Source organism: Pelodiscus sinensis, chromosome 19 (assembly GCF_052426305.1).
Source record: "Pelodiscus sinensis isolate ZL-2025 chromosome 19, ASM5242630v1, whole genome shotgun sequence".
NCBI lineage: Eukaryota > Metazoa > Chordata > Testudines > Trionychidae > Pelodiscus > Pelodiscus sinensis.
In genome coordinates this window covers 13574768-13644580 of record NC_143070.1, presented here as the reverse complement: position 1 = coordinate 13644580, position 69813 = coordinate 13574768, and the positions used below count along the sequence as shown (strand labels likewise).

The window sequence follows — 69813 nt, the reverse complement described above, 5'->3', positions numbered from 1 at the left end:
GAAGTCAGGTTATCTACCAGAATGACACACAAGGTGCTCTCTTAGCTGGTGTAAAATGCTACTCCCAGCTATAAATTACTATGTGTCACTGAGGAGATTTGCACTAGTGTTTGAGGCAATTAGAGAAGTAATACCAGTGGGAAACTTGATTTAAATCAATGCACCCAGCCTGACAAGCACCAGAATCCGACAGTGGGGATCTGCGTGAGCCAGAATTCACATTTACTGCAAGCTGGAGGGAGCCACTTTGCCATTTGGTCCCTTCCAACTTCTCCTGCCCACAGCTTTTTGGCCACATCTTCACGAAACCAGCAAGATGCGATTTCAGTCTCCTTTGCAATCGGCCTTTCAGTCACTTCTGGGGCCGGATGCTTTCTCCCATGTGCTTCGTGCCACATCGAAGGGCTGGGTATTGAATTTCCCAAGGGCTGTCTTGTGGGAATGGCTGAATCTTTAGCAATTTTCAGGGATGATGTTGAAAAGTCCTGAGCTCCGGGGTATTCCTTGTCTGTTTAGGGGAGACCATCCACCATTTCGTCTACCTGTTGGCGGAGACAGTGAGTGCAGATGACATCTACCGCCTGTGTGAAGGTAAGGAAACAGCTCTGGGCGTTTGTGCATCTGTGGGCAATATGAAGCCTGAACACAGCTGCCCCAGTGTCTGTCTCTGTCTGGGGACAGTGCTTAAGGGGGAAGAATGGTCTTGCTGGTCAATGTAAGAATGGGAGTCAGGAGATTTGAGCCCCCAGGAGCAACTCTATGCCTCACCTTCCCCACCTGTAAAATGGGGATAAGAACACAAAGGCTCTCAAGGGAGGCCAGCCAGAACTGAAAATGACTAGTCAGTAGGAGGAGGAGAAGGATTCTTACCCTATGTCAGAAAAAGTTCCACCACCTGCTCCCCTCCACTAGAGAGGTTGTAGGCCAGGGACCTTCACCCAGAGTTGGGTTCTCGGCTCCTAGGCCATCCCATGCGGCCCCCAGGAAACACCTTTCCCTGCCACCTCTGGAGCACTGAAGGCGGTACAAATGCACAAAGGATTCGGTAGAAGTTAGGAGCCGAAGCCCCTTTGCGGCTCTGCACCTAAATGCCAGAGTTACGGTTGCTGTCGTGTTTCCGTGGCAAAGGCCATTCGGAAGCAAAGGTTTCCCAGCCACCTGTGACAGCAGCTCTGTGAGGTTTCCAACCCATTTCCTCTTTCTTTCAGCTTTCCAGGAAGTGCCTTTAAGATCAGACAGGACCACAGCGATCGTCCTGAATGAACATTTTAAATGGCTGCAGAAGCTGGCGAACCTCGTGTGGGGTGCGTTTTGATTAGGGAGCGGCACCGACAGAGAAGGACTCTTCATCCTGCCACGGTACGTACAACAGACGGGAGCAGCTCTTTGGAGCAGGGGCTGGGCCGTGGGGTGGGTATTCACAAGGGACATTAGCTCCCGTAGCAGAGTCCAGCCCAGAGACACCTGGGAAGACGTTCCGAGGCTCTCGCAAAGCCGGGGACCTGGGCAGCACAATGGGAGAGGGAAGCCGGTGCTGACCAATGCAGGGTCAGACACATGGAAAGCAGAAATGTGAATTATTCCTGTCTGTCTGAGATGAGGGTGGTCGGGGGGGAGGCTTAGTTGTTGGAGCAGTGGCAGTGGGGCCTAGTAGTTGGAGTGGTGGCGGTGGAGCCTAGAGGAGCTAAGAGCAGGAGCCAGAGCCAGGAGTCAAGTGCGGGCCTGGAACCGTCTAGGAGCAGGGCTGGGAGCTTAGCTGGACTGCGAGCCGGGCTGCGCTAGGACTAAGGACGAGGCTGGAGCAGGAGCAGGGCTGGAGCAGGCTGAAGCCTGGGCGGCCTGGCACCACTCTCAGGCAGAGGAGAGGGCCAAGCCATGAAGCGACACGAAGGTCAAGTGTTGGCTCTGTCTCCGCTGCTTTGCCCTTAAGAACGGAGGCAGGAGTTAGGAAGAGGCAGCAGTATCTGAGAGCCCTGTGTTGGGACACAGAGTGCTGGGTTCTGGGGCTAGAGATACCTGCCCCTCCCCTCGAAAGGGGGCTGCCCAGATTGTGGCACGGCCAAGTCATGAAGAAAACTCGGCTGCATTTGGTGGGCTGGGGCCCGTCTCCTGACAGGCTAGGGACCATCGGTAGAGGGTGCATCAGCTGAGCAAGCCTGAAGCAACCTGCAGGTGGCGCTGCCCTGGGGAGCGAACCCCATTGCAGGGCCTGAGCCCTGTCTAGCCATCTCCTCTGAACAAGGCTCAGCAGCTCTCTCAGCCCAATGGGGGAGCTGGCAAGTGCTAGAGACAGCAGGCAGCCTGACCACAAAGTCCCTGGAGCACTTTGCAGCTCCCACCACACTTCAGTCCTCACCTTACTGTGCACCAGGCAGGGGAACAAAAGCAGGTTTTCACCCCACATTGGACTTAAACCCACAAGTTTTGACTCCAGAAGGCAACACCTTGTTCACTAGGCCCCCATGACTGCAGAGCCAGTGACCCATGGAATGTAAATCCTCTTCCCAATGCACGTTCCTCACAGCCGCTGGAAGACAAGTCCCGTTTCTGCACCTCACAGCCATGTCTGCAGCCCCTCTCGGCCAGCCCCTGGCACAGGTCACTGACAGAGCTGAACCACCCTTTCCCCACAGACGTCTAGAGAAGACCCCTTCCTAGGCTATGTCTACACTGGCGGGTTGTTGTGCCAGAAGTATGCAAATGAGGCTACACATGGAAACCCCCAGGTCTTCCTGTCGCACGCTAGAAACCCTTCTAGCCTGGCGCCAGCTCTTCCCCCAGCCCAGGCCTTGTTCCTCAGCTGATTCCAAGAGGCTCTTCTGGGCGCGGAGTCAATGAGGAACCACGATGGTGTCACACCCCTGCCTCAAAGAGCTTGTGCAGAGGGCGAGAAACTTTTGTCTCCGATCTTAGTTCCCAGGCCTGTCAATGGGCAAACACTGGTATTCCCAGGTGGGGTCCAGTCCCAGGTGAGCTGGTCACAGCAGCCAGAACAGGGGCTTTTCCTGATAGTTCATTGACTTGAATGAGGCCTTCCCACCCAGCCATCTAGACAGACTCTCTTTTCCTAGAGGGCATTCCCCAGGGTCACAGAGATTTCCTCTCCTTCAGCTGATCCCTGGAAGCACCTCGCCTGCCCGGCTCCTTCCCCTAGGGCCCGGCTTGCCCTGCCTTTCTTCTCTTGCTCTGCCTCAGCTGGAGGAGGGAAAAAGACACTTTCCTTCACGCTGAGCCAGCCACCTAAGGATAACGTGGCAAGGCCTACGACAGCCCTCCGCTCTGCCAGCTGAGCTATCGAAGGGCAGCTGTGGGTCTGGCATCTGCTGCTTTGCCCTTATTCATGGTGAAGGGAGTTGGGAAGAGGCAGCCTGGTATTGGGACACAGAATGGTGGGGGTCCTGGGTTGTGCAATATTGTGAGATACCTGCCCTTCCTCCCGAATGGGGGTGCCCAATTCTTGAGGCAACCAGCAGGTGGCGCTGCCCTGGGCAGTGAATCCCATTGCGGGGCCTGAGCCCTTTCTGGCCAATCTCCACTATGCAAGACCCAGCTGTTCTGTCAGTTCGTCGGGGGCGGGGGGGTCTGGTACTTGCTGGAGACGTGCGTGAGCAGCAACGCGGTACCAAAGTGAGTGGGGCGCTGTGCAGGTCCCGCCAGACTCCAACCCTCCATTCCCTTGCGGCAGACAGGGGAGACTCCGAGCAAGACGAGCCCGACAAGCAGGAATTCTTTGCAAACAGATATAATTATTTATTTAGCTGCAGCATGGTAGGCCCAGCCCCATTTATAGCAACACTGCAGCTGTACCCGGAGTTCCCAGAGACCTTAATTCTTTTAGTAGGGGGAAGCAGGAGTCAGGCAGGGGGCTGGAGGTGTGTGTGGGGGGGGGGCTCAGTGGAGAGAGCTGGGTGTGTTCGGACTCAGGGCAGGTTGGGAGGGGTGCAAGATACAGGGCAGGGAGTGGAGTGAGGAGTCAGGGCAGGTGCTGGGAGATCAGGGCAGGGGGTGAGGGATGGAGGTTTCAAGGAAGAGCTCTGGGAGATCTTTGGGTCTAAGTGATGGGGGGGATGCAGCCATCAGAGCAGGAGATGGGGGGGGACTCAGGGCAGGGAGCTGGGAGGTTGTAGGGAGTTTATGGGGCTACCCACAGCAGAGAAGGTGAAGCTGCTCCCATGGCAGCTCCTCTCAGGGGGTTGCAGCAGGGAGAGCTGTGCTGCTCCCCCCGCCCTCAGTACTGGGCACTGGAAGGAGAGAAGGGCTGGTCGAGGGGGGCAGGTTGCAGGAGGGCTCAGGGCAGTGAGAAGGGCAGGAGTCAGGACAGCAGAGGAGGGTGAGGAGTTGGGGGCAACAGACACCAGGGGAGCTGATGGAGCAAGGAGAGGAGACATGGCAGCAGAGAGAAAAGGGAAAGGTTTATAAAATATTCATTAATAACTTGGGATGCTGCCCACGGCCAGTTTGTTTGTGCCCTGCAGTGCAGTTTGGCTTCATGTGGGGACCAACACATGGCCGGCGAGTGGGAGCCGAAACAAAAAAGTAGTCAGTGTAATGCTCTTCTGTTGATATGTGTTCTAGCAGGTAAATTCTTGGACTGTCACTGCTCATGAAGGGTACGTCTAGATTACATGGCTCCCTCGACGGAACCATGTAGGTTTGTTTGTTCGGCAAAGGGAAATGAAGCCGCGATTTAAATAATGAAACAGCCATTTAAATTTACATGAAGCTGCGATTATTTAAATCACGGCTTCATTTCCCTTTGCCAATCAGCCTAATCTAAATGGCTCCATCGATGGAGCCATGTAGTTTAGACACACCTGAAAAGTGCTGTCACATGGGTAAATATTGCATTTTATTAATATCAGCAGAACTGACTTAAATGGGACCTGTGTGTTGTGTAGTCTTGCCTTAATCTTTGTATTCATGCCTGTCCGTGTGAGAGAAGCTATTTGTATATACAGGAAGTCCCCGGGTTACGTACAAGATAGGGACTGTAAGTTGAATTTGTATGTAAGTTGGAACTGGAACATATTGTAGGGGAAACTCTAGCCAAACATTTCTCCAGAGCTCAGTTTTATTCTCCCACACCTCACTTCCCTCAGTCCTTTATTCTCAAGCTGAGGTGTCTGCTGAGAAAAGCCGCTCCGCGTCTCCCTGGTCTGCTGGGGGGAAGCAGCTAGTGCGGGGTTGCCTCACCCCGTTTGTAAGTAGGGATCCGATGTAAGTCGGATCCATGTAACCCGGGGACTGCCTGTATTTGCTTGCATATGTAACCACACTTAAGTTGAGGCTCATCATGTTCTGTAAGTATCAGTGTGGCCCCTGGGGCTTCCAAAGTTGAGTTGCCCCAGCTCATCCCCAACGGGTGTCTGTCTTACCTGGTCTTAAATATCTCCAGTGATGGAGATTCCACAATCTCACCAGGCCAGCGTTTCCCAAACTATGGGCTGCAGGCTGGTGGGCCTCAGAGTGGTTGCCGGGGTGTTCTGCGCTCCCGGAGTGCCTATGTGGTGCCGGGTCCTCCAAGCCCTCTGCCGGCCTGGGCGGAGTCTGCAGCCGGATGTTCCAGCTCCTGGCAGGATCCTAGCTGGCGGGTGAGGTGGGGGGGAATAGCTGGCCACCGGAAGCAGCACTGGACTGGGGAATCAGGGCAGGCTGCGTAGACTGGGGGACCAGTGGAAGCAGGGCTGCCGGGAGGGGGGGTGCAAGGTTGGGAGCAGACAGCTGGCTGGGGAAGATGTGTGTGTGGGGGAGAAGCGGCTGACGAATGGAGGGCTGGATGTGGGCAGTGGGGCTGGCCAAGGGAGATTGGGAGGAGAAGTGGGGGAGAACTGGCTGCCCAGGGGAGGGTTGGGGGAAGTGGAGCTGGTCAGAGGCGCAGCAGGAGGAGTAGGGGGGAGGAATGAAATGGCCTGCAGGGAGTGGGACTGACCCGGCCATATGTAGATCTCGAGGAGCTGCCCCCTTGACCCCTTTTCCCCCTCCCCCCCAGAAAACCTGAGTTAGTCCGGCCCGGGGATTCTATTGTCCCTCCCTCCCCCCCCCACACACCACTGGAGTAGCTGTGAACTGGCTGGCTGGGAGACACACTCATGCAGCCTGAGCACATTTACCAGCCAGGCAGTTCAAAACTACAAATTCATACATCTAGTAATAATACAACTTACCTAATGAGAAAATACCAGACATGTTATATGGCTTCTGTTTTCTCAGTTTGTTTTTTATGTGTTTATATTTTTGGGCTGCAAAAAACAGTTCTGAAAAAAAAGGTTCCAACTAAAGTAAAAAGTTTGGGAAACCCTGGTCTAACCAGCTTTCTGTCTGTCTTACAGTCCATTTATCCAGTCCATATTCCTTAACTTGCTGGCAAGAATATTGTGGGTGACCGTATCAAAAGATTTGATAAAGCTGGCACTGGGGGTTTTGGGAGGACCAGAAACAACTTATTTGAATATTCATCATTTGATTAATGAATATGCAAATATGCAAATGAACATTACTAGTCCTCCAAAAGTTCGTGGATGGACTCACTGGTCCCTGTGTCAAAAAGTTTGGGAACCCCTGAGGGCTAGACATGAGGGCAGGGCACTGGACTCCACAACATCTCGAGGTCCCTTCCAGTCCTAGTATTCTATGATTCTATGATTCCGGTTCTCCTGAAATCCTTGCTGAATCATGGCTGGAACAATGGTTGGTAGGAAGTTTGTTTGAAGGGACTTTCTTCAGGCCATTGAGTGTCTGAATTTCAAGCTATGATGGTTGGTGAGAATTGCAGGATTCCTAGGGTCCTCTTCCCAGCTCCCCCAGGGACTGACTGTGTGACCTAAGGATGCTTTCAGAGAAGTATCTGCAATGACACCGAGAGCTCCCTCGTGAGTGGCAATAGCTAATTTAGTCCCCATCATTTTGTACATGTTGTACCTCTAGTTAGGATTATGTTTTCTAATAGGCATTACTTTGCATTTATCAACATTAACATTCATCTGCTAATTTGTTGCCCAGTTACCTCCCGATGTTCCCCCCTTTTTTCTTCACTCTGAGCATCTGAGGAAGTGGGTTTTGGCCATGAAAGCTCATGATGCTCTATATAGCAGCTTGCGAACTGGAGCAGCTAACAGGGAGTTTGAAGAGGGAGTTCTCCAGGTAAAAGAGGAGTAATACGGGACCCTTGTGGTAAGTGGCTGTCTGTAGTGTGTGTTTGTGGGGGGGGGGTGTTATTTGCTGTGGGCTGATCTTTTGTTTGTTTGTTTGTTTGAAAGAGCTTCTAAAAGGTTTGAAATCTAGAAGTCTCTGTTAATTGGCTGAGCCTCAGTCGGAGGAGGGGCTACCAGGGATTTATAGGTCTGCGAGTCAGTGACCAGGGAGCTTGTGACCAGGAGCAGCTAACAGGGAGTTTGGAGGGGGACTTAGGATTGTTTATTGTTAGATTTCTCTGTGGCCTTGGTGAATGTGGATTTATGTGTGTTTCTCCGTTCTCATGGGATAGTGTCTGTGTCGCAAATATTCTCTCCCTTGAAAAAATGGAAGCTGCATTTGAATGAATGAATGAATTTCTATTCACTGTGACATTCATAAACAACTTCTCCCAAAACACAAGGGTTGTTTCCCAGGAGACTAGGACACAGGCCCTTATGGGATATTGGGAGCAAAGTGTAAAAAAGTCCCCCCCTTGTGATGAAAACATACAGTCAAGTATCCGGCTGTGAAGGATCCAAGGTTTTGAACCCCAGTCAGGGGAGTTGACACCCTTGACAACCCCCTAAGCAAGGTGTTCATGTGTGTGTGTGTGGGGCGGGGGAGGCAGTGCCATGTTCCTGGAAGGGGACAGTCCGGGTATGTCTACACTACAGCACTAATTCGAACTAACTTAATTCAAATTAGTTAATTCGAACTAAGCTAATTCGAACTAGTGCATCTAGACCTAAAAATAAGTTCGAATTAGCATTTTGCTAATTTGAACTAGCATGTCCACATTGAATGGACCCTGAACCGAGGTTAAGGATGGCCGAAAGCAGTGCCGGCAGGGCATCAGCTTAGGACTTAGAGCGTGGAGCTGCTGTCTCAGGCTAGCCGAGGGCTGTGCTTAAAGGGACTCGACCCCCACCCCGGACAGACAGTTCTCAGGATTTCCCGCTCACTTGTCTAACTCGATGAGGGACAGCAAAGCAGTCCTGGCTTGGAGTGCCCTGAATGCCCACACTCGGCACATCACAGCACTAGGCCATCAGTCCGGCTGCACTTGCCGCAGGCTGCCATCTGGGGGAGGGGGGGTCAATCGGAGGCTGCAGGAGAGCTTCCACCCCGAGGAGCCCGCAAACCCACCTCAGTCCTCCCCATCGGGGGCTCGTACCCCATTCCTCCCTCACCTCCTTCCACTTACCCCTCCCTAGCCCCCCTTCCTGATGTACAAAATAAACGACACGTGTGTTCAAAAATAGAAACTCTCTTTATTGAACAAAACTAGGGGAGACTGGGAAAAGGAGGTGGGAGAGTGGAAGACAGAGGGTGGGAGAGGGAAGGGCAACTAAAATGATCAGGGGTTTGGAACAGGTCCCATATGGAGAGAGGCTAAAGAGACTGGGACTTTTCAGCTTAGAAAAGAGGAGACGGAGGGGGGATATGATAGAGGTCTATTAAAGCATGAGTGATGTAGAGAGGGTGCATAAAGAAAAGTTCTTCATTAGTTCCCATAATAGAAGGACTAGAGGACACCAAATTAAATGAACGGGTAGCAGGCTTCAAACTAATAACAGAAAGTTTTTCTTCACAAAGCAAATAGTCAACCTGTGGAACTCCTTGCTGCAGGAGGCTGTGAAGGCTACAACTAGAACAGAGTTTAAAGTGAAGTTAGATAAAGTCATGGAGGTTGGGTCCATGGAGTGCTATTAGCCAGGGGGTAGAAATGGTGTCCCTGGCCTCTGTTTGTGGAAAGCTGGAGATGGATGGCACGAGACAAATGGCTTGGTCATTGTCTTCGGTCCATCCCCTCCGGGGTACCTAGCATTGGCCGCTGTCGGCAGACAGGTTACTGGGCTAGATGGACCTTTGGTCTGACCCAGTATGGCCATTCTAAGCTCAGGGCTCAGGGTCGGGGTTCTCACTGGACCATCTTGATTTTTATGCAATCCTGCTCCTGGGTGGCCAGGCTGGCAGCTATCCTGCCCTAGACGGCCACTTAGCTGTGCCTAGTGCAGAGGTCGTGGACGTTGGAGGCTTCCCTCCAAACCTGGATGAGGTCCACGATCTCCACACTAGACCAGGCAGGCGCCCGCCTCTTGTGGCCCCAGGCAGGCTCCTAGGAGCCACCAGCCTGGTCCCGGGAAGAGGTGGGAGGGCTGGGTGGCAGCGGGTGGCTGGCTCATGCTGTGCCAGGTGCAGGGTGTGCTGGCTGGGTGCTGGCAGGCTTGCACCTGGCACGGGCACCGTAGCCAGACCGTGCCCCTTTAAGGTCTCCGGGGCCGGGAGCGGGGCAGAAAAGTTTCCCTGGTGGTGCCCAGAGTGGCCACCAGGGCAAGCTGGGGAGGGCTAGCCTCCCACTAGTTCGAATTAAGTGGCTACACAGCCCTTAATTCGAACTACTTAATTCGAACTAGGCTTAGTCCTCGTAGAATGAGGTTTACCTAGATCGAATTAAGCGCTCCGCTAGCGGTTTGTATGTGTAGCGCCTACCAAAGTTAATTCGATGTCTGTTAGTTCGAATTCACTTTGTAGTGTAGATGTACCCTCCTATATTTAAGAACTGCCTTGTGTCTTGCTCACAACACACCTGTTCATGGAGCCCAGAATCATGTTTGCTTTTTTTGGAACAACACCCCCCTTCTGGCCATCAATGACTGGGGGCCAAGTGGAGGTTAATTCACCCAGGAGAAGCTTTTACAGGAAACTTTTTCTTTGTTTTTCATTCAGGAAAACTTCACACAGAACTAGGTAAGGGCATGTTCTGTTTGGCTTCTCTCTGCTGCTCCCCTTTCTGTGGTAACTCACCCTATTGGTACTGAATTTGTCAGGCTTCCTTCTCACCCTCACCTGTGTCTTTGCTTTCAGAGCAGAGAAGATCCCTCAGTGATGCAGGTAATTCCAACACGTGTTTCATCGACAGGAGACCCTGCTCCCTCTCACCGTGCAAAACACAAGGCGGAAAGGGGAATTAATTTCCTGGGCCAAAGAACAGAGGGGGCCCTGCGGTTCAGAGGAGGAAGAGGAAGGGATCAACACAACAACACACCGTCCTGACACCAGGCTCTGCTAATTATGGAAAAGTTCCCAACTCGAGTGACTGAGCTGTTATTGTCCCTTTTGATCCCAGGCCTATTGTCAGGTTGAGGCGCAAGAGTGACCAGCCAAATGTTCAAACCAATGCCCCCCTGTGATCCGTCAAGTTCTGCTTTTCTCCTCCCTTTTCCCTCTCTCTCTCCAACACCAACTTCCTGCTGTTTTAATCCACATTTTCCACTTTCTCCTTCATGGACTCACTTCCTACCTCTCTTTCTCCTCCCTCCCCCACACTCCTCCTTCAGCTCTGAGAGCTCTTTCTTTGTAAACCAACATCCCAACTTCAGACTCTTAAATCGGGGGCGATAATTCTCTTTGGCTGGCCCAGATGAGGAGCAACGGAACTTTACCTGGGGATTTGTTTAATTCTGTCATGGGCCAAAGTGCTGGCCCCCACACCAGACAACGGGTGTCCAAGCACCAAGATTTTAAAAGGGAGGGAGGGTGCATCAGGGTAAAGATAATTGTGAATAATGTGAGTGGGAGTCGCCAGGGGCTTCCTGACATTTCAAGGTCTTTAATCCCCTTCAGAGGGAGACATTCTGTGTCTCCAGCTCCATTTTTTGCTCTGCCACGTCCCTGTCTGCTGGTGAGTGACTCCGTCCGCCATTGGGCTGAGACCTCAGAGCGGCTCCCCATTCAGAGCCAGTGCCCCCTGGAGATAAGAGAGTCCCTGAGTCATTGCTCAGCTGGGGCAGATTCTGTCCCTGACGTCATCAAACCGTTCCCAGGGCTGAGCTCTGCCTCTCACACTCTGATTCTCCCCCCAGCCAACGTGACTCTGGATCCAGCCACGGCTCAGAGCAACCTCGTCCTGTCGGAGGATGGGAAACGCGTGAGCCGGGCAGAGACACAGCAGCTGCTGCCCGACACCCCTGAGAAATTTGACAGTGGTCACTGCGTGCTGGGCCGGGAGGGCTTCACCTCGGGGAGGCATCGCTGGGAGGTAGTGGTGGGGGTTTGGGGGCACTGGGCTGTGGGGGTGGCAAGGAACTCTGGGAGGAGGAAAGGAGCATCAGCCCTGAAGGGGGGATCTGGGCTGTGGGGCAGTGGGGGGATCAGTTCCAGGCTCTCACTGACCCTGTGACTCCCCTGACCCTGAGCCAGGCCCCCAGCAGGATCTGGGTTTGCCTGGACTGTGATAGGGGGCAGGTGACATTTATCGATGCTGGTACCGAGGCCTCGATCTTCACTTTCTCACCGGGCTCCCTCCCTGGAATCTGACCCTGGCTCTGGGTGGGGTCAGGATCCCAGCTCAGCCTGAGTCCCTGAGACATGGGGGTGGAGAGGGATGTCCCAGTGGGGACCTTTAAATCAGCCTGTCCAGTCTCTATGACCCTGGAGGACTCCCCGTCCTCATCTCTATAACCTCAAACTCCCCCCTTTCTTTTCCTGTAGCCCCAGGGGTGAGACAGGAAGGGGGGAGAATGCCTGGGGCTGCAGGAGGAGCCAATGAGGGGCTGGGCAGGGGACAACTAAAGTGGGGCTGGGGACAGGCTACAAAATGGGGGGATGGTGCAGGAGGAGCTGAACCTGAAGTAATAGAGAAAACAAAAGGACAAGTTCCTGGGTAGAAAACTGCCAGCGGCTGGGAGGGGAGGGTATAAACACAGGGGAAAGAAGGGAGAACGTGAGGGGGTGGGTCTGTGAGAGGGATCGGGGGAGAGTGGAAGAGACACCCAGAAATGGACAGGGACGGAACAGGGCTCCTGGAAATGAAATGTGTGGAAGTCGAGGCTGAAGCGAAGGCAGCTCAAAGGGGCAGAGAAATGTCCCAGTCCTGACGGAAGGGGAGACGCCGCTCACTCATTTCAGGTTTCTACCTTGACCTGGTTACCGTGTTAGTGTCATTAAAACATAAACTGCTCCCCAAATCCGTGGGCCTCTTTGCCATTGGCCTGGGTATTAAAGCTGCTGCTCCGCTCATTTCCACTCTGACCGGCTTTTACAGTATTAAAAAGGGGGGCAGAAAAGACAAGTCTGATTTGTCCCTTTTTAAATGTCCTTCCCTGCTGCTGTTGCTGGGGGGGAAGGGGTCAGATTTGTGTCTGTTCTGGGTTGGGTCCCCCCAGGCTGTGGGGCCGGGTAGAGGGCGGCACCAAGGGTCAGCCCCCCACACCCATCATGGCAGTGCCCCCACCCATGTCCCAGCCCCACTGCGCTCTGCTCCACCATGGCAGCAGTAAGGGCGCACCCTGGGGCTGGGCGGCAGAGGGCAGTGGGCTGGGAGCCAGGCGGAGCTGGGTGGAGCTGGGCCGGGGGGACAGTGTCACTGAGGCTGGGCACTTGCACCCGCACTGGGCAGGGGGGGGAATGGCTCCGGGGCCCTGCGGCGAGGGAGCCGAGCGACCGTTGGGAACCGGTTCCAACCGGATTTTCCCGCCTTGGCGAGAGTTCCGCTCCCCTCAGGGGACCTGCCCAGGGGGCTGTGTGAGACGGGGGGGGGGGGCCGGTCACTGCTGTCTGCCCCGAACCCCCCACAGATCTCTCCTCTCCCCCCATAACATCCAGGGACTCCCCAGCCTCTGCCCCACATCCCCTGATTCTGGATCCTTCCCCAAGGCTCTTCCTCTGGGTTCCCTTCATATCTCGTCTGCTCTTTAGCCGGGGTGGGGAGGGGTCAATAAAACACCCGAGTGAGTCACAGGTGCCAGACCCTGGCCCAGAGGAACGGGGCCGTCGCCTTCCACACAGAAAGATCAGACGCCTCCCCCCTAGGGTACCCTGGGTATCGACCCATCAGCACCTCGTCCACACGCATCCCTGGTCTCGCTTTTACACTTCCCTGTGCTCACAGGGGGCCCCTTGTATTGCCTCCATTATGACGATGCTAAAACCTCTAGAACAGGGGAACAGGATGAGGTGCTGAATAAATCAGGGTTAGCCGGGGCCAGGGGCAGGGGTGGGGGAAGGCGGGAGGGGAAGGAGAATGCGATTTTCTGATTAGGAGTCAACAGGTTCCCTGCAAGGTCACTTTCTGAGCGGGAAAGTGTTTTACTCTCCCTCTCCTGAGCTGGGGGCCTGGAGCAGCCCACGTGGAAAACGCAAGAATGAAACGGGGAGCAGCGAACCCTGCACCTGTCCTGGGTGGGGCCAGAAACTGCTGCCCCCTCAAACCAACCAGGAGGGACCCAGGGTCCCCATTCCCACTTCTGCCTTGCCCAGGGATGGGGGAGCCAGGGGCAGCAGATGGTGCATCGTGTCTAGGAGCCAGGGCGTCCTTGGTGCCAACTGGCAGAGGGCTCACAGGCTCCCCTGGGCTGAGCTCTGCCGAACAGTTCACCCAGGGGAGCACGTGAGGTTGGCTCTGAGCTCCAGGGGCCCCACGGTGAGATGTTGGAGCAGAGGACAGGCAGGTCGTGCCAGGTGCAAGCCTGCCAGCACCCAGCCAGCAGACCCTGCACCTGGCACGGATCGAGCCACCCACCCGATGCCCCCCCAGCCCTCCTCCTCTTCCCGGGACCAGGCTGGCGGCTCCCGGGAGCTTGCCCGGGACCGCAACAGGCGGGCACCCGTCTGGGCTAGTGCAGACATCGTGGACCTCGTCCACGATCTCCGCACTAGGCACAGGAAAGTGGCCATTTAAGGCAGGAGAGCTGCCAGCCTGGCCACCCAGGAGCAGGTGTGCAAGAGAATCAAGGGGGTCCACTGAGACCCCCGACCCAGAGCCCTGAGCTTACAATGGCCGTCCTGGGTCAGACCAAAGTCCATCTAGCCCAGTAGCCTGTCTGCCGACAGCGGCCAACCCTAGGGACCCTGGAGGGGATGGACCAAAAACAGTGACCAAGCCATTTGTCTCGTGCCATCCCTCTCCAGCCTTCCACAAACCTTGGCCAGGGACACCACTCCTACCCGCTGGCTAATAGTATTCCATGGACCCAACCTCCATGACTTGATCTCACTTCCCTTTAAACTCTGTTCTAGTTGTAGCCTTCACAGCCTCCTGCAGCAAGGAGTTCCACAGGTTGACTCTTTGCTTTGTGAAGAACAACTTTCTCTTACTAGTTTGAAGCCTGCTACCCATTCCTTTCATTTGGTGTCCTCTAGTCCTTCTTTATGGGAACTAATGAAGAACTTTTCTGGATGCACCCTCTCCACCCAACTCCTGCTTTTAGAGACCTCTATCCTGTCCCCCCTCCGTCTCCTCTTTTCTAAGCTGAAAAGTCCCAGTCTCTTTAGCCTCTCTTCATATGGGACCTGTTCCCAACCCCTGATCATTTTAGTTGCCCTCCCCTCTCCCAGCCTCTCTCTTCCCCTCTCCCACCTCCTTTTCCCAGTCTCCCCCAGTTTTGTTCAATAAAGACAGATTCTATTTTGGAAGACACGTTATCTTTATTTTGTACATCAAGAAAAGGGGCTAGGGAAGGGTAAGTGGAAGGATGTGAGGGAGGAATGGGTCACGAGCCCCTGATGGGGAGGACTGGGCTGGCTCTGTGGGCTTCTGGGGGTGGAAGCTCTCCTGCAGCCCCCCAATTGCCCCCTCTCCCCAGATGGCAGCCTGTGGCAAGTGCAGCCGGGATGATGGCTGAGTGCTGTGATGTGCCCAGTGTGGGTAGTCCGGGCACTCCAAGCCATGACTTCTTTGCAAGTGGGGCACCCCTGAGAACTGTCTGTCCGGGGTGGGGGTCGGGACCCTTTAAGCACAGCCCTTGGCTAGCCTGAGACAGCATCTCCACGCTCTAAGTCCTCCTCTGATGCCCTGCCGGCACTGCTTCCGGCCATCCTTAAGCCCGGTTCAGGGTCCACTTAATGTGGACAAGCTAGTTCGAATTAGCAAAACGCTAATTCGAACTAGTTTTTTAGTCTGGATCCGTTAGTTCGAATTAGCTTAGTTCGAATTAACTAATTCGAACTAAGTTAGTTCGAATTAACGTTGTAGTGTAGACATACCCTTAGTTAGTAAGTCAGGGAATTTGTTTGGGGATTTTATTACCTGCAGCATATTAAACTGTGGAGGGATTTACTGCCTTCTCCCATTTGTGAGTCCTTTGGGCTGTACTGGACCTAGTCAGCCCCACTGCTAAACCACTGCAGAGAAGGATTGTGTGGTCAACAGTCATCAAGGGCCCCAACAAAGTACGCGTACCAACGGGACACTAACCTTACAGTTGCTGGGCACCGGTGACCCTAAAAATAGTGTTTTACCCTGTTCTGTTATAATTGTCTCTTGTTTAATATAATTGTGTTTATTATAGTGTATGTGTTTGTGTTATTTTCTGGGAGTCTCCAATTATCTGGCAAATATGTGGGGATTATCCTGGGCTAGAATTTTCCTCCCAAGCTGCCCTGGTGACCCTGCTAGGAAGGAGTGAGGGGAGTGGAGGCACCGCCAAGTACATCAATCAGAAAGAATAAAATTGAATGGGTGGTGGGATCCAGAAGAACCCAGACCTATCCATCCAAACCTGAAAGGAGATTGGCTTTAAAAGAAGGTAACCAGGTGGAGAGGGGGCGCTACATTATAATTCAAAATGAAACAATGGTCCAGGGTAAATAGGATGAAATTCAATGAGGACAGATGCAAGGTGCTCCACTTAGAAAGGAACAATCAGTTTCACACATACAAAATGAGAAATGACTGTCTAGGAAGAAGTACTGCAGAAAGGGCTGTAGGGGTCATAATGGACTACAAGCTAAATACGAGTCAACAGAGCAAAAAGGAAAGCAAACATCATTCTGGAATACATTAACAGGGATGTAACAGGTTAACCAGTAAGCCACACCCTTAACTGGAACAGCTCCCCATTTGCCCTGGGCAGGGGCTGTTCCAGCTCTATTGGGTCCATTAGGAGTTCTAGATTAAAGGTCTAGAAAACATGACCTATAAGGGAAGATTGAAAGATCTGGGGTTGTTTCGTATAGAAGGAGGAGATTGAGACGGGAAACAAAAACAGCTTTCAAGTACCTAAAAAATTGTTACGAGGAAGATAGAGAAAAATTGTTTGTTCTCTTAACCTCTGAGGATGGGGCAAGAAGCAATAGTCTTAAATTACAGCAAGGGAGGTAGAGATTGGACATTAGAAAACAATTCCTAACTGTCAGACAATGGTTTACCTGGTAAAGTAAACATTACCTGGCAAAGTTGTGAAATCTCCATCATTAGAAACATTTAAGAGCAGGTTAGACAAACATCGGTCAGGAATGGTTTATGGATCTTGTGCGGATAAATCTCTGTAACATTTCCATATATCCATGTATCATTCTCATATAACTTTGTATTAAAAGATTTTATATATGCATATCTTGTTCTTTTAGATACATCTTTATGTTAAGCTTTCTTATAAAATCCCTGTATTAAGAGAAACCTTGTATCCAGTCTTTTCCATAGAAAGTTTGTATCAAGCTCTTTATGTTATAGGTCTTAGGAATAGTTAAGGCAGTGGTCTCCAACCTTTTTACACCCAAGATCACTTTTTAAGTCTCAGAACAAGCGAAGATCTACTGCCCCACTCCTTCCTTAAAGCCCCGCCCCTTCCTTGAAGCCCCGCCCTCTCTATTCTCCTGTCCATCACTTGCTATCCCCAGACCTTATACATTCTGTTAAACAGTTTATTTTTAAATTATGCAATATATAAAATCACATGTTTATAGTTATGAAATAAATGGTCTGTTTCTAATTCATGCTATTTAAATGTCAAATGAAGCATTTACAATTATACATTTTGTTCTCTGTTATTTTGTAAATCTAAAATCAAGTATTGATAATTATATATTTTTTCTTCCAATAACAAAGTCTCAGTGTGACACCTGTAACTGAACAGTATCTGCCAGTGTCTTGAAGTCCGGGTTGTAGTCTGAGATTGCTAGTCATATACAATCCATCAGATGAGCATCTGTGATCCTGCGCTCAGCCTGGGAAGCTTGATCCAGCACAGCTGGAGCTAGACGCAGCCTCCCTGAGCTGAGCGCAGGGCAGCCGGGCTGGAGGGAAGAAAAGTGGCTGTCCGGCCAGCTGGCCATGGCACTCAGCCAGGGTGCACCAAGCTCCATGTGGGCAGGCGCAGAGGAGAAGCTGCCTATCAGCTGGAGTGCGGGGTAGCCGCTTTCAGCTGAAAGCACCAGTCAGCTTGCTGGGGTGTTTCAGCCCTCCCGACCTCTCATCTCCCACCATTCCTTGCAGCTACTCACCTGTGCTGTTGCTCGGTGAGTAGCTGCTCCTCAAATGAGGAAATCTAATGTAAATGTACTGCGCAGGCGCACAGTTCAGAGAGGGCTCAAGAGCTACTCTTAGAGCACCTGAGATCTACCGGTAGATCACGATCTACTGGTTGGTGACCACGGAGTTAAGGTAAAGAAAAATGTCTTTTGCTTGGAGTAGAATAGATCTCTCCCCTTTCCTTGATTGCCCCATTGAAATGAATGAGGTATGAATGGAGACTGAAAGGTGAGCACCTCCAGCAGCAGTTGCCAGGGTGAAGAGGGACTGGGCGCCAAATCCAAGACAATACCTGTGAAGTGAGCTCATTGAAAGGAAGACTGGACATAGAGACACCTTGGGAATCAAGCAGCACATGCCTGCCCTTGGAAGAACTCTCTCTGAAGCATTACAAAGGCCAGGTGATAACTAACTGGCTGCATGAGAGGGATAAATAGGAGGCATCTTGCAGAGGGACCCCAAGTTTTTGCCTTGTCAACATCGGAGCATCAATCCAGTTCGGAAGAAGCCCGGCTCCCCTCTCCCCCTCCCCATCTAACTCACCTGGCCAGTGCATTTAGGGGGATCAACTACTGGTAACAACTAGACAGAGAGTGTGTGTGTGTGTGTGTGTGTGGTGTATCCTATGCATATGATAAATATTGATCTATGTATGTTCAATAAATGTGGCATGTTGCCTTATCCCCCTGAAAAAGATCCCGGATGCTTCTTTTAAGCACAACACTTCGTCCTGCTGTAAGTGCAGGGGACTGGACTTAGTGAGCTCTCAAGGCTTCTTCTAATTCTATGAACCAAGGAGCCTCTCTCTGCACCTGTTCCAGTTTGAAATCATCTTCGGTAAACATGGCAGATCAGAATTGCACCCAGTATTCCAAATAAGGTCTCACCAGAGGCTTATACAACGATGACAACAATTCTCAAGTTCCCCACCTCTACAGGAAATGCCTTGCCTGACATATCTTAGGACTGAAGTGACCTTTTTCATAGCTGCACCACACTGGCAGCTGAGTCAACTTGCAATTGACCAGTACCCCCAGGTCTTTCTCCTCCTCCGTCGCTTCCAAATTAAATTACATTATTCATGCTAGGCCCGTCACTTTGCATTCTGAATTTCATTCCAGGTCTATTAGTCCAGTTTGCAAGGTCACCCAACTCTTCTAGGATATTCTATTTCTGCATAATGGCAATATTCCACAACTTTGTGTGTGCAATACACTCCCACTTTCTATGCTGGAGTCATTAATGAACATGTTAAATAAAATTGGTCCTAAGATTGATCCTTCAGAAACTCCACTCATAACCTCTCTTGAACTTGACCCAGTGTAGTCTACCCTTTACCCAGTTCCCTACCTGCCCTTTTGATTTTTGTATTCATCCTCACCTTCTCCAATGACTAATAATTTCCAATGTGGAATTGTATCAAATGCTTTACTCAACTCCAGGCAGATTAGAGCTCCAGTATTTTCTTTGTTTAGAACAGCAGCTACTTTCTCATAGATCAGATTTGTCTGGTTGTTACAACTACCTTTCATAAACCCTCCGTCCTCTCCCATTGCCATTTATCTCTATCTTTAATCACTCTTTCACAATTTGTTCTAAGAGTTCACGTTCAACTGACATCAATTAATGGGCCTTTAGTTTTCTGGATTGCTTCTGCCCCCTCTTAAATACAGGTACTACGTTTGTTCCTCGGTCCTCTTCCTCCTCTTCTTCTAGCCTGGCATCAACAACAAAAGGTTGAGAAGGAGACTCAGGGTATGTCTACACTGTGGGAGTTTTTCCAGGATACCAGAGGTATCCCGGAAAAACCCCGCTGTGTCCAGGGAACACGTCTGCTCTTCTGCTTTTTTTTTTTTTGTGGAAGAGCAGATGCGCTCTTTCAGGGAGCCCTGTGTCCCTCGTTTCACGAGGAATAAGTGCTCCTTCAAAAGAGGAGGCTTTCCCGCCTTTTGGCCCTGTCTACATGAGGCCAAATGTCGGAAAAGCCTCTTCTGAAGAACCAATCGGAAAAAGCTACGCAAATTGTGCTTCGCAATTTGTGTAGCTTTTTCCGATAAAAGAGTGTAGTCTAGACAGCCTCAGCATTGTTAGCTAGTCACATTCTCATGCTTGCTTGATAACCAAGGAAGATATACCCTATGCAGGGGTGGGGAGCCTTCTTTGATTCAGGGGCCACTAGCCCACAGAAAAATCAGGCAGGGGCCACACACAAGTGAGAAGCAAAAAAAAAAAAAAAACCAACAGTCTGAAAAGGGGCTTTGGGAACCTCTTTTGGAGGGTGGCTTCTCCCTTTCCCTCCTGATCCCACAGGCCTCCTTGTCTGCAGGAGGTAGAGATGCTGGCCGGGACTAGATGCTCCAGGAAGTGGCTGTCTGGCATGGGTCCCTGCTGAAGTGGGGCTCCACGTTTTTCCCTGCTAATGCTGGGCTGCCAGGTGTGGGGAAGGAAATTCCCCCACCGGCCACCTCACCTACGTCTGCCTCCTCTTCTACGTGCAGGACAAGGCGCTGGAAGTGTCTGGCTGGTGAGGTTGGGGTGAGGTCTCTATACACAGTTGCGTGGCCACTGGACCTGCTGAGGGCTGGATTGAATTGTCCGTGGGGCCAGATGCAGCCCTGGAGGTTCCCCACCCTTGCCCTACAGCGTGAAAAACCAAAGCTTTTCAAATGAACAGCCTCACAACAGCAAAGAGCTGGACACAACTGTGCATTGTGAAGCAGAACTTGTAAGTGCTATGGAAACGCTGGGAGAACGTGCAGAGCAGCTAGTAGCAATGGTCTGGTTCCTTAGCAGAGGCAGGCAGCAAAGAAACTTGCTACATTAGTGGTTAACAAGCAATGAAAAGGGCATGCAGGCCCACACATGGTTTTTAGTAGCAGTAAACAAGTCTAGTCCATGGAACTAACAAGTGTTAAATGTTTATAACAAGGCAGCTGAGCAATGGAGCTTGGGGTACGTCACTTTGAAGTGTAGAGTTTTGTTGTTGACACTTTGCGTGTCCTTTGGTTGAAAAAAAGCAAACTACTGAAAATTTGGCGGAGGTACATTTAAATGAAGAGGTCACAACACTGCAATGGATTCAGTCACAAAGATCCCCTTGAGACAGTCCCTTGATGGACACAACTACCATTGAGCCCGCTTACTTGCCCTGGTGGATGCCCCACCATGTCCTGTTGAATCAAACCCTTCTCCCCGCCCCCACCTCCACCCCCAGTTTTCTCTGGCAATGGCACAGAGTTGGGGGTCAGAGCCCTCATCAGAGCAACACAAACACTGAGATCAGCTCAGCTCTGGGAAAGCTCAATCAAAAAGGAATTGACTTGGCACCCAGGTGCACAGCCCCAAAAAGACCTGAACTCCAGATAAACTCTGAATAAAGTTTTACACAGAGCAAGTTCCTAACTTGTCTTCCATCCCCTTTTATCATAAGAGAGAGCTGTTGACCTCCCATGAGTGATAATTGTTTACACTGGGTTTATTAAAAAAGTGATTTTATTAATTATAAATAGTAGGATTTAAGTAGTTGCAAGGGATACTTCAATTTCTCTACTAAATTACTATCTCCTACATATTTTTAAGAGTTTGTTTGTGCAAAATAAAGTCATACTTCCCAATTACCTGCAGATACCAAATTTTGCATAAACAATCCTGCCAATTAAAAGCACTGCTTTGTACACCGGAATATGCTAGGTGAAAAGTATAAATCAGTGTTTCTCAAAGTGATCTGTGGACCACCCTGAGAAAGGTGCTATCAGGCTGTTCCGGTTTGTTTACTCACTGACTCCACAGCCATGGAGCCACAAAATTCCCATTGGCTGTGGTTTGCCATTTGGAGCCAAGAGGAGCTGGGGGAAGCAGTGTGATCCGGGCTGCTGCCTCTCACAGCTTGGAAGTCGTCAGGGTCTGTGGCTGCGAAGCGGGTAAGTAAACAAACCGAAGTGGCCTGGTAGAAGCTCTCTCAAAATGGGTCCATGGATCACTTTGAAAAACACTCGTTTAAATAATTATGTTTGTTTTCCATTGGGATTTGCCCAGTCGATGACAGGCCTCACCTGCTAGTACAAAATAAAACAAACCTGCCAGCTAACCCCTCTGGAATGGGTTTACAGCCTGTGCCTAGTACCTTGTAGGAATGAGTGCTTCTGTAATATCAGTCCTGTTCTTGCCAAGTTCTGTGAACAGGACCTGCCTCTTGATCACAGCTTAACTTCGCTTTATATTAGCAAAATTATGCCTAACTCTTTAGGCTTGCATCAAGTCTGTAATATACGAGCTTATGTTAAAGGCCCTCATCTTACTGCACTAGCAAGTGAAATATTAACATCACTGTGACAGATTCAGTCTCTGGGACTCACTTGGGACTGTTACTTAATGTGCTAAAAATACCAGCATCAACCTTCCTGCCTCAGTCTGTCCTGCTGAGCCGGGTCCTCTGGCCTCCTCCAGCACTGGCAAAGAAATGGGTCACATCCCTCAGCATCATAATACGGATGCTGAGATCAGCTCTGCTCTTGGGAAGGCTCAGCCAGCGGGACTTTCCATAGCACCTTGGAAATGTGCAACATTAGTGGTTAAGAAGGCATGAAAAGGGCGTGCAGGATCACACATGGTTTTTAGTAGCAATAAACAAGTCTAGTCCATGGAACTAACAAGTGTTAAATGTTTATAACCAGGGCTCAACAAATACAGTCGCCCACTCGCCCGTGGCGAGTAGATTTTACCAGCTGGTGAGTGCAGGGGTGGACTGGCCCGGTGGGCCGTTGTGATGGGCTGGACGAAGCCCGGACTACGGGTGGCGCGGCCCCATCCTATCCGCCAGCCGGCGGAGGAGCAGAGCACTGCCAGGGAGGGGGAAGTGCGGCGATTCTTGCCACCGGGGTGCCTGCATTAGCTCCGGTGCGAGGAGGCGGGGCCTGAGCCAGAGGGCAGGACGCCGGCAGGACGTGGCCCCGCTGATTTTAAAGGGCCACAGCAATTTGGCTCTTGCCACGTGGCCCTGGGAGGTGGCTGCGGTGCGCGGCACAGCCAGGCCCCACCCCACCCCCCGCTCCACCAGCTCCAGTCCTGCCACGGCCTCAGCCCCCTCGCCAGCGAGAGACCGCTCCCTGTCGACCGCCCGGCTCGCTGCGCCCGCCCCGCATCCCTTTGTCTCCCCGCCGCCCACTCCCCACGCTGCCCCTGCACCCCGGACCCCCTGCTCTCCCTCTTCCCTGCGACTCTCTGGCTCTGCACCACCCTTGCACCCTGCTCCCCCCAATCCCTACCCCCCCAGCTCTATGCTGCCTGTTCCTTGCACAGCCCCTAGACCCTGATCCCTCTCCCCTCCCGTTCCCTGCATCCCATTCCCTGTGCCTCCACTGCACCCTGCACTCTACTCCCCCCGATCCCTGCGTCCCTCTGTGCCTCCCCTTCCTCGCGTCACCTCTGTACACCCCCACTGTTCCCTGCACCCCTCTGGCTCTGTGCTGTCCCTGCACCCTGCTCCCCCTGTGGGTTAGGAGTGAGGGGTGCTTGTCCATAGGGAGGGGCTGGACAGGGCAGGGAAAAGGCTGCTGTGACCCAGCAGGGAGTGAAAGGGGGAGTTCACTTGAAGCGCCTCTGCCTTTATGGAAAAAAATAAATGAAAATGCTATTTGCTATTGATAGGGCTAAAAGGAGGGGGATGTTTTGCTTAGGGGAGCAAAAAACCTAGAGCTGGCCCCACAGGAGGGGAAGGGACTGGGCTGGGCTGGGCTGAGCTGGGGGGAGGGGAGGGGAAAAATATGGGGAAGGGGCTTGTGCTGAGGGAAGGGGAGGGGAGGAGGTCAGGAAGAGAAGAAGAAAAAAGAAGGCACCAAGGGACAGGGGTGCAGGAGAGACAAATCCCAGGGGGCCAAGTGCAGACAATGAGGAAAAGGGCAGGAGGGGAGGTGTCAGTGGCTGACTAACTGCCAGTCTGTCCCCCACAGACAGAGCCCCCCTCTTTCTGCCCCTCCCCCACAGAATTATGGAACTCTAGAACCGGAAGGGACCTCGAGAGGTCATCGAGTCCAGTCCCCTGCCCTCATGGCAGGACCTGGCACCGTCTCTAGACCATCCCTAACCGGTGTCTGTCCAACCTGCTCTTCAATATCTCCAGAGATGGAGATTCCACAACCCCCCTTGGCAATTTATTCCAGTGTTTCACCACCTTGACAGGCAGGAACTTTTTCCTAATGTCCAACCTAAACCTCCCTTGCTGCAGTTTAAGCCCATTGCTTCTTGTCCTATCCTCAATGGTCACGGAGATCAATTTTCTCCCTCCTTCTTGTGACACCCTTTTAGATACTTGAAAGCCACTATCATGTCCCCTCTCCGTCTTCTCTTTTCCAAACTAAATAAGCCCAATTCTTTCAGTCTCCCCTCATAGCTCATGTTTTCAAGACCTTTCATCGTTCTTGTTGCTCTTCTCTGGACCCTCTCCAATTTCTCCACATCTTTCCCCTTCCATGTTCCCCTCTTCCAGCCCCCCTTCCGCCGTGTCCCTAACTGCCAGTCTGTCCCCCACAGAGCCCCCCTTTGCCAGCCCCTCCCCCCACATCCCTAACTGCCAGTCTGTCCCCCACAGAGCCCCCCTCTGCCAGCCACTCCCCACATGCCCCTGCCAGTCTGTCCCCCACAAAGCCCCCCTCTGCCAGCCCCTCCCCCCACATCCCTAACTGCCAGTCAGTCCCCCACAGAGCCCCCCTCTGCCAGCTCCTCTCCCCACATCCCTAACTGCTAGTCTGACCCCCACAGACAGAGCCCAGCTCTTCCAGCTCCTCTAGGCTCCCCAACTCCCACAACAAACAGCTGTGCTGATCCCCACCCCCACCCCCCATCTTGGCTCACACACAGTAGGTAGGGAGAGGGACCTTTCTCCTCTGAAGGGACAGCTCCCTCCTGATCCTGGCAAATCCATGAGAGGGGAGAACATGGAGGTGATAGATGCTCTATTCCTGTTCTCCTCCAACTCCCTTCCACTGTCTCCTTTAGTCCCTACCTCTTCTCCCTGACTTGCACCTCACCAACCAGTTCTCTCCCTTTCTCTACTCTCCAACTCCATTTACCCACCAGAGGTCACACCCAGACTCCCTTCCCACCTTCAGGTTCCCATGGGAACTCAAAGTTGCACTCTCCCAGAAAATGGGGACAAACACAAGGCAACCATGTGAGCCCCTGCTCTGCGGCCATTCCACCGTGCCCCCCCCCCTTTGCAAATGCAGATATCTGCCTAGCTGCAGGAGCTGATATTTGCAGCCACCGTGGCACACATGCTTTCAAAGCCAAAGCAAAAGAGCGAGCTGCAATTTATCCCTTACCATGCCTGACACCGAATCACGGCCTACTGCTCCTAGATCTCTGTGGTGTGCCTGCTGCAAAGTGAGTGCTTAAAAGCATAACTTTGGCCTTGTACATAACATGTCCCTAGTCTCTTGGGGTATGTCTACACTACAATGTTAGGTCGAACTAACGGATGTTAGTTCGAACTAACTTTGATAGGCTCTACACTAGCGCTCCGCTAGTTCGAATTTAAATCGAACTGGCCAACACCAGGGAAATTCTTCTGCCCCCCTCCCGGCCCCGGACCCCTTAAAGGGACACGGGCTGGCTACGGTGCCCATGCCAGGTGCAAGCCTGCCAGCACCCAGCCAGCAGACCCTGCACCTGGCATGGCACAGAGCCACCCACCCGATGTCCCCCAGCCCACCCCCTCTTCCCGGGACCAGGCTGGCGGCTCCCGGGAGCTTGCCCGGGACCGCAAGAGGCGGGCACCTTCCTGGGCTAGTGCGGACATCGTGGACCTCGTCCATGATCTCCGCACTAGGCACAGGAAAGTGGCCGTCTAGGGCAGGAGAGCTGCCAGCCTGGCCACCCAGGAGCAGGTGTGCATAAAAATCAAGGTGGTCCAGTGAGATCCCCGACCCAGAGCCCTGAGCTTACAATGGCCATACTGGGTCAGACCAAAGGTCCATCTAGCCCAGTAGCCTGTCTGCCGACAGCGGCCAACCCTAGGGTCCCTGGAGGGGATGGACCGAAGACAGTGACCAAGCCATTTGTCTCGTGCCATCCCTCTCCAGCCTTCCACAAACTTTGGGCAGGGACACCACTCCTACCCCCTGGCTAAGACTACTCCATGGATCCAACCTCCATGACTTGATCTCACTTCCCTTTAAACTCTGTTCTAGTTGTAGCCTTCACAGCCTCCTGCAGCAAGGAGTTCCACAGGTTGACTCTTTGCTTTGTGAAGAACAACTTTCTCTTACTTGTTTGAAGCTTGCTACCCATTCCTTTCCTTTGGTGTCCTCTAGTCCTTCTTTATGGGAACTCATGAAGAACTTTTCTGTATGCACCCTCTGCACCCAATCCCTGCTTTTAGAGACCTCTATCCTGTCCCCGCTCCATCTCCTCTTTTCTAAGCTGAACAGTCCCAGTCTCTGTAGCCTCTCTTCATCTGGGACCTGTTCCCAACCCCTGATCATGTTAGTTGCCCTTCCCTCTTCCAGCCTTTCTCTTCCCCTCTCCTCCACCTCCTTTTCCCAGTCTCCCCCAGTTTTGTTCAATAAAGACAGAGTCAATGTTGGAAGAAACGTTATCTTTATTTTGTACATCAGGAAGGGGGGCTAGGGAAGGGTAAGTGGAAGGAGGTGAGGGAGGAAAGGGGTACGAGCCCCCGATGGGGAGGACTGGGCTGGCTCTGTGGGTTTCTGGGGGTGGAAGCTCTCCTGCAGCCCACCAATTGTCCCCTCTCCCCAGATGGCAGCCTGTGGCAAGTGCAGCCGGGCTGATGGCTGAGTGCTGTGATGTGCCCAATGTGGGCACTCCGGGCACTCCAAGCCAGGACTGGTTTTTAAGCGGGGCACCCCTGAGAACTGTCTGTCCGGGGTGGGGGTCGGGACCCTTTAAGCGCAGCTCTCGGCTAGCCTGAGACAGCATCTCCACGCTCTAAGTCCTCCTCTGATGCCCTGCCGGCACTGCTTCCGGCCATCCTTAAGCCCTGTTCAGGGTCCACTCAATGTGGACTTGCTAGTTCGAATTAGCAAAACGCTAATTCGAACTAGTTTTTAGTTCTAGACGCGTTAGTTCGAATTAGCTTAGTTCGAATTAACTAATTCGAACTAAGTTAGTTCGAACTAACTCTGTAGTGTAGACATACCCTTAGACAGACATCCCTATCATCTAGAGTATGTCTACATTTCATTCCTTCTTCGAGGGAGGAATGCAAATGTGAACATCCGAAATTGCAAATGAAGCAGGGATTTAACTAACGCGCACGTCATCTGCATAATCGTGGACGGCCGCTTTTCCACACTAGCACTATTTCGGGACATCAAACTCCGTCCCCGTGGGATTATTTTGAGAGAAAACCCTTCCCTCGAAATAACCCTTACTCCCAGGAGGGGAACATGCAAACAGGGTTTGGCTTGCACCCTCTGCTGCCCCCATCTGGCCAAAGTGCAGAATTTGCCACATGGGAAGCAGGAGCTCGCAGCCCACCAGGATAGCGGAGCCCGGCGCTTTGGGGTGACCATGAATTGCACCGACGTGGGTGGCCGAGGCCGGAGAATTGCTTTAGCTCCGCATAGGGGTAGCACACGCTGTTCATCCAGTGTGTCCACGCCAAGCTTGGCAGCATGATGGGGGTGCTGTGCAGTTCCCGGGTAGCATTGCGTTGCAAGCAACAGCTGCAACGTAGCCGGAGCGGGAGCCGGTCTCTGTAGAGAGCTGAGGAAGGTCCCAGGCTTTGCTTGTGTTCTTAAGCAGAGGGATGGGACATGTAGGGGGGCTCAGAGCAGGGGGTTCCGGTGTGAGGAGGTGGGTTCGGGACAAGGGGTTGGTGTTTGGAGGGACACGGGGGGAGTTAAGGAGCCAGGCGGGGGGCTGAGTTCGGGGGCAAGCTCAGGGCTGGGGGTGAGGATGCAGGAGTCAGGGATGGTGGTGGGTAGTGAAGGGTTCCTGGCAGGGAGCTGGAAGAGGCTGGCCAATGGTGAGTGTAACGCAGCTCTTGCAGCAGATCCTCATGGGGACAAGGGACTCGGGGGGCTGGCTCTGGTTTCCATCTACTCCTGTCCAGAGTGGGGAGGCTTAACTAGGGGTTGGCCCTCGCCTGCAACTGCCCCTGCATCTCCTGAGGGCTTTGTCATTCCAGGGTCTGCCTGGCCTGAAGCTGTACCCCAGCCTCCTGCCAGACCAGGAGAGGGAGGAAGTCAGGGTCAACGCTGCAGGGGCTGTTCACAGGCAACTAAATTGGTGCCCCCCCTACCATGGCACCCAGGGGCAACTGCCCCTCCCCATCCTCTCCCTCGCTATGCCTCTGGCTGCAGGGGAAAGTTCCCTTTCTCCCTGGCTGCCACGGGAGCTGGAAGTACTGGGACACCCCAACATTAGTTTCCTTATTGTTGCCTGATTTAAGGAGGGTGAATATTATTTATGTGAAGGGTTTGGGTGGTTGGTCTGATGATTGAATGTATCAGAAGATAATAAGATTCTTGTCCCAGAGTCAGGCAACACAGAATGTACAGAGGAACCTTGGGGGTATGACAGGATGCTCACACTGAGAAAAAACAGTTGAAAACTTTATTTAAATATAAGGACTAGATCAAATAGCAATGTGAGTAGTAAAATCAGGGTTACAAATACAGTATAAGCAGCCTAAAATACATACGGGATTATGGCTATAAGCGGTGGTTTAATATACTCACATTTGTTCTCGATAATCTGGTGATATGAAACGACAGCCAAGAGTTGCCTCCGGTATGTCAAAATAGGACTGGTCTGAGTTTTTCAGTTCTTGAGTGTGAGGCGCAGAAGCTTATGCTATTGAAGCTAGCTTAGTTTTTTTTTTTCAAAAGGACTCTATCTGGACTGCAGTTTCTTTTTCGAAATTTTTTTTCGAAAAAGGGTGCTCACACAATTATGCAAATGAAGCGTGAGATTTGTAAATCTGCGCTTCATATGAATTTTCAATCGGCCTCATTTACATTCCTCTTTCAAAAGAGAAATGTAGTTTATATATAGCCTATGGGTATGTCTACACTACAACGTTAATTCAAATTAACTTAGTTCGAATTAGTTAACTCGAACTAAGCTAATTCGAACTAATGGATCCAGACTAAAAAACTAGTTCAAATTAGCGTTTTGCTAATTCGAACTAGCATGTCCACATTAAGTGGACCCTGAACCGGGCTTAGGGATGGCCGGAAGCAGTGCCGGCAGGGCATCAGAGGAGGACTTAGAGCATGGAGATGCTGTCTCAGGCTAGCCGAGGGCTGTGCTTAAAGGGTCCCGACCCCCACCCCGGACAGACAGTTCTCAGGGGTGCCCCGCTTGCAAAGCAGTCCTGGCTTGGATTGCCTGGACTACCCACACTGGGCACATCACACCACTCAGCCATCAGCCCGGCTGCACTTGCCACAGGCTGCCATCTGGGGAGAGGGGAGAATTGGTGGGCTGCAGGAGAGCTTCCACCCCCAGAAGCCCGCAGAGCCAGCCCAGTCCTCCCCATCGGGGGCTCATGCCCCATTCCTCCCTCACCTCCTTCCACTTACCCTTCCCTAGCCTCTCTCCTTGATATACAAAATAAAGATAACGTGTCTTCCAAAATGGAATCTGTCTTTATTGAACAAAACTGGGGGAGACTGGGAAAAGGAGGTGGGAGAGGGGAAGAGAGAGGCTGGGAGAGGGGAGGGCAACTAAAATGATCAGGGGTTGGGAACAGGTCCCATATGAAGAGAGGCTAAAGAGACTGGGACTTCTCAGCTTAGAAAAGAGGAGACGGAGGGGGGACAGGATAGAGGTCTCTAAAAGCAGGAGTTGGGTGGAGAGGGTGCATCCAGAAAAGTTCTTCATTAGTTCCCATAAAGAAGGACTAGAGGACACCAAATGAAAGGAATGAGTATCAGGCTTCAAACTAGTAAGAGAAAGTTGTTCTTCACAAAGCAAAGAGTCAACCTGTGGAACTCCTTGCTGCAGGAGGCTGTGAAGGCTACAACTAGAACAGAGTTTAAAGGGACGTGAGATCAAGTTATGGAGGTTGGGTCCATGGAGTGGTATTAGCCAGGGGGTAGGAGTGGTGTCCCTGCCCAAGGTTTGTGGAAGGCTGGAGAGGGATGGCACGAGACAAATGGCTTGGTCACTGTCTTTGGTCCATCCCCTCCAGGGTCCCTAGGGTTGGCCGCTGTCAGCAGACAGGCTACTGGGCTAGATGGACCTTTGGTCTGACTCAGTACGGCCATTGTAAGCTCAGGGCTCAGGGTCGGGGGTCTCAGTGGACCCCCTTGATTTTCATGCACACCTGCTCCTGGGTGGCCAGGCTGGCAGCTATCCTGCCCTAGACGGCCACTTTCCTGTGCCTAGTCAGGAGATCGTGGACGAGGTCCACGATGTCTGCACTAGCCCAGGCAGGTGCCTGCATCTTGCGGTCCCAGGCAAGCTCCCGGGAGCTGCCAGCCTGGTCCCGGGAAGAGGGGGAGGGCTGGGGGGCATCGGGTGGGTGGCTCGATCCGTGCCAGGTGCAGGGTCTGCTGGCTGGATGCTGGCAGGCTTGCACCTGGCACGGGCACCGTAGCCAGCCCGTGCCCCTTTAAGGGTCTGGGGCCGGGAGGGGGGCAGACGAGTTTCCCTGGTGTTGGCCAGAGTGGCAACCAGGGAATCCTGGGGAGGGCTAGCCTCCCACTCGTTCGAATTAAGGGGTTACACACCCCTTAATTCGAACTAGCTAGTTTGAACTAGGCTTAATCCTCGTAAAATGAGGTTTTCCTAGTTTGAACTAAGCGCTCCGCTAGTTCGATTTAAATTCGAACTAGTGGAGTACTAGTGTAGCGCCCATTAAAGTTAATTCGAACTAACATCTGTTAGTTCGAATTAACTTTGTAGTGTAGACATATGCTTAAGAGACTAGTGAAAAGACAAAGTTTAAAGACAATGTTTAGAGAATAGTAATAGAAATGTAGCCGTGTTAGTCTGGTCTAGCTGAAACAAATCAGAACTCAGCAGTTTTGTTGACCGCGGTAAACCTCGTTCTATGAGAAATAACACCTTTTGTCAACAGAATTCTGTTGACAGAAGGCGTTCTTGTATCTACACTGTCCTTTGCGTCTATACTGTCATGTCAACAAAGCGGCTTGCTTTGTCGACAGAACTGGATGCTGTCTAGATGCTCTTTGTCAACAGACGCTTTGTCAAAACTTCTGTAGACAAAAGCCTGTAGTCTAGACATACCCTAGTAGTCTGAATCAAATTGGATAATGGCAATATTTTCAAACGTGGGAATAGGAAAAACTGCTTGATTCCCCATCAGGGCAGGATATTTTGGAGTAAAACAGCAATTTGGATCTGTAGCAGGACACTCCAAGGGATCATATTGGAACCTCTTTTGATTGGTTACCACACAAAATTGGCCATTTCCAGAGTAGGTCACCCTCTCCATCTTACTTTTCCGTTTGGTCAGCCTCACCAGTGACACATTCTCTGATGATCTCAGCTTTGGGGTCATTAATGGAACAGACAGCTGCCAACTGCCTGTACATCTTGTTGTCTGGGTCATACACTGGTAATGAGACAGTGAATGAGACATACAAGGCGAAACACATGTGGATCACTTCTTTTCTGACTTTTGAAAACATCTGGACAATACCAACTCCACAATGGTTCATCTTTGATTAGGTCAGTGTTTCCCAATTGTATTTGGCCACGGAACCCTTTTCAGCTTGAAAGAATTTCAGGGACCCCCTAGGGTTGCTAGAGTAAAATTTGTTGAGGGGAAAAAGAAAAAAGACCCTCCACTCACCGCCACAAAAAGGCTCTGTCTCTTTAAGAGGGGGCGGGAGAGTAATGAGTTCTCACAGGACCCTTACTTTCACTTCGTGGAACCCGAGGGTACCACAGAGCACCAATTGGGAAACACAAGATTAGGTGAGACTAAAATGCTTTCGTTATTATATCGACAACACACTCTCCATATTCCGAGCAGATCATTTCCCCTTCTAAATATTGATCGTTGTTTAAAGCGGGGGTGTCCATCCAATACTGAGGCCACACTCAAACGGCCAAATAGCCACACTGGCCAAGCTAACTAGCCACACTCTACTGGCCAAATAGCCACATGTGGCTATTGGCTAGCATGTTGGACACCCTGGGTTTAAAGCAACTGGCGGATTAATGATTTGTGTCTCATTAACCAGTTGGATTATAGCATGCATATTATAAACTGTAAATTGCTCTTCCTATGACATTCCCTTGATTTCTGGTAACACTGGGTTAACTACCCGGTTCACTTCCTCTTGTAACACATGATCTTTATGTTTTTTGAATCCTTCCTTCCCAAAATTGCCTACATGCCTGGCCGGCAGGAGGGCTGTGGTTGTGACATGGCAGCTTAGCTTCTTGGATGCTGGGGAAGGCTAGAGACACAGCATAGCAGCCTGGCTTCCCTAGCCATCAGGGAGGGCTGGGGTCTCAGCATGGCGGTCCGGCTTCTTAGCCGCCAGGGAGGGCTGGAGCCCGGGCCACAGCACGGCAGCCCCAGCCCTCCAGGTGGCCAGGAAGGATCGGACTGGGGGTGGGTGGGTTTTGGCTCCAGGAGTGGGACTGGGGTTTGCTTTTCCCCAGCTGGGCCTTCATCCGCCACTGGGAGGTCATGGAGGAGACAGGAACAGATTCCTTTGGGCTCATGATTTCCCTCCCACGACACGCTCCTCTCCCTGGGTAGGGGCATCAGGTTTGCTGCAGAGCCATTTCCTCGGCGTGCTGCAGCTGGAGCTGCTAACATTGAGGTCGTCATTCAGGTAGGCACAGTCGGCTGCAGATTGTATTTCAAACCTGCAAGCCAGAGGCAGTCGGAGCGAGAGTCAGTGTGTGCCAGGCACAGACCTTGGGAGACACCCCAGGAGAGGGAGGGGAGCTACCGCACTCACTGCCCCTCAGGATCCGCCCCCTCCCTGCACAGCCCCAGGCTGGAGGGGAGGTGAAAGCAGCCAGTGGGGCATTTCCATCAACTCCCACCCAATGCAGAGAAACAGACTCACCGATGGTCGAACTCGGTGCCATTGACCCATCTCCAGACCCCGCCTGCGTCCTTCCGGAGGCCGATCCAGTGGTCCAGTCTGCCTGGGTAGGGCAGCAGGGAGCGCTTAGAAACCCAACAAAACCAGCTGTTAGCTCAACTCTGCTGCTCCCCCCCTCTGGCAGCAGGGGATTTCCAGAGGCCTCTTTCACTGTTACTGGGTGAAGGGATCAGATCAGTATTAACCCTTCAGCCGACCAGGTCCTGGGGCTGTGGGACCTACTGGGTGAAGCAGGGATTGAGCAACAAGGTCACTGTCGGCCCAGTGGCCCCTTCTCAGGGCGCAGCAGGGCAGGGGGGAGAGGGAGCTGCAGGAGGGGGCAGACAGACCCCTGCCACCAGCAGTGGAGGGCAGCGAGCACAGGGCAGGGTGAATTGTCCCCACCCCAACCATGGGGAAACTCAGGGGCTTTGCAGAGCTGGGGAGCAAAGGTAAAAGTAACACATTTCATTCAAGCGCTGTCTCCGTGCAACCTCCACTTTGTGGAGGGGGGTCAGGGCAGGAAGTTGGGGAGGGGGCTAGGATAGGACCCTACCTAGCGCCTGCCCTAGGAAGATGCAGGACCAAGGACAACCCCCGCTCTCTCCTGCCACCCCAGGCTCCATCTGACCCCACCTCTTCCCACACCTGCTCCATCCCCTCTTCCAAGTCCCTTTTCCTCAAGCGACAGGGCCCAGGAGATTACCAGGCGTGAGGGGAGGACTGGGACTGGCAACAGGGGATGCTCCACCCCTGTATTCACTGCGGTGCTAGAAAACAGCATGACCAGGCTCCAGTCCACTGCGCTCCCCACAGCCCAGCTCCCAGGCATGTACCTCAGGGGAGTGGAGCGGTCTGGGATGGGGATGGCCCAGAACACGGGCGTTACAGGCTGCAACCAGGGCCCCAGGCTGAGGAGGCCCCGGGCTCCAGTCCCTAAAGCCCCTTTCTTCATCAGGCCTTACTGCTGGGCCTGCAGCCGGCTCAGTCCTGCACAGGGAGAGTCTCAAACTGGGGCGCTGAGCAGCTGGAGGGTGGGGAAGGCTGGAGCCCCAGGACCACCCAGGGTTTGGCTGGCAGAACCGCACTGACTCTGGCCCGCAGCCCAGCCCGGGAGGCACCCGGCTCCCCCCTGCCCTAGAGGCGCTGGGCCCAACCTGACTCCAGCCCAGCCTGCGGTGCCGGCGATCGCCAGGTTGGCACAAAGCATCCGTGTGGCTCACCAGCTGCTGCAGACTCTCAATCGCGGCCAGGGAGGCAGCATATGAAGAGCAGTTCTTCTGGCTGTTGGTCCAGTTCTCTTCAGCCTTCGAAAAATAGTAGAATTTCCCCTGGATTCTGATCCAGTTCTCCGGGCACCCAGAAGTAGGGGGGCAGGGAGGAGTCTGTTTAGATCTTTCCACTTGGAAAATGAGAGAAAGAGAAAGAAAAAGAGAAAGAGAAAGAGAAAGAGAGAGTTCCCAAGAAAGAGAGAGAGATCATTCCCATCTCACAGTGGAGAACAAGCAGGCACAGGAGCACAGGGACTCTGAGAACAGATCAGACCCGTGGGTTACACGGCTGCTCTCTGAGAGCTTTCAGCACCTGCTGCTTCATAGCAAATGGCCACACACACACATCAGGATAGGCAGTGAGGGGACAGCCTGCCCCAGGGCACTCTGCCCCCCTCCATGTAGGCCTCAAAGCAGAAAGGTTCACACAGAGGGGTGACTGGGGCGGAGGCACATGAGCAGAGGGGGCACAGACCACGTGACCCTCACCCAGCCCAAGGAAGACCCAAATCCCCTGCACCTCAGACCCTGCCTCTCCCTCCACTTGCTCCGCCCTCTGCCCCCTCTTCCCCAACCTTGCCCCACTCCTTCCCTGCCCTTGCTCCGCCCTCTCCCTCTTCCCCTCAGCCGATGTGCCCAGGGGACTACCTGCCAAGGTTCTGGTGCCGGCAGTGGCGGTATGGCCTGTTCTGTTGCCAGAGTCGCATCACTCTGCATCCCGTCCGTGAGTGCAGGGGCTGTTCCGCTCTGAGGGATGCCCCAGGAGAGCAGAGAGAGCTGGGGCTGTGTTGCTCCACTTCCCCTGCCACTGCTGGGGAGTGTGGTATGTTGGGGGCTGATCCTTTTTGCTGTTCTCAGGTAGCCTCCCCCTGCTACCTCTCCCCGATGCCTAGGGACTTTGTCCCACCAGCTACTGGCTGGCCTCTTGTCCCTCATGCCCATGGCATAGGGTTGCATTCACTCCAAATGCAACAGAAGATTAAGAGTGGTGCAGTAATTCAGCCAGTTTCACGGAGCGGCCACTAGGGGGAATCAGACCCCAACAAGCGGACGTGACCGGCTGGGCTTGCTGCTGCTGCTGGATTTGCTGCTGCTGCATTTGCTTCTTAAGAGCATTTACACCTTAAATCAACTAGAATTCTTTGAGGGGGGCAACAAGCGTCTGGACAAGGGGGACTGGACTCGTCTTTGGCTGGAGGGAGGCCAAGCTGCCTCACTAGGGGTGTGCCTACAAAAGTGGATTCTGTCGATAGACGGTGTTATTGCATCTACACTGTCCTTTGCGTCTACACTAGAACTGGCTGTAGTCTAGATGCTCTTTGTCGACAGAAGCTTTGTTGACAGTCTCTGTCAACAAAGCCTCTGTCGACAAAAGCCTGTAGTCTAGATGTACCCTAGATGATGGCCAGACCATTTCGGGGGCCTAGGGAACCCGGCTCCTGGGCTGGCCTACCAGTGGGTAATGGGGGGTCTCTGGCCTATAGCCCAGCTGAGCTGCAGTCCAAATGTCCAGATCCTAGGCCAAAGCAAACCCCAAAAGCAGTTCAGGGGTTCAGGCATGAAGTCAGGCTTTGAAAAGCCGCACCCTTAATCAGGGTGGAGCAACAAACAAATAGATCCAACAGGCAGGCCTGTCTGCAGGCTGGGGGGGGGGGGCAAGGTCGGGTCTCTTTGTTTGGAAGAAAGCCAACAAGCACAGGGGGATTATCCCCTCAGGGGAAATCTGCCCCCCAAAGGGAAGAGTGGCAGGGGGGATGTAGGCCCGCCCGCTTCACTGCGTCCCAGCCCAGGGCCCTAACAGTGGCAGTGCGGGATGCCACTGGTTCAGCGGGGATCCTAACCGCAACACGCCTACCAGTTGACCTCCACTTCCTCAGCCGACCCAATGCTGGCTGTCCCTGGGCCACTTCCCACTTCCTCAGCCTCTGGTTCTCAGTATCCACCGGGGACAGTGGGGCTGGCCGTGTGTCTATGGGTTCTGGGTCAGGGTTGATCAGTGGTCCCGGCAGCGCAGGCCAATCTCCTGGGTCTGCCAGCGGTTGGGACCACCCAGGCCAGTCTTTGGGGCATGTCAGGAACTGGTGTGCCCCTTACCAGTCAGCAGCAGCCCAAGAGGCCCAACCCAGTCTCCTGGGCCCGGCAGGGGACCTGACAGCTGCTGCCTGTCCTCCCTTCTCGGTTGAGGCAGCCGGGCCTTTCTTCTAGGGAGCTCGGCCAGAGCATCTGGCTGGCTCACTCAACTGTTCCAACTGAGCTCATCCTTTTATACTCCCAGCCCTACCCTTTTGCTTCCTGTGGGTGGGGCTGGGTTGCTCTGGCCAAGACCAGTGGGGGGTCTTAGAGACAGTTTCCTTTTCAGGGTCAACAGGATCCCCACACTGACTCACTACAGGGATCCAGGGGATATAATGCATTTAGATCTCCAGAAAGCCTTTGACAAGGTCCCTCACCTTAAGCAAACTAAATTGTCATGTGGAAGATCCTCTCGTGGACTGGTAAAAGTTAAGAGACAGGAAACAAAGAGTAGATATAAACGGTCAGTTTTCAGAATGGAGAGAGGTAACTAGTGAGGTCCCCCAAGGGTCTGTCCTGGAACCAATCCTAGTCAACAGATTCATAAATTATCTGAAGAGAGAGGTAAACTGTGAGGTGGCAAAATTTGTAGAGTTTCTTTACTTTGCAAACCTTTACCTTTATTTTCAGGTAGTAACTGAACAAGAAATCCAGACTCTCTCTCCATTTTCTTGGTTTTGGCTACCCCTTGTATCAGTCATAACTTGGTTTATCAGAAGACTTTGAACCTGATAAAGCATTGAGATACCTTAAGGGGTTACATGTCGAATACCAAAAGACAAAGCAACACTAGTTACCTCTGTCTGGCAAAAAGCATCTTGTCACTTTTGCAACTTTGAATGAATTGGCTTTATTCAAAACCAAACCAAACCAAATCATCTGAAGCCTACAAAACAGAGTTTTACAAACCTACAAAACAGAAGTGTTTAAGGAGGTCTTAAAAATCTCACACAGATGCATACACGCATGCATTCTCCTTTATTTAATCTCCTTTACACTACTTTAATTATTTTTACACAGCTGTGCATAGATCGTGCACATTTTACACATTTGGGCGGTCAAGTCTCAATAGAAACCCCTTCTGCTCTTTTAGCAAATTTAACTAACGTGTCCATAGTCAAATATTAAATCAGATTGTCTCTTTGCCCGGATTATTTACAGAGGTTCCTTTGGAAAAGGCTGCAAAGAAACCAAGAATTCTTTTCCTATCACGCTTTTCTTTTTTTTAGCATTTTTACAACATTCTGCTGTTTCCATTCCCTCCAGGCTCTGCAGAGTTAACATCTCGCTCTTTCTCCTTAATATACTTGCTCATCTCCAAAAGGAAAAGTTCTTTCGTTCAGATGTTACCACTCCACATTTTATTCCAGGGATTTGAATTTCCAATGCCTGGATTTACTGCTTTCCTTTACTCTTACCACTGTGCTCTCAGGACTCTGAACCTGTTTTCCAATCTCGCTTGCTTTCCTGCCTGCTTGTCTGGGCCTGATCCTGCTTTCTGTGCTGAACGGCCCCGTCCACGGACACAGGCTTTGTCCCACTACCAATTTACAGGAGGGTGGACTCCGCAGCCAACCCCCACGCCTCCTGGTCCTTTAACATTTTAAATGTCTAATGTTTATCAACTTCTCATCCTAGTTTAACCAATTAGTTGTTAAGACTTACTAATAGTTCTTAACCTCGCTAACAATATTTGCAGCACACAGTATGCAATACAAAAACCGCAAACCTGTACCACGGGCCAGGAAGAGGATCCTCAACCTGTCTCGATTCGTATCCTTGAAAGAATTTCACGGGATATCTTTTCAGGGCGAGAAGGCAAAACACCACATTTATTGCCATCGTAACATTATTCTGGTATATGCATATTCACACACACAGGCACACATATGCCCACATCCCATCTTGGCTGTTGCTTAAAGTTCCACTGCAAAACTTCTGTTAGTACAAACTTTTAATCCTTCATCACGTTTTTTTTATAGTAGAGTCTGTATTCTAATTACTCCTAAGAGCAGCAGCGTGATCACGCTGAATCACAAGGATCCTTCTAATCTGTTTCTATGTTAATGTCAGATACAGACACATGCAGTGTCCGCCTGATGCATCTTTAGCACGGGCCTAGAAGACTGTTCCTCCCTGCTAACCAGAGAAGGGTGGCTGGCAGAGTTAAAGCTGCTTAACATTTATTCTCACGCTACCCATTAAGTACATCAGACATTATAAAACTCTCTTGTCTACAAGAGCCCAGGAGCAGATGGAGGGGAAGGCATAGCTCAGTGGTTTGAGCATTAACCTGCTAAACCCAGGGTTGTGAGTTCAAGCCTCCAGGGGGCCATTTAGAGACCTAAAGCAAAAATCAGTTAAAGGATAGTACTTAATCCTTCTGTGAAGGCAGGGGCCTGGACTAAATGACCTTTTCAAGGTCCCTGCCAGCTCTAGGCAATAGGCATCACAAAGGTGGAAAGTCCCAGAGACTGACTCTTCAGTGGGTGGGAACTTACCTCCCAGAGCTGCTGCTAAAGCAATTATGATGACCACCGCAGCCCCGATTACAGCTGCAGCTCCAAGGACACCTGGATGTTTCCATAATGCAGGTTGAGCCCCATTGTCTGGAAGATAAAACCAGAACAGTTACCATTGTGCTCTGATCTGACCCACACATTCTGATTTCTATAATTCTTCTGTCCCTTCATAGCCTGCCTCATAGCCTGCTCTGGTGCCTCATGACCCTGGGGTGGGTGTGGGTGTGACAGGGGGCGGCTGTCTGCTTTGGAACCCAGTGCCCCTGGCTGTGCTGTGAGGTGCAATACCCACCTGTGGAATGGCCCAGGCACTAGGCCCAGCCTGGGCAGATAACAAGGCTTTTCCAGGGTATACTCTTGCACAAAAGCACATGCCAGTGTAGACGCTCTCTTGCACAAATACTTTAACACAAAAACTCTTGCGTTAAAACTATTTGTGTAAAATCCTGCCAATGTAGATGTATCCTGAGGTTTGTCTACACTGCCGACTTTTGCCAGCAGGGAGAATGCAAATGAAGTGCTGATTAGCATTTTGTCACACTTCATTTGCATAATCTATTCAAGCCATTTTTGCAGAAAAACAAGCAGTGTGGACATCCTGGAGAAGGAGAAGGAACTTGAGCAAAAAGGTTTTTTGCACAAAAAGGAAATGTCTACACTGCTTGTTTTTGCGCAAAAACAGCTCAAATAGATTATGCAAATGAAGCGTGGCAAAATGCTCATCAGTGCTTCATTTGCATGCTCTCTAACAGCAAAAGCCAGCAGTGTAGACGTAGCCTAACTGATCACATAAGGCAGGGTCAGGAGACTATACTGGGGGAAAGATATCTCACCATTCTGTGAAGTTTAAATTAATGGGGGTTCCCATGTGGCAATGGTAGCTACCGGGCCAGACTGTTGGAGACAGGCAGAGCAGAGCTCAGGGCACATCAGTAAGAAGACAACGAAATCCCCACAGAATTGGTGCAGACTTTAGATCCAGACATCAGAACACGGTACTTGAGGGTGAGTCAGGGTTTTTGTGGGGGAAATAACAATGGTCCAAGAGGGACACCAGATTTGATCATGCTGGTGGGAGTGATTAGACATAGCTGCAGTTCCTCTCTAAGTAATGGAGGCATCAGTATTGGTTGGTCCCCACAGTGCCGAAGAAACCAGGACTATCTTGCACCTCCACGGGTTCAGGGACTTTCCAGATCTAGCACAGACCTTGGGTAGCAACAAACTCCAGATACTTATGACCAGCAAGAGTGCTGGGGCAACAGTGGGATCTCCCAGCTTGAGTTCAGGATCCAGGAGGGGGCAGAAAAGAGAGAACATACTCCCACAATCCCCACAGACACACCAGGAAAATCTGGGATCAATACTGCAGGCTTATCATGACACAGTGACTCACGTAAGAGTGGCCATAATAAGTCCAGGAATTCTTTGGCCTTTTCCTGCATCAACATCCGGGTAGGCACTGACAAACTCATCCGATGTGTATTTTCCCATGGCCCCAAGCTGTTCTTTCTTCTCGCCAAGGGTGGCCGGCAGGACGGAGAAGACAGTGATCCTCTTCCTTGTGGGTCGGGTAGTTTACACTTCCACTGTGAGGAATGAAACCGTTTCCACCAGGAATCCATTATTCCCATTCAGGATTCCTGCCTGATAAACACTGGGGCTGACTTGAGTCACAAATAAAGCCGGGGCCATTCCAGGTGTGCGTCGGAGAGTGTTCCTGCCCTCAAAACTTTTTGAATGTCAATGGTTGGTTTAATACCCACGTTAAAGGAGGTTTTCCACAGCCTAGTTTTTTCTCCATGTTTTGCCATACTATATCTTTTTGTACTGCCACTTGGCTTGTGTAACACAGCTATCATCTCTTCTAAGGTTTGTACCTTTTCATCTGTTCCCTTTCCAGGCACTAGGCAGTTCCATTTGCAACCACCAACTTCCAGGAATGCACATTTGCATTGAATAGATATACCTGCCTGCTCTTCCTCTGTGGGATTTTAAGCTAGGAGCTGAGGGAAGCAAGATGAATTAAACCAGGTAGAACTACCACTTGCCTACAAGGAACATTGGGCATAGAAATGAACTGGATCTGGAAGTGCGGATCAGTACAGAACATGAGTAGACAGAGAAATGTATATTTAGTCATGATCACGTTATTTTTTGTTGTTGTTTGGTTAAACTTCTCTGTGTGAAATCCATGTACTTCCCCCCATTCGCTATATATCTAAGTGGCACCCAGAGATACTATGTTTCTCTGTTTTAATTAGTTTTTCTCAGTTACTCTGTAACAACTAGAAACCATATATGCTTTATTAAGTATATATTTTTGTTTTGTTAATAAAATCACCTTTTTTAATTAGATGATTTGATTATTGTGTCCTGAAAAGTAGCAGGAGGTCTGTGTATACATGCCTAGACTAAGAGATCAGCTATCAAAGGCTAGGTCTAGACTACAGGCTTTTGTCAACAGAAGTTTTGTCGACAGTATCTGTAGACAAAGCTTCTGTTGACAAAGAGTTCTGTCGACAAAGCAAGCTGCTAGCCAGCACAGAGTAGAGTGGAAGAATGACTTCTCAACTTTTCCAAAGATGATAGATAGCTAGAGGCTCAGATATCTCCTCTATCAGCTCCTTGAGTATTCTAGGATGAATTTCATCAGGCCCTGGTGACTTGCAGGCATCTAACTTTTCCAGGTGATTTTCAATTTGTTCTTTTTTTATTTTATCTTCTAAACCTACCCCTTTCCCACTAGCATTCACTATGTTAGGCATTCCTTCAGACTTCTCGGTGAAGACTGAAACAAAGAAGTCATTAAGCATCTCTGCCATTTCCAAGTTTCCTGTTACTGTTTCTCCCTCCTCACTGACCAGTGGGCCTACCCTCTCCTTGGTCTTCCTCTTGCTTCTAATGTAATGTAATAAACAGTCTTCTTCTTTCCCTTTAGTCCTGTAGCTAGTTTGAACTCATTTTGTGCCTTTGCCTTTCTAATCTTGCCCCTGCATTCCTGTGTTGTTTGCCTATATTCATCCTTTGTAATTTGTCCTACTTTCCACTTTTTATAGGACTCCGTTTTTATTTTTAGATCATGCAAGATCTCATGGTTAAGCCAAGGCGGTCTTTTGCCATATTTTCTATCTTTCCGACACATAGCTTGCTTTTGGGCCCTTAATAATGTCCCTTTTAAAAACTGCCAACTCTACTCAGCTGTTTTTCCCCTCAGTCTTGATTCTCATGGGACTGTCCCTATCGGCTTTCTGAGCTTACCAAAATCCTCCTTCCTGAAATCCATTGTCTTTATTTTGCTGTTCTCCTTTCTACCCTTCCTTAGAATTGTGAACTCTATGATTTCATGATCACTTTCACCCAAGTTGCCTCCCACTTTCAAATTCTCAACCAGTTCCTCCCTATTTGTTAGGATCAAATCTAGAACCCCCCGGGTAGCTTTTTCAACCTTCTGAAATAAAAAGTTGTCTCCAATGCAGTCCAAGAACTTATTGGATTGTTTGTGCCCCACTGTGTTATTTTCCCAACATGTATCTGGATAGTTGAAAATTGTGTCTGCTGCTGGTGCATATGTAGGTAGCAGAGCAGTCCCATGAGAGGAGTAGAACAGGAAGGAGGCAGAATTGAGACCTTTCAAAGTTTTGGCCCAAGCGAGCGGACATGGGGGCGTCATTTGAGCTCCCCGCCTCAGGTGCCAAAATGTTGTGGGCTGGTCCTGGCTGCGCTCACCGCTCCCTCCACCCCCCCCCCCCAAGGGTAAAGCTGCTGGGCCGAAGGCAGCAACCTGGCCGGGGCAATGGATCCACCCCAGCCCTCTACAGCTGCACGGGGAGGCACTATCGCTGCCTGCGAAATTCGAAGCATGTGGGCAGGGTGAAGGGCAGGGCTTCACGACAGCTAGGCTATGTCTGCACTGGCAGGTTCTTGTACCAGAAATATGCAAATGAGGTTAAGCATAGAATATCGCCGAGCCTCATTTGCAAACCTACATGGGCCGCCATTTTTGCAGAAGAGGCTCTTGCGCCAAAAGGAGCTGTCTACACTGCCCTTTCTTGCGCAAGAAAGATATTCCATGCTTAGCCTCATTTGCATATTTCTGGTGCAAGAATCCACTAGCGTAGACCTAGCCTTAGGCTAGGTCTACACTGGCGGGTTATTGCGCAAGTACGGCCGTTCTTGCGTAAGAATCCGTCTACACTGACCACCCGCTCTTGTGCAAGTAAATTTACAGTACGGCGTGATAAGAGACAGCTCTTTGCGCAAGAGCTACGCTGTTTTCTATGAGGTGTAAGCTCTCTTGCGCAAGGGGGCAGTGTGGATGTTCGGCAAACATGTACTTGCGCGAGAATTGGCCTCCGGTCAAAAACACAGGTGGCCTCTCTGACACTCAGTATGGGCAATCACCACTCGCTGGTTCCCCCTAGTTGCCCCCCCCTTTAAAGGCACAGGAACGCAGCACAGCTATTTGCCACGTGCGGCCGGGTAGCAGCCAGGGGGAGCAATGGCAGCTGCCCAGATTCAGCTCAGAGTCCACTGAGGAGCCACCCCAGAGCTCCCAGCAGGCCCACAGGGGCACCAAGTGGCGGGCTCCATGCTGGAGCATTGCTGAGGTGACTGCCCTCCTGGACCTCTGGGGAAAGGAGGCGGCCCTCCGGGACCCCAAGTCCAGAAGGAGGAATGCGGAGATCTTTGCCCAGATGGCCCAGGCGCTGGCCGCACAGGGACACCCGGCCCGGACCCTGGAACAGGTCAGGGCCAAGGTGAAGGACCTTCGCCTCACCTATGTGCGGGCCAGCGAGCATTGGGGCGGAGGAGCTACTGCCTGTCCCTAATACTGTTATCTGCTTAAACGAAGCACACGAGATCTTTTATGGGGGAAAAGGCAGTAGCCACATTTATTGAGAATACAACAGTTGCATATGGTTTTCACACACACACACACACAAAACATCATGCATACACAATCATGCATACACAGTTTTGCCAGATGATATAGTTACCAGTCCAGTGTCTGTGTCCATCTAGTGGCCAGCTAGATCGAGCGGGGGGGGGGAGGGGGGGGAGGGGGGGGAGCAGGGTCTTGTCAGTGGATGGATCCAATACTCCTCTCTAGACAGTGTGGCAGAGGAACCCAAAGTTCCATAGCAAAGCACCCTGCTATTTATAATCCTTCTTCTGTTAAAATCCATGGATCTCGCTCTGTCCGCTTGTGACCGGAATGTTATCTTTTGATGTGAGTGTTCCCAGAACATCTCTCCAAGGTTCATCCTGTTGTCAATCGTCCTTCTGGAGTCCTTGCTCCGTTTCAAGGTTGTCAATCTGCCAATCTGATCCATTCTTTGACGTGGGTACCACTGACGTTTCTCTGCTCCTTGCAGTCTGTCTTTTACAGTTTGGCTTCACCCCAAACTCTCCCCCTTCTCTGCTCATCTGGCTCTCACCTTTCTGGAAGTGGCAGAGTACTGCAGGGAGCGGCTCTGGCCCTGTTGTAGCGGACACACTGACACACAACGCGCCCCGACACCGCCCTCGCTACCCCTCGCTACCCCGCCAAACGGGGAGCAGCTGGGGCCGGGCGCCCCGAGACCCGCCCCCCAAAATACAACTGCAGCCCCGCTGCGTGTGGGTCCCGGCTCCCTCTCATCCTCCCACTCGTGAGGGCTGCCCCCAAGCGGGGCTCAGCTCCCGGCAGTTTGGTCCCAGCCCCAGGTAGAAGCAAATCCCGATCATCCTGGGGGCCGCGTGATCCCCCGCTTGTCCCTCCCAGCAAATCTCCCCCGCCGAGCTGCACTCACCGCTCAGTCCACAGAGGCCCCCGCGCCCCATCACAAAGCCGCGGGCAGCTGCCCTCCGCGCGGCGCGGCGCGGTCGATGGATCAAAAGCCCCTGCAGCTGCGCGGGGAGGCGCCATCGCTGCGCGCGAAATTCAAAGACGCTTCAGCTGCTTTTGGTGCCGCGCGGCGGCCGGGAGCTCCGGGCCCCCCCTGCCATGGCCGGGCCCTGGGGGGCGGCAACTGCTCCTCCCCTTACTCCCTCCCCCGTTGGCAGGGCTTGCCCACCCCCCGTGTGCTGAAATACCCCGGGGCTGGGCAGCCCCATCGCGCTGAACCCAGGCTCCCCATCCCGCTTGTCTCCCCGTGGGTGCTGGGCACGCGTGGGCAGGTCCGATCTCTGAAGCCCTTGGGGGAGAGAAGCCGACAGAGATTTGAACAGAACCGCTCCCTGCAAAACTCTGCCACTTAGGGAGAAGTGAGGGGCACGGAGCAGGCTCAGTAGCTCTGGGGAAGCTTCGCCCTTCGTCTTGCCCACAGGACGTGTCAATTTCCGCTGCCTACATTTTGCAGCGGGGTTAAAAATAGAGAAAAGGGGCAGAGCACAGGATGTGAAGTCTCAAAACATTTCCTACCTGTGTTTTCTTTGCTGCCCTGGTTCCCTGAGTTGCACTCCCCTCCTTGCAACGCAACCCCTTTGAATAATAGTTTTGCGCCTTAGCAAAAATTATTTCTGTTGCTTGTATTACTCTGTACCGGGCCTGCTTGTGCAATGCTGTTAAAAATAATCAGCATAGCGGCATTGCGCAAGAAAGGGCAGTGTAGACAGCTCCTTCTTCTGCAAAATTGGTGGCTCATTAGGTATGCAAATGAATCTCTGCAATATTCCACACAGCCTCATTTGCATATTTCTCGTGCTAGATACTGCAAGTGTAGACATAGCCGAAGAGAGCTGATAAATTAATTAGGAACCAACTGTGTTTTCTTGCATCCGTAGTCCCTAGATTAAAACACAAGTGAGAGGGTAACTCTTAGCTCCTCTCAACCTGTTTCTGATTCCAATAAAAACCAGGCCATTGAGAAGGGCGGCAGCAGCTACTATCCAGTGTAAGAGAGGGGACACCTGAGAGTGTTGGAATAAAACATGTGCAGGCTTACCCAGCTCTGACAGACTCCTCTGCTGAAAGAGACTCATTCTCTGAGTGCCCAAACACCTGTCCACTTGTTGACCGGACAATCTGGGAAGCTATTGGATCTGGCAGTAGCGCCCCATTCTCAAGAACATTCTGTCTGGGTAAGACCCATCAGTATCCTTTAAAAGCGAAGAGGAGTCCTGTGGCACCTTATAGACTAATAGATGGATTGGAGCATAAGCTTTCATGGGCAAAGACCCACTTGGTCAGATTCAACCCTATTTGCCTGCCACTTCTTTTCTCCAAAATGATCAAAACCTTCCTGAGATCTGTTAGCTGCTTGTGAAGGGTACAAGGAACTTTTGCTTCCCGTTGACTTAGAAACAGCAGCGGATATAGAGCAGGGCGAGTGGGGCGGCTGCCCCGGGTCCCACGCTTCAACAGGCCCCGCTTTGAAGTGTCCTTGAGCGCTTTGATGCGGCTTTTGTTCCTCTGGACGTCGACTCCAGTCAGGGCTCGCTCCTTGCGGTTCTTGGAGAAGTCCACGCTCCACCGGATGAACTTGGCGAAAGCCACCCACTGCCTTCTAGGCGGCGTCTTTTTTCTCTTTTTCTTTTGGCTGCCTGCAGTTTTCTCCGGTCGCCAGCACCACCCCACCCTTCTTCTTTAGAAGCCGGTTGGTTCTCCACTACTAGGCACTTTGAGCGGAGCCGCTCTCACCCCTTCATGCCACCCACTGGAAGCCAGAGCTGCTGTAGGCTGCTACTATAGCGTGGACCCTGGCGCAACTGAATCAACTTCCTGGCCTTCCTGTCTCGGCCTCTCTGGCTCTCCTCAAAAAGTGTGTGTCTGAAACCCCGAAATCCCAAGAGACACCTGAGGCCTCCTGTTATTCCACACCAGCCAGGCATCTTGATTGGAGCCAGAGAGTGTTTCTTTCTCTAGCCTTGCTCCTAATGAATGACCCATCGCTTGCTTGGGAGCAAGGAGAAGGGGGATCAAGGGGGGCGGGGGACAACAACAGTAAAGCTTTGCACACACCCACAGTTCTGTGCTCAGACTGGACCAGTATTTGATTTGTTTTCTCTCGACGAATGTTAAATTTCCCCGCCTTGTCTCTAAACTGAAAGAGGAACAGGAATGAATAAACAAATCAATCGACTTATGAAGGAATTCAACAGATGATTTGGTGCGCGTGGGGAGGAATGGTTTTTAAACAAAGCGGGTGAATTTATCAGACAAGATTATCAAGGATCCAATCCCAGGTTCTAGAGGTCCCCAAACTCGGAATGCCAGATGCTGGGACTAGAGGAAAAGCGATAGATCACCAGGCAAGAGCCTTGTTCCGTTCATGCCTTCTGAAAGATCGAGCACCGGCCACTTCAGCTGTTTGTGTTGACAGTCGAGGTGAACAGAGCGAAGGAAAGAAAAGAGGCTTTCTCATTGGTTTATTTAGGATCCTCATTCTCATTGAGTCAGCGGAGTGTACTCCTACTAGCCAGTCAGGATAGAGGAATTGCTCAGCTCTCGGGTTATGGTAAAAACGCTTACATATTCTATGTTGTTGAGACAAAAAAGGGATATTGAGGGTAGTTTATGGCTGCTTAGGAGGAAAGGAAATTGCAGAGGTAAAGTCTTGTTCATTTTGGGTGGAGCTATACGTTTTCTGTGGTTAGGGTATATAAGCTGCTACCTGAGGGGTTGCAGAAACTTTGCCTGTTAATTTGGTTTGTTTGTACTGGAATATCTGAGGACTAAGAACATTATATGGGGAGAGGAGTCCTGGGGAGCCTAAGAAGAGCCAAAGCAAAATGCAGGACAATGTAGCACTTTAAAGACTAACAAGACGGTTTATTAGATGATGAGCTTTCGTGGGCCAGACCCACTTCCTCAGATCAAATAGTGGAAGAAAATAGTCACACCCATATATACCAAAGGATACAATTTAAAAAAATGAACACATATGAAAAGGACAAATCACATTTCAGAACAGGAGGATCGGGGGGGGGGGGGGGAAGGAAGGAAGGTAAGTGTCTGTGAACTGATATTATTAGAGGTGGGGAGAGTGGGATGTCTGTGAGCTAATGGTATTAGAGGTGATAATTGGGGAAGCTATCTTGGTAATGGGTAAGATAGTTTAAGTGTTTGTTCATTCCTTCCTGGAGAGTGTCGAATTTTAACATGAATGACACGTGGTTGCTGTGACATTTGTTTGTGAAGAAGGATTTTTAAACTTTTTGGAAAATTACCTGTGTAAAGAAATGGACTTTAAAGACATAATTGAAGAATGTGCTGCCAAAAGAGCTAGACAGCTATAATAGACGTAAATACAAATGAAATTTTTTAATTATTAATGCAGAATTTTGTTTACAAATGAATTACAATATAATTAAAATAAACTTATCCAACTAAATTAAGTTTCTATCAAATTTACCCAATTCGCGTTTAATATGAAAATAGCCTTCAATTTGCACATTAGATGCCTTTTTTCTATTTTTTTCTCCAAAGGGGAGGACCCCATGAAATTGTGCTGTCCTGGGCCCCGCAAATCTCTCATCAGCCCGGGTATGTCTACACTACCCCCCTAGTTCGAACTAGGGCGGGTAATGTAGTCATACGAAGTTGCAAATGAAGCCCGGGATTTGAATTTCCCGGGCTTCATTTGCATAAAGCCGGCCGGCGCCATTTTTAAATGCCGGCTAGTTCGGACCCCGTGCCACGCGGCTACACGCGGCACGGACTAGCTAGTTCGGATTACCCCCCCCCCCCTTAGCAATCATAAATTCAAAGCAGTGTCTGTAAGCCTGAGAGAGTATAACATTTGAAATAGTCTCTATGGGTATGTCTACACTACCACCCTAGTTCGAACTAGGGTGGTTAATGTAGGCAACCGATGTTGGAAATGAAGCCCGGGATTTGAATTTCCCGGGCTTCTTTTGCATTTTGTCGGGCGGTGCCATTTTTAAATCCCCGCTAGTTCGGAGTCTGTGCCCGCGGCTACACACGGCATGGAGTAGGTAGTTCGGAATAGGCTTCCTATTCCGAACTACCAGTACACCTCGTTCCACTCAGTTTACATACAAGTCAAAGTGAGTTCCCCTCGGTTTACATACAAGTTGTAAACAGGATCCTCAGAGCGCGAGAGGGAGAAGATGGGAGACAAGGAAAATCCACCTTTCAGGAGCCAGAGGGGAGAAGAAACAGCATAGTCCATGTCACCACAGACATCATGTTGCTTCTTTACTGTTTGAATTAGCTTTGCTGAGAGGGGTGATCTTCAGGGGATTGCATCTCAAAGGAGCATTGGACTACAGAAGTGAGGGACAAAAGCACCCCAAACTTTCCCTCCCTCTCTACCTCTCTCTTCTCACCCATGACAAGAGAAAAAAGCCATTGGATTTTGGGAGCTGATCTGGCCTGAGTCTTTGGGCAGAAACGTTACTGAGACCCTGCATTGAGGGACTTCACCACGAACCAAGTTTACTTTAAATTGTGAAACCTCGAATCTGTATTGTTCTTGTGGCTGTTCCTCGCTTTATGCCCCTTTTCTTGAACACACGTAGGGGACATGAAGCGGGACCAGATCCAGGCTGTGTCATATTTGGTCTCCAATTGCATTGAGTTCACAAGTGCCCTCCCCCAACACGCACCCCTCACTATAGAGGGGTATTGGGTTTGCTGCAGAGCCATCTTCTAAGCCTGCTGCAGCTGGAGCTGCTGACGTTGAGGTCTCTATCCAGGTAGGCGCAGTCGGCTCCTCCTTGTATTTCAAACCTGCAAGCCAGAGGCAGTCGGAGCCAGAGTCAGCGCGCAGCAACAGAGACTGGGGGAGACAGTGCAGGAGGGGGAGATTTGCTGCTGCACTCACAACCATGGGCAGTGAGTTATACGGGCTCGTGGTGCCCATGCTCCAGCAATATTCAGAGCCGGGGGCCCTGCTCCACCAATGTTTGGAGATGGGTCTCTCTCCCCCCGCCCCCAACCACGCCTGGAGCGGGCCCCAACCCCCACCTGCCTGCCCCTGCCCCCATGCATCCCCCCCCGGACCGGCCCTGCTATGAGCAGGTTTCATTCCGGCTCCCCCTTGCCGGTGCGCACTGCTGCCTGCTGCTGCCATGAGCGGCGTTTACAGGTGAGCAGGGAAACACCCGGGTGTGACATGATGTCACAGCTTGGGACTTTAAAACTGCTCGGCACGGCATTGCGCCACGTGGCCTAGCTCTAGGTTCAGAGTGAGGGGACTTCTGAGGCCCGAGCACAGACTCCGGCCCCCCAAAGTGGAAGGTAGAAGGTAGGCGAAGGGGGAAAACTAGGGGAGAGGGGTGGGAGAGAAAGGGGCTTGTGGAGAGGAGGAGGGGAAGAGGTTTGTGTGGAGGAGGAGGGAAAGGGGGAGGGGGAAGAAAGGGGAAGGCACCAAGGGACAAGATGGACGAGAGACAAATGCCAGGGAGTCAAGTGCAGACAATGAGGAAAAGGGCAGGAGGGGAGATGTCAGTGGGGGGGGGGGGGGACAGGGTGATGCTGGGAGAGGAGAGGGGAAGGGCATTGGAAACTACAGGGGAAGGGGGAGGTGCTGGGAGAAGGCTTGAAAGAAGGGGTGGGCATGAGAAAGGTGGGGATGGAGCAAGTCATGTGTGAGGGCACAGGGGGGCATGAGGGAAGTGGAGGTAGAGAGTGGTGAGCGGGTGGGCATCAGGGAAAAAGAGGGCAAAGGGGGCAGAAACAGTGAGGGAAGGGGGAGGCACCAGGAGGGTGCAGGGCTAAGGGAAGGTGCAGGTACCAGGGGATTCTGGGGGTGAAGCAGAAGGGCAGATACCTGCAGGGGAGGGACCTGCACTATAGGAGAGAGGAAGGGCAGGTGCGTAGAGGGAGGAGTTAGGAGAGGGGATGAGGAGGGGTGGCTCACATGATCAGAGTGGGGCTACTGAAGGATTGGGCACAGGGGGGAGAGAAGCGCTGGTGGAGGGGGGGCAGGTCTCAGGAGGGCTGAGGGCAGTGAGAAAGGCAGGAGTCAGGACAGCAGAGGAGGGTGAGGGGTTGGGGGCCAGCAGGCACCAGGGGAGATGATGGAGTAAGGGGAGGAGAGAGAAAAGGTAAAGGTTTCTAAAATATTTATTAATAATTGGGCGCCAACACTGCTGCACAACACAATTCATTTTGCTCATGCGAGGAAACTCTTAGGCTATGTCTACACTGGTGGCTGCTTGCGCAAGAACATCTTGCACAAAGGTTCTTGTGCAAGAAGTCTTGTGTAAGAAAACGTCCACACTGCCATGTGTGAGCTGTGCTTTTCCATAAGAGCATCCATGGCCGTGTGGATGCTATCTTGTGTAAGAAATCCCATTTTAGCCATTGGGGCTTCTTGTGCAAGAAATCCCTGCCGAGCATCCACACTGCCCTCTTGCGCAAGAGAGCTGCTTACACCTATTAGAAAAGAGCGTAGCTCTTTCGCAAGAAGCCCTCTCTTACCACGCCATACTGTAAATTTCCTTGCGCAGGAGCAGGCGGGCTGTGTGGATGCTCTGTGGGTTCTTGCGCAAGAACAGCTCTACTTGCTCAAGAAGCCGCGAGTGTAGACATAGCCTTAGAGGGAACACTTCCCCCAGCTCTCTACTCCTGAGTTAATGGCACACACATTGGGTTAATGCACTTGCAGGATAGTTGCATGAGGGGGGTTTGGTGGGGGCCAAACTAATCCCTGTTGGTAGGAGAATGGTGGGAAAAGCCCTTCGAGACGGGTGACATGACACCTTTTACTTCTGGTCACGTGTCCATCTTCCCCCGAGCGTGTAACCTCCAGAGGCCTGGTTAATGGGGGTCAGAGGCCTGTTAATGGGGGTTAGGGGTGAGGTTAATGGAGCTAAGAGGGTGTGGCTAATGGGGGTTGGGACATGGTTAACGGAGGTCGGGGTGTGGCTAATGGGGCACCACCAAAAATTATACAAACCTGCTGCCCCTGCTCAAAACCCGTCAGGATCCCCCACTCCCTGCATCAGTCCCAGACCCCACTCCAGGCAGGAGGGGAGGTGAAAGCAGCCAGTGGGGCATTTCCATCAACTCCCACCCAACGCAGAGAAACAGACTCACCGATGGTCGAACTCGGTGCCATTGACCCATCTCCAGACCCCGCCTGCGTCCTTCCGGAGGCCGATCCAATGGTCCAGTCTGCCTGGGTAGGGCACCAGGGAAGCCTTTGAAATACAATGAAAGCCATCAGCTGTGATGGACCCTGGCTCTGGGCTGTCCCACACCTCAGGGAGTGCTGGCTGGGGGGAATTTCTAGAGACATCAGCCTTTGTGATTGGGTGAAGGGATCAGATCAGTGTTAACCCTTCTCTCTCCCTGCTCCTGGGGATGTGGCACCTACTGGGTGAAGCAGGAATTGAGCAGCAAGCTCTGTGTCTGCCCAGCAGCCCCTTCTCAGGGCGCAGCAGGGCCAGGGGGGAAAAGGAGCTGAGAAGGGGGCAGACAGACCCCTGCCATCAGGGCAGAGCAGTGGAGGGCAGGGAGCACAGGACTGAATTGTCCCCACCCTAGCCATGAGGGAACCCTGGGGCTTTGCGGAGCTGCGGAGCAAGGGTAAAAGTAACACATTACATTCAAGCGCTGTCTCTGTGCAACCTCCACTTTGGGGAGCGGGGTCAGGGCAGGAAGTTGGGGAGGGGGCTAGGATAGGACCCTACCTAGCACCTGCCCTAGGAAGATGCAGGACCATGGACAATTCCCCACCAGCACTCCAGGCTCCATCTGACCCCACCTCTTCCCACCCCTACTCTATCCCTTTTCCAAGTCCCTTTTCCTCAAGGGGCAGAGCCCAGGAGATTACCGGGGTGAGGGGAGCTGGGACCGGCAACAGGGGATGCTCCACCCCTGTATTCACTGCGGTGCTAGGAAACAATGTGATTTGGCCCCAGCCCAGCTCCCAGGCATGTACCTCAGGAGAGTGGAGCGGTCTGGGATGGGGATGGCCCAGAACACGAGTGTTACAGGCTGCAGCCAGGGCCCCAGGCTGAGGAGGCCTCAGGCTCCAGTCCCTAAAGCCCCTTTCTTCTTCGGGCCTTACTGCTGGGCCTGCAGCCAGCTCTGCCCCGCACAGGGAGAGTCTCAAACTGCGGCGCTGAGCAGCTGGAGGGTGGGGAAGGCTGGAGCCCCAGGCAGAACCGCACCGACTCTGGCCCGCAGCCCGGGAGGTACCCGACTCCCCTCTGCCCTTCAGGGGCTGGGCCCAGCCTGACTCCAGCCCAGCCTGAGGTGCCGGCGATTGCCGGGCTTGGCACAAAGCGTCCGTGCAGCTCACCAGCTGCTGCAGACTCTCAATTGTGGCCAAGAAGGCAGCGTGTGAGGAGCAGTTCTTCTGGCTGTCGGTCCAGTTCCCTTCGGCCTTCGAAAAATAATAGAATTTCCCCTGGATTCTGATCCAGTTCTCCGGGCACCCAGGAGAAGTAGGGGAGTAGGGAGGAAGCTGTTTAGATCTTTCCAGTAGGAAAAAGAGAAAAAGAGGAAGAGAAAGAGAAGGGGAGAGAGAACAAGAGAGAAAGAGAGCCCAAGAAAGAGAGAGAGATCATTCCCATCTCTCAGTGGAGAACAAGCAGGCACGGGAGCACAGAGACTCTGAGAACAGCTCAGACCTGTGGGTTACACGGCTGCTCTCTGAGAGCTGCCAGTACCTGCTGCTTCATAGCAAATGGCAACAAATACCCCGGCAGGCAGTAAGGGGACAGCCTGCCCCAGGGCACTCTGCCCCCTGCCCTCCTCCATGCAGGCCTCAAAGCAGAAAGGTTCACACACAGGGGTGACTGGCACGGAGGCACATGAGGGGAGGGGGCACAGACCACGTGACCCTCACCCAGCCCAAGGAAAAGCCAAATCCCCTGAACCTGAGACCCTGCCTCTCCCTCTACTTGCTCTGCCATCTGCCCCCCCAACCTTGCTCCACCCCTTCCCTCCTCTTGCTCCGACCTCCCCCCCCCCCCCCATTGTCCCAGCTGATGTGCCCAGGGGACTACTGGCCAGGGATCTGGTGCCGGCAGTGGCGGTATGGCCTGTTCTGTTCCCAGAGTCCCATCACTCTGCTTCCCGCCAGTGAGTGCAGGGGCTGTTCCGCCCTGAGGGATGCCCCGTGTAGCCAGACAGGAACCCCTCTTGTAACATCCATTTTTGCTTGCCTGGAGCATACAGTGCACACAGAACAGAAGGCCCAGGCTGCTGTGACCGTGAATGGCTGTAAACAGAGATATGCCAATTGCTCACCAAGAGGCTGCTGAAGAGTGCCCTTGACTCAAACCCATATTGATACGAACACACAGCCGTCCACGGGGGGAGGAATCTCTCGGCCAGTAAAAAAATGTCCAGTACTCACAATTTAGTTATCTCTCTTACAAGTGTAAATTAACTTGAAACTTGCTTGTAAGAACTGGCGCCACAAAACAGACCAGTAGAATTTGGCATCTTAGATAAGAAAGAGGATACGGGCCCCCAGGGGTATAAAGATGGGTCCAACAGCACATTTTCTCTTAGGCTGTGTCCAGACTCAGGGGTTTTTTCGAAAAAAGTAGCCTTTTTTCGAAAAAACCTCACCTGCGTCTAGACTGCAGCCGCGTTCTTTCGAAATTAAATCGAAAGAACGCGGCTTTTCTTTCGATGGCGGTAAACCTCATTTCACGAGGAAGAACGCCTTCTTTCGAAAGTTCCTCTTTCGAAAGAAGGCGTTCTTCAATGTAAATAGGGCTTCTTCGAAAGAGAGCATCCAGACTCACTGGATGCTTTCTTTCGAAAAAGCAAGCCGCTTTTTCGAAAGTTCAACGTGCAGTCTAGACGCTCTCTTTCGAAAGAGGCTTGCAGTCTAGACATAGCCTTAGTGTCAATTTACCATCTATCTGCTGGTCGGGTTAGGTGTTTGATCTCCCGAAGTTCCAGAGGGGACGCCCACCTCGTATTTGTCTTTCCCAGGAATTGAGGGCCTGACACGCTGGAGTCGAGAGGCACAGAAAGGGGTAAAAATTGTACCTGGATGTGGTCCTTTGCTTAAGTATATATATATATATATATATATATATATATATATATATATATATATATATATATATATATATATATATATACATAGTGTTAGAGCTCTTTAAAGATTAAGCTGTCATTTGGTACCATTATTTCTATTTTCTATCTTTACCTTTTTCCTGTAACCACTTTTTAAGATCTATATATATATTTGTTAACAGTTAAGAAAAAGAGCAATAGCCATTGTAATCATATGCTTTTATAAGTCTTTTAATAAACCTGTAACTGTTTAAGCTTTAACCTGACTCCTTCAGTTGCTGTAATAGAACCAAGCACAATTTAAAAGAACTTCAGCCGGTCATAAAGGGACAGGCATAGGAAGAGCTTTGGCGTTTGGATTTGTGTCACTCCCAGGTGACAAGATCCATTGGGGCACCTTTCAGCCTTTCCTAGGCTGCCCGCTGCAAAGGAACCCCTGTGTTCTAGCAGCTAAAATCTAAGGTGTAATAAGCTCTTCCTATATAACAGGGCGTCTGTTGACCTGCTGGCCACCCTCTGCGACGGGACCCCGGTCCTAGCAGTAAAGACACGGACGTTAAACCTTTTCTCGGAAACATACACACACACACTGCCCTGACCGTCAGCTGACACCCCGGGAGAGCAGAGAGAGCTGGGGCTGTGTTTCTCCACTTCCCCTGCCCCTGCTAGTGAGTGTGGTGTGTTGGGGGCTGATCCTTTTTGCTGGTGTCACATAGCCTCCTCTCCTCCCCCCGCTACCTCTCTCAGATGCCTAGGGACTTTGTCCCACCAGCTACTGGCTGGCCCCTTGTCCCTCCCGCCCATGGCATAGGGTTGCATTCACTCCAAATGCAACAGAAGATTAAGAGTGGTGCAGTAATTCAGCCAGTTCCACGGAGAGGCCACTAGGGAGAATCAGACCCCAACAAGTGGACATGACCTGCTGGGCTTGCTGCTGCTGCTGGATTTGCTGCTGCTGGATTCGCTTCCTAAGAGCAGTTACACCTTAAATCAACTAGAATTCTTTGAGGGGGGCAACAAGCGTCTGGACAAGGGGGACTGGACTCGTCTCTGGCTGAAGGGAGGCCAAGCTGCCTCGCTAGGGGTGTGCCTACAAAAGTGGATTCTGTCGATAGACGGTGTTATTGCATCTACACTGTCCTTTGCGTCTACACTAGAACTGGCTGTAGTCTAGACGCTCTTTGTCGACAGAAGCTTTGTTGACAGTCTCTGTCAACAAAGCCTCTGTCGACAAAAGCCTGTAGTCTAGATGTACCCTAGATGACGGCCAGACCAGTTCGGGGGCCTAGGGAACCCGGCTCCTGGGCTGGCCTACCAGTGGGTAAAGGCAGGGTCTCTGGCCTATAGCCCAGCTGAGCCGCAGTCCAAATGTCCAGATCCTAGGCCAAAGGAAACCCCAAAAGCAGTTCAGGGGCTCGGGCATGAAGTCAGGCTTTGAAAAGCCGCACCCTTAATCAGGGCGGAGCAACAAACAAATAGTTCCAACAGGCAGGCCTGTCTGCAGGCTAGGGGGGGGCAAGGTCGGGTCTCTTTGTTTGGAAGAAAGCCAACAAGCACAGGGGGATTATCCCCTCAGGGGAAATCTGCCCCCCAAAGGGAAGAGTGGCAGGGGGGATGTAGGCCCACCCACTTCACTGCGTCCCAGCCCAGGGCCCTAACAGTGGCAGTACGGGATGCCACTGGTTCAACGGGGATCCTGACCACAACACGCCGACCAGTTGACCTCCATTTCCTCAGCTGACCCAATGCTGGCTGTCCCTGGGCCACTTCCCACTTCCTCAGCCTCTGGTTCTCAGTATCCACCGGGGACAGTGGGGCTGGCCGTGTGTCTATGGGTTCCGGGTCAGGGTTCATCAGTGGTCCCGGCAGCGCAGGCCAATCTCCTGGGTCTGCCAGCGGTTGGGACCACCCAGGCCAGTCTTTAGGGCATGTCAGGAACTGGTGTGCCCCTTACCAGTCAGCAGCAGCCCAAGAGGCCCAACCCAGTCTCCTGGGCCCGGCAGGGGACCTGACAGCTACTGCCTGTCCTCCCTTCTCGGTTGAGGCAGCCGGGCCTTTCTTCTAGGGAGCTCGGCCAGAGCATCTGGCTGGCTCACTCAACTGTTCCAACTGAGCTCATCCTTTTATACTCCCAGCCCTACCCTTTTGCTTCCTGTGGGTGGGGCTGGGTTGCTCTGGCCAAGACCAGTAGGGGGTCTTAGAGAGAGTTTCCTTTTCAGGGTCAACAGGATACCCACACTGACTCACTATAGGGATCCAGGGGATATAATGCATTTAGATCTCCAGAAAGCCTTTGACAAGGTCCCTCACCTTAAGCAAACTAAACTGTCATGTGGAAGGTCCTCTCGTGGACTGGTAAAAGTTAAGAGACAGGAAACAAAGAGTAGATATAAACGGTCAGTTTTCAGAATGGAGAGAGGTAACTAGTGAGGTCCCCCAAGGGTCTGTCCTGGAACCAATCCTAGTCAACAGATTCATAAATTATCTGAAGAGAGAGGTAAACTGTGAGGTGGCAAAATTTGTAGAGTTTCTTTACTTTGCAAACCTTTACCTTTATTTTCAGGTAGTAACTGAACAAGAAATCCAGAATCTCTCCCCATTTTCTTGGTTTTGGCTACCCCTTGTATCAGTCATAACTTGGTTTATCAGAAGACTTTGAACCTGATAAAGCATTGAGATACCTTAAGGGGTTACATGTCGAATACCAAAAGACAAAGCAACACTAGTTACCTCTGTCTGGCAAAAAGCATCTTGTCACTTTTGCAACTTTGAATGAATTGGCTTTATTCAAAACCAAACCAAACCAAATCATCTGAAGCCTACAAAACAGAGTTTTACAAACCTACAAAACAGAAGTGTTTAAGGAGGTCTTAAAAATCTCACAGAGATGCATACACGCATGCATTCTCCTTTATTTAATCTCCTTTACACTACTTTAATTATTTTTACACAGCTGTGCATAGATCGCGCACATTTTATACATTTGGGTTGTCTAGTCTCAATAGAAACCCCTTCTGCTCTTTTAGCAAATTTAACTAACGTGTCCATAGTCAAATATTAAATCAGATTGTCTCTTTGCCCGGATTATTTACAGAAGTTCCTTTGGAAAAGGGCCCATTTTTCAAAAGGCTGCAAAGAAACCAAGAATTCTTTTCCTATCACGCTTTTCTTTTTTTTAGCATTTTTACAACATTCTGCTGTTTCCATTCCCTCCAGGCTCTGCAGAGTTAACATCTCGCTCTTTTTCCTTAATATACTTGCTCATCTCCAAAAGGAAAAGTTCTTTCGTTCAGATGTTACCACTCCACATTTTATTCCAGGGATTTGAATTTCCAATGCCTGGATTTACTGCTTTCCTTTACTCCTACCACTATGCTCTCAGGACTCTGAACCTGTTTTCCAATCTCGCTTGCTTTCCTGCCTTCTTGTCTGGGCCTGATCCTGCTTTCCGTGCTGAACGGCCCCTTTCCATGGACACAGGCTTTGTCCCACTACCAATTTACAGGAGGGTGGGCTCCGCAGCTACCCCCCACGCCTCCTGGTCCTTTAATATTTTAAATGTCTAATGTTTATCAACTTCTCATCCTAGTTTAACCAATTAGTTGTTAAGACTTACTAATAGTTCTTAACCTCGCTAACAATATTTGCAGCACACAGTATGCAATACAAAAACTGCAAACCTGTACCACGGGCCAGGAAGAGGATCCTCAACCTGTCTTGATTCTTATCCTTGAAAGAATTTCACGGGATATCTTTCCAGGGCGAGAAGGCAAAACACCACATTTATTGCCATCGTAACATTATTCTGGTATATGCATATTCACACACACAGGCACACATATGCCCACACCCCATCTTGGCTGTTGCTTAAAGTTCCACTGCAAAGCTTCTCTTAGTACAAACTTTTAATCCTTCATCATATTTTCTTTATAGTAGAGTCTGTATTCTAATTACTCCTAAGAGCAGCCGTGTGATCATGCTGAATCACAAGGATCCTTCTAATCTGTTTCTATGTTAATGTCAGATACAGACACATGCAGTGTCCGCCTGATGCATCTTTACACGGGCCTAGAAGACTGTTCCTCCCTGCTAACCAGAGAAGAGTGGCTGGCAGAGTTAAAGCTGCTTAACATTTATTCTCACACTACCCATTAAGTACAGCAGACATTATAAAACTCTCTTGTCTACAAGAGCCCAGGAGCAGATGGGGGAAGGCATAGCTCAGTGGTTTGAGCATTAGCCTGCTAAATCCAGGGTTGTGAGTTCAACCCTTCAGAGGGCCATTTAGGGGCCTATGGCAAAAATCTGTAAGGGATAGTACTTAATCCTTCTGTGAAGGTAGGGGCCTGGACTAAATGACTTTTCAAGGTCCCTGCCAGCTCTAGGCAATAGGCATCACAAAGGTGGAAAGTCCCAGAGACTGACTCTTCAGGGGGTGGGAACTTACCTCCCAGAGCTGCTGCTAAAGCAATTATGATGACCACCGCAGCCCCAATTACAGCTGCAGCTCCAAGGACACCTGGATGTTTCCATGGTACAGTTTGAGCCCCATTGTCTGGAATGTCTGGAAGATAAAACCCATCAGTGAGACCAGAACAGTTACCATTGTGCTCTGATCTGACCCACACATTCTGATTGCTATAATTCTTCTGTCCCTTCATAGCCTGCCCTGGGGTGGGTGTGACATGGGGGGGGGCTGTCTGCTCTGGACCCTGGTGTCCCTGGCTGTGCTGTGAGGTGCAATACCCACCTGTGGAATGGCCATGGAATGGCCCATGGCCCAGACACTAGGCCCAGCCTGGGCAGATAACAAGGCTCTTCCAGGGTATACTTTTGCGCAAAAGCACATGCCACATGCCAGTGTAGATGCTCTCTTGCACAAATACTTTAACGCAAAAACTCTGGCGTTAAAACTATTTGCGTAAAATCCTGCCAATGTAGATGTATCCTGAGGTTTGTCTACACTGCCGACTTTTGCCAGCAGAGAGAATGCAAATGAAGTGCTGATTAGCATTTTGTCACGCTTCACTTGCATAATCTATTCAAGCCATTTTTGCAGAAAAACAAGCAGTGTGGACATCCCGGAGAAGGAGAAGGATCTTGAACAAAAAGGTTTTTTGCACAAAAAAGAAATGTCTACACTGCTTGTTTTTGCGCAAAACCAGCTCAAATAGATTACGCAAATGAAGCGTGGCAAAATGCTCATCAGTGCTTCATTTGCATGCTCTCTAACAGCAAAAGCCAGCAGTGTAGATGTAGCCTAACTGATCACATAAGGCAGGGTCAGGAGACTATACTGGGGGAAAGGTATCTCAGCATTCTGTGAAGTTTAAATTAATGGGGGTTCCCATGTGGCAATGGTAGCTACCGGGCCAGACTGTTGGAGACAGGCAGAGCAGAGCTCAGGGCACATCAGTAAGAAGACAACGAAATCCCCACAGAATTGGTGCAGACTTTAGATCCAGACATCAGATCACGGTACTTGAGGGCGAGTCAGGGTTATTGTGGGGGAAATAACAATGGTCCAAGAGGGACACCAGATTTGATCATGCTGGTGGGAGTGATTAGACATAGCTGCAGTTCCTCTCTAAGTAATGGAGGCATCAGTATTGGTTGGTCCACACAGTGCAGAAGAAACCAGGACTATCTTGCACCTCCACGGGTTCAGGGGCATTCCAGATCTAGCACAGACCTTGGGTAGCAACAAACTCCAGATACTTATGACCAGCAAGAGTGCTGGGGCAACAGTGGGATCTCCCAGCTTGAGTTCAGGATCCAGGAGGGGGCAGAAAAGAGAGAACAAACTCCCACAATCCCCACAGACACACCAGGAAAATCTGGGATCAATACTGCAGGCTTATCATGACACAGTGACTCACGTAAGAGTGGCCATAATAAGTCCAGGAATTCTTTGGCCTTTTCCTGCATCAACATCCGGGTAGGCACTGACAAACTCATCCGATGTGTATTTTCCCATGGCCCCAAGCTGTTCTTTCATCTTGCCAAGGGTGGCCGGCAGGACGGAGAAGACAGTGATCCTCTTCCTTGTGGGTTGGGTAGTTTACACTTCCACTGTGAGGAATGAAACCGTTTCCACCAGGATTCCATTATTCCCATTCAGGATTCCTGCCTGATAAACACTGGGGCTGACTTGAGTCACAAATAAAGCCGGGGCCATTCCAGGTGTGCGTCGGAGAGTGCTCCTGCCCTGAAAACTTTTTGAATGTCAATGGTTGGTTTAATACCCACGTTAAAGGAGGTTTTCCACAGCCTAGTTTTTTCTCCATGTTTTGCCATACTATATCTTTTCGTACTGCCACTTGGCTTGTGTAACACAGCTATCATCTCTTCTAAGGTTTGTACCTTTTCATCTGTTCCCTTTCCAGGCACTTGGCAGTTCCATTTGCAACCACCAACTTCCAGGAATGCACATTTGCATTGAATAGATATACCTGCCTGCTCTTCCTCTGTGGGATTTTAAGCTAGGAGCTGAAGGAAGCAAGATGAATTAAACCAGGTAGAACTACCACTTGCCTACAAGGAACATTGGGCATAGAAATGAACTGGATCTGGAAGTGCGGATCAGTACAGAACATGAGTAGACAGAGAAATGTATATTTAGTCATGATCACGTTATTTTTTGTTGTTGTTTGGTTAAACTTCTCTGTGTGAAATCCATGTACTTCCCCCCATTCGCTATATATCTAAGTGGCACCCAGAGATATTATGTTTCTCTGTTTTAATTAGTTTTTCTCAGTTACTCTGTAACAACTAGAAACCATATATGCTTTATTAAGTATATATTTTTGTTTTGTTAATAAAATCACCTTTTTTAATTAGATGATTTGATTCTTGTGTCCTGAAAAGTAGCAGGAGGTCTGTGTATACATGCCTAGACTAAGAGATCAGCTATCAAAGGCTACGTCTAGACTACAGGCTTTTGTCAACAGAAGTTTTGTTGACAGTATCTGTAGACAAAGCTTCTGTTGACAAAGAGTTCTGTCGACAAAGCAAGCTGCTAGCCAGCACAGAGTAGAGTGGAAGAATGACTTCTCAACTTTTCCAAAGATGATAGATAGCTAGAGGCTCAGATATCTCCTCTATCAGCTCCTTGAGTATTCTAGGATGAATTTCATCAGGCCCTGGTGACTTGCAGGCATCTAAGTTTTCCAGGTGATTTTCAATTTGTTCTTTTTTTATTTTATCTTCTAAACCTACCCCTTTCCCACTAGCATTCACTATGTTAGGCATTCCTTCAGACTTCTCGGTGAAGACTGAAACAAAGAAGTCATTAAGCATCTCTGCCATTTCCAAGTTTCCTGTTACTGTTTCTCCCTCCTCACTGACCAGTGGGCCTACCCTCTCCTTGGTCTTCCTCTTGCTTCTAATGTAATGTAATAAACAGTCTTCTTCTTTCCCTTTAGTCCTGTAGCTAGTTTGAACTCATTTTGTGCCTTTGCCTTTCTAATCTTGCCCCTGCATTCCTGTGTTGTTTGCCTATATTCATCCTTTGTAATTTGTCCTACTTTCCACTTTTTATAGGACTCCGTTTTTATTTTTAGATCATGCAAGATCTCATGGTTAAGCCAAGGCGGTCTTTTGCCATATTTTCTATCTTTCCGACACATCGGAATAGCTTGCTTTTGGGCCCTTAATAATGTCCCTTTTAAAAACTGCCAACTCTACTCAGCTGTTTTTCCCCTCAGTCTTGATTCCCATGGGACTTTCCCTATCGGCTCTCTGAGCTTATCAACATCCTCCTTCCTGAAATCCATTGTCTTTATTTTGCTGTTCTCCTTTCTACCCTTCCTTAGAATTGTGAACTCTATGATTTCATGATCACTTTCACCCAAGTTGCCTCCCACTTTCAAATTCTCAACCAGTTCCTCCCTATTTGTTAGGATCAAATCTAGAACCCCCCGGGTAGCTTTTTCAACCTTCTGAAATAAAAAGTTGTCTCCAATGCAGTCCAAGAACTTATTGGATCGTTTGTGCCCCACTGTGTTATTTTCCCAACATGTATCTGGATAGTTGAAAATTGTGTCTGCTGCTGGTGCATATGTAGACAGCAGAGCAGTCCCATGAGAGGAGTAGAACAGGAAGGAGGCAGAATTGAGACCTTTCAAAGTTTTGGCCCAAGCGAGCGGACATGGGGGCATCATTTGAGCTCCCCACCTCAGGTGCCAAAATGTTGTGGGCTGGCCCTGGCTGCGCTCACCGCTCCCTCCACCACCACTCCCCCCGCCCCGCCAAGGGTAAAGCTGCTGGGCCGAAGGCAACAACCTGGCTGGGGCAATGGATCCACCCCAGCCCTATACAGCTGCACGGGGAGGCACTATCGCTGCCTGCGAAATTCGAAGCATGTGGGCAGGGTGAAGGGCAGGGCTTCACAACAGCTAAGCTATGTCTGCACTGGCAGGTTCTTGTGCCAGAAATATGCAAATGAGGTTAAGCATAGAATATCGCCGAGCCTCATTTGCAAACCTACATGGGCCGCCATTTTTGCAGAAGAAGCTCTTGCACCAAAAGGAGCTGTCTACACTGCCCTTTCTTGCGCAAGAAAGATATTCCATGCTTAGCCTCATTTGCATATTTCTGGTGCAAGAACCCACCAGTGTAGACCTAGGCTAGGTCTACACTGGCGGGTTATTGCGCAAGTACGGCCGTTCTTGCGTAAGAATCCGTCTACACTGACCACCTGCTCTTGTGCAAGTAAATTTACAGTACGGCGTGATAAGAGACAGCTCTTTGCGCAAGAGCTACGCTGTTTTCTATCAGGTGTAAGCTCTCTTGCGCAAGGGGGCAGTGTGGATGTTCGGCAAACATGTACTTGTGCGAGAATTGGCCTCCAGTCAAAAACACAGGTGGCCTCTCTGACACTCTGTATGGGCAATCACCACTCGCTGGTTCCCCCTAGTTGCCCCCCCCCCCCCCCCTTTAAAGGCACAGGCACGCAGCACAGCTATTTGCCACGTGCGGCCCGGGTAGCAGCCAGGGGGAGCAATGGCAGCTGCCCAGATTCAGCTCAGAGTCCACTGAGGAGCCACCCCAGAGCTCCCAGCAGGCCCACAGGGGCACCAAGTGGCGGGCTCCATGCTGGAGCATTGCTGAGGTGACTGCCCTCCTGGACCTCTGGGGAAAGGAGGCGGCCCTCCGGGACCCCAAGTCCAGAAGGAGGAATGCGGAGATCTTTGCCCAGATGGCCCAGGCGCTGGCCGCACAGGGACACCCGGCCCGGACCCTGGAACAGGTCAGGGCCAAGGTGAAGGACCTTCGCCTCACCTATGTGCAGGCCAGCGAGCATTGGGGCGGAGGAGCTACTGCCTGTCCCTAATACTGTTATCTGCTTAAACGAAGCACAGGAGATCTTTTATGGGGGGAAAGGCAGTAGCCACATTTATTGAGAATACAACAGTTGCATATGGTTTTCACACACACACACACACACACACACACACACACACACACACACACACTTCTTCCAGATGATATAGTTACCAGTCCAGAGCCTGTGTCCATCTAGTGGCCAGGTAGATTGAGCGGGGGGGGGGGGGGGGGGGGGGGGGGGGGGGGGGCAGGGAGGGGTTCAGGGTCTTGTCAGTGGATGGATCCAATACTCCTCTCCAGACAGTGTGGCAGAGGAACCCGAAGTTCCATAGCAAAGCACCCTGCTAGTTATAATCCTTCTTCTGTTAAAATCCATGGATCCCGCTGTCAGCTTGTGACCGGAATGTTATCTTTTGATGTGAGTGTTCCCAAAACATCTCTCCAAGGTTCATCCTGTTGTCAATCGTCCTTCTGGAGTCCTTGCTCCGTTTCAAGGTTCAGTCTGCCAATCTGATCCATTCTTTGACGTGGGTGCCACTGACGTTTCTCTGCTCCTTGCAGTCTGTCTTTTACAGTTTGGCTTCACCCAAACTCTCCCCCTTCTCTGCTCATCTGGCTCTCACCTTTCTGGAAGTGGCAGAGTACTGCAGGGAGCGGCTCTGGCCCTGTTGTAGCGGACACACTGACACACAACGCGCCCCGACACCGCCCTCGCTACCCCTCGCTACCCCGCCAAACGGGGAGCAGCTGGGGCCGGGCGCCCCGAGACCCGCCCCCCAAAATACAACTGCAGCCCCGCTGCGTGTGGGTCCCGGCTCCCTCCCATCCTCCCACTCGTGAGGGCTGCCCCCAAGCGGGGCTCAGCTCCCGGCAGTTTGGTCCCAGCCCCAGGTAGAAGCGAATCCCGATCATCCTGGGGGCCGCGTGATCCGCCGCTTGTCCCTCCCAGCAAATCTCCCCCGCGGAGCTGCACTCACCGCTCAGTCCACAGAGGCCCCCGCGCCCCATCACAAAGCCGCGGGCAGCTGCCCTCCGCGCGGCGCGGCGCGGTCGATGGATCAAAAGCCCCTGCAGCTGCGCGGGGAGGCGCCATCGCTGCGCGCGAAATTCAAAGACGCTTCAGCTGCTTTTGGTGCCGCGCGGCGGCCAGGAGCTCCGGGCCCCCCCTGCCATGGCCGGGCCCTGGGGGGCGGCAACTGCTCCTCCCCTTACTCCCGCCCCCGTTGGCAGGGCTTGCCCACCCCCCGTGTGCTGAAATACCCCGGGGCTGGGCATCCCCATCGCGCTGAACCCCAGGCTCCCCATCCCGCTTGTCTCCCCGTGGGTGCTGGGCACGCGTGGGCAGGTCCGATCTCTGAAGCCCTTGGGGGAGAGAAGCCGACAGAGATTTGAACAGAACCGCTCCCTGCAAAACTCTGCCACTTAGGGAGAAGTGAGGGGCACGGAGCAGGCTCAGTAGCTCTGGGGAAGCTTCGCCCTTCGTCTTGCCCACAGGACGTGTCAATTTCCGCTGTCTACATTTTGCAGCGGGGTTAAAAATAGAGAAAAGGGGCAGAGCACAGGATGTGAAGTCTCAAAACATTTCCTACCTGTGTTTTCTTTGCTGCCCTGGTTCCCTGAGTTGCACTCCCCTCCTTGCAACGCAACCCCTTTGAATAATAGTTTTGCGCCTTAGCAAAAATTATTTCTGTTGCTTGTATTACTCTGTACCAGGCCTGCTTGTGCAATGCTGTTAAAAATAATCAGCATAGCGGCATTGCGCAAGAAAGGGCAGTGTAGACAGCTCCTTCTGGCGCAAGAGCCTCTTCTGCAAAATTGGTGGCTCATTAGGTATGCAAATGAGGCTCTGCAATATTCCACACTTAGCCTCATGTGCATATTTCTCGTGCTAGATGCTGCAAGTGTAGACATAGCCGAAGAGAGCTGATAAATAAATTAATTAGGAACCAACTGTGTTTTCTTGCATCCTTAGTCCCTAGATTAAAACACAAGTGAGAGGGTAACTCTTAGCTCCTCTCAACCTGTTTCTGATTTCAATAAAAACCAGACCTGCCACATGGGGCCACAACAATGGTACCCCTAACTCACCCAGCAATATCGTCAATCTCTCCAACTACACACTCAGCTCGGCAGAAGAATCTGTTCTATCTCGGGGACTCTCTTTTTGCCCCGCCACCCCCACTAACATGATACAGTTCTGCGGTGATCTGGAAGCCTACTTTCGCCGTCTCCGTCTCAAGGAATACTTCCAACACGACACTGAACAGTGCACTGACACACAGATACCTTCCCACCAACAGCACAAGAAGAAGAACTCCACATGGACTCCTCCTGAGGGCCGAAATGGCAGTCTGGACCTCTACATAGAATGCTTCCGCCGACGTGCACAGGCAGAAATTGTGGAAAAACAGCATCGCTTGCCTGGTAACCTCAGTCGTGCAGAACGCAATGCCATCCACAGCCTCCGGAACAACTCTGACATTATAATCAAAGAGGCTGACAAAGGAGGTGCTGTTGTCATCATGAACAGGCCTGACTACCTAAAGGAGGCTGCCAGACAACTCTCCAATACCAAATTCTACAGGCCACTTTCCTCAGATCCCACTAAGGAATATACTAAGAAACTGCACCATCTGCTCAGGACACTCCCCAAACAAACACAGGAACAAATCGACACACCTTTAGAGCCCCGACCAGGGTTGTTCTATCTATTACCCAAGATCCACAAACCTGGAAATCCCGGACGCCCCATCATCTCGGGCATTGGCACTCTTACTGAAGGACTGTCTGGCTATGTGGACTCTCTGCTCAGACCCTACGCCACCAGCACTCCCAGTTACCTTCGTGACACTACGGATTTCCTGAGAAAACTACAATGCATAGGTGATCTTCCAGAAAACACCATCCTAGCCACCATGGATGTAGAGGCTCTCTACACAAACATCCCACATGCAGATGGAGTACAAGCTGTCAGGAACAGTATTCCTGATGATGCCACAGCACAACTTGTGGCTGAACTCTGTGAATTTATCCTCACACACAACTATTTCAGATTTGGTGACAACATATACCTCCAGACCAGTGGCACTGCTATGGGCACCCACATGGCCCCACAATACGCCAACATTTTTATGGCTGACCTGGAACAACGCTTCCTCAGCTCTCGTCCACTTACACCCCTTCTCTACCTACGCTACATCGATGACATCTTCATCATCTGGACCCATGGGAAGGAGACTCTGGAAGAATTTCACCATGATTTCAACAGCTTCCACCCCACCATCAACCTCAGCATGGACCAATCTACACGGGAGGTCCATTTCCTGGACACCACGATACAAATAAGTGACGGTCATATCAATACCACCCTATACAGAAAACCTACCGACCGCTATACTTACCTGCATGCCTCCAGTTTCCATCCCGGACACACCACACGATCCATTGTTTACAGCCAAGCACTGAGGTACAACCGCATATGCTCCAACCCCTCAGACAGAGACCTACACCTACAAGACCTTCAACAAGCATTCTGTAAACTGCGATACCCACACGAGGAAGTGAGGAGACAGATTGACAGAGCCAGACGTGTACCCAGAAGCCTCCTGCTACGGGACAAGCCCAAGAAAGAAACCAACAGAACACCACTGGCCATCACCTACAGTCCCCAGCTAAAACCTCTCCAACGCATCATTAGTGATCTTCAGCCCATCCTGGACAATGATCCCTCGCTCTCACAGGCCTTGGGAGGTAGGCCGGTCCTTGCCCACAGACAACCCGCCAACCTGAAGCATATTCTCACCAGCAACTACACACCGCACCATAATAACTCGAACTCAGGAACCAATCCTTGCAACAAACCTCGGTGCCAACTCTGCCCACATATATACACCAGCAACACCATCACAGGACCTAACCAGATCAGCCATACTGTCACTGGTACATTCTCCTGCACATCCACCAACGTAATATATGCCATCATGTGCCAACAATGCCCCACTGCTATATACATCGGCCAAACAGGACAGTCCCTACGTAAAAGAATCAATGGACACAAATCTGATATTAGGAATGGCAACATACAAAAACCTGTAGGGGAACACTTCAATCTTCCTGGACACACAATTGCAGATCTAAAAGTAGCTATCCTGCAGCAAAAAAACTTCAGGACCAGACTTCAAAGAGAAACTGCTGAGCTACAGTTCATCTTTAAGTTTGACACAATCAACTCTGGATTAAACAAAGACTGTGAATGGCTTGCTAACTACAAAAGCAGCTTCTATTCTCTTGGAATTCACACCTCCAGATCAGCTGCTAGAAGTGGGCCTCATCCTCCTTGATTGGATCCACCTGGTCATCTCCAGCCTGATCCTGGCCTGCATATTTATTCCTGCCTCTGGAAATTTCCACTACATGCATCTGACGAAGTGGGTCTTTGCCCACGAAAGCTTATGCTCCTACACTTCAGTTAGTCTATAAGGTGCCACAGGACTCCTCATCGCTTCTGCAGATTCAGACTAACACGGCTACCCCTCTGAATAAAAACCAGGCCATTGAGAAGGGCGGCAGCAGCTACTATCCAGTGTAAGAGAGGGGACACCTGAGAGTGCTGGAATAAAACAAGTTCAGGCTTACCCAGCTCTGACAGACTCCTCTGCTGAAAGAGCCTCATTCTCTGAGTGCCCAAACACCTGTCCACTTGTTGACCGGACAATCTGGGAAGCTATTCAACCTGGCAGTAGCGCCCCATTCTCAAGAACATTCTGTCTGGGTAAGACCCATCAGTATCCTTTAAAAGCGAAGAGGAGTCCTGTGGCACCTTATAGACTAATAGATGGATTGGAGCATAAGCTTTCATGGGCAAAGACCCACTTGGTCAGATTCAACCCTATTTGCCTGCCACTTCTTTTCTCCAAAATGATCAAAACCTTCCTGAGATCTGTTAGCTGCTTGTGAAGGGTACAAGGAACTTTTGCTTCCCGTTGACTTAGAAACAGCAGCGGATATAGGGCAGGGCGAGCGGGGCGGCTGCCCCGGGTCCCACGCTTCAACAGGCCCCGCTGTGAAGTGTCCTTGAGCGCTTTGATGCGGCTTTTGTTCCTCTGGACGTCGACTCCAGTCACGGCTCGCTCCTTGCGGTTCTTGGAGAAGTCCACGCTCCACCGGATGAACTTGGCAAAAGCCACCCACTGCCTTCTAGGTGGCGTCTTTTTTCTCTTTTTCTTTTGGCTGCCTGCAGTTTTCTCCGGTCGCCAGCACCACCCCACCCTTCTTCTTTAGAAGTCGGTTGGTTCTCCACTACTAGGCACTTTGAGCGGAGCCGCTCTCGCCCCTTCATGCCACCCACTGGAAGCCAGAGCTGCTGTAGGCTGCTACTATAGCATGGACCCTGGTGCAACCGAATCAACTTCCTGGCCTTCCTGTCTCGGCCTCTCTGGCTCTCCTCGAAAAGTGTGTGTCTGAAACCCCGAAATCCCAAGAGACACATGAGGCTTCCTGTTATTCCACACCAGCCAGGCATCTTGATTGGAGCCAGAGAGTGTTTCTTTCTCTAGCCTTGCTCCTAATGAATGACCCATCGCTTGCTTGGGAGCAAGGAGAAGGGGGATCAAGGGGGGCGGGGGACAACAACAGTAAAGCTTTGCACACACCCACAGTTCTGTGCTCAGACTGGACCAGTATTTGATTTGTTTTCTCTCGACTAATGTTAAATTTCCCCGCCTTGTCTCTAAACTGAAAGAGGAACAGGAATGAATAAACAAATCAATCGACTTATGAAGGAATTCAACAGATGATTTGGTGCGGGAGGGGAGGAATGGTTTTTAAACAAAGCGGGTGAATTTATCAGACAAGATTATCAAGGATCCAATCCCAGGTTCTAGAGGTCCCCAAACTCGGAATGCCAGATGCTGGGACTAGAGGAAAAGCGATAGATCACCAGGCAAAAGCCTTGTTCCGTTCATGCCTTCTGAAAGATCGAGCACCGGCCACTTCAGCTGTTTGTGTTGACAGTCGAGGTGAACAGAGCGAAGGAAAGAAAAGAGGCTTTCTCATTGGTTTATTTAGGATCCTCATTCTCATTGAGTCAGCGGAGTGTACTCCTACTAGCCAGTCAGGATAGAGGAATTGCTCAGCTCTCGGGTTATGGTAAAAACGCTTACATATTCTATGTTGTTGAGACAAAAAAGGGATATTGAGGGTAGTTTATGGCTGC

The 69813-nt window shown here is 51.2% G+C and overlaps 2 protein-coding genes and 2 long non-coding RNA genes across 5 annotated transcripts in view; 1 reads left to right on the top strand and 3 right to left on the bottom strand.

Moving 5' to 3' along the window:
- The window catches only part of LOC142823186 (maestro heat-like repeat family member 5), a 14208-nt gene extending 2529 nt beyond the window's left edge, over positions 1–11679 (top strand). The window contains exons 5-8 of the mRNA XM_089771497.1: positions 517–591; positions 1209–1304; positions 11040–11215; positions 11668–11679. Of these exons, the coding sequence (XP_089627623.1) occupies positions 517–591; positions 1209–1304; positions 11040–11215; positions 11668–11679 (359 nt within the window). The remainder of the gene's footprint in view (positions 1–516; positions 592–1208; positions 1305–11039; positions 11216–11667) is intronic.
- Positions 11680–29896: 18217 nt separating this feature from the next.
- Positions 29897–44655, bottom strand: LOC149522198 (C-type lectin domain family 2 member D-like). 2 transcript variants are annotated; one of them, XM_089770599.1, is made up of 5 exons: positions 44128–44621; positions 38312–38419; positions 33690–33868; positions 32449–32552; positions 29897–32242 (listed from the first exon to the last, which is right to left on the bottom strand). In XM_089770599.1, the coding sequence occupies exons 1-5, from the start codon at positions 44156–44158 to the stop codon at positions 32092–32094; spliced, it is 573 nt and encodes a 190-aa protein (XP_089626725.1). In that variant the 5' UTR covers positions 44159–44621; the 3' UTR covers positions 29897–32091. The 2 variants fall into 2 exon arrangements, with proteins under 2 accessions (XP_089626725.1, XP_089626726.1); XM_089770600.1 differs by having other exon boundaries at positions 32189–32242; positions 32449–32530; positions 44128–44655.
- A 2909-nt stretch (positions 44656–47564) lies between these two features.
- On the bottom strand, positions 47565–52851 carry LOC149522197 (uncharacterized). The gene is made up of 3 exons (XR_016347277.1): positions 52534–52851; positions 51324–51427; positions 47565–49010 (listed from the first exon to the last, which is right to left on the bottom strand). It is a non-coding gene; the product is annotated as an uncharacterized LOC149522197 (long non-coding RNA).
- Positions 52852–56116: 3265 nt separating this feature from the next.
- LOC149522196 (uncharacterized) lies at positions 56117–64775 on the bottom strand. Its single transcript, XR_016347278.1, has 3 exons — positions 64577–64775; positions 58720–58827; positions 56117–58024 (listed from the first exon to the last, which is right to left on the bottom strand). It is a non-coding gene; the product is annotated as an uncharacterized LOC149522196 (long non-coding RNA).
- Between the last annotated feature and the right edge of the window lie 5038 nt (positions 64776–69813).

Excerpts from the sequence above, each read along its gene's own strand:
- LOC149522198 (XM_089770599.1), bottom strand. The coding sequence starts at position 44,158 with ATGGGGCGCGGGGGCCTCTGTGGACTGAGCG. Across the intron at positions 38,420-44,127 it reads GGGCCTCTGTGGACTGAGCG|ACAATGGGGCTCAACCTGCA; the intron begins GTGAGTGCAGCT and ends TTTATCTTCCAG. Across the intron at positions 33,869-38,311 it reads TTTAGCAGCAGCTCTGGGAG|TGGAAAGATCTAAACAGACT; the intron begins GTAAGTTCCCAC and ends TCATTTTCCAAG.